At 33.6% G+C, this 72,089-nt stretch overlaps 3 protein-coding genes across 3 annotated transcripts; 1 reads left to right on the top strand and 2 right to left on the bottom strand.

Annotated features, from left to right (window-relative positions):
• Nucleotides 1-22,951: 22,951 nt before the first annotated feature.
• On the bottom strand, nucleotides 22,952-25,764 carry LOC128988040 (uncharacterized). The gene is made up of 5 exons (XM_054409221.1): nucleotides 25,661-25,764; nucleotides 24,934-25,027; nucleotides 24,001-24,147; nucleotides 23,580-23,651; nucleotides 22,952-23,069 (listed from the first exon to the last, which is right to left on the bottom strand). The coding sequence occupies exons 2-5, from the start codon at nucleotides 24,988-24,990 to the stop codon at nucleotides 22,968-22,970; spliced, it is 378 nt and encodes a 125-aa protein (XP_054265196.1). The 5' UTR covers nucleotides 24,991-25,027; nucleotides 25,661-25,764; the 3' UTR covers nucleotides 22,952-22,967.
• A 9,714-nt stretch (nucleotides 25,765-35,478) lies between these two features.
• LOC128988022 (uncharacterized) lies at nucleotides 35,479-44,658 on the bottom strand. The gene is made up of 5 exons (XM_054409193.1): nucleotides 44,606-44,658; nucleotides 43,942-44,013; nucleotides 42,371-42,538; nucleotides 36,922-36,987; nucleotides 35,479-35,654 (listed from the first exon to the last, which is right to left on the bottom strand). The coding sequence occupies exons 2-5, from the start codon at nucleotides 43,981-43,983 to the stop codon at nucleotides 35,544-35,546; spliced, it is 387 nt and encodes a 128-aa protein (XP_054265168.1). The 5' UTR covers nucleotides 43,984-44,013; nucleotides 44,606-44,658; the 3' UTR covers nucleotides 35,479-35,543.
• A 7,388-nt stretch (nucleotides 44,659-52,046) lies between these two features.
• LOC128985061 (uncharacterized) lies at nucleotides 52,047-52,985 on the top strand. Its single transcript, XM_054404434.1, has one exon. The coding sequence runs from the start codon at nucleotides 52,047-52,049 to the stop codon at nucleotides 52,983-52,985; it is 939 nt and encodes a 312-aa protein (XP_054260409.1).
• Nucleotides 52,986-72,089: the final 19,104 nt, after the last annotated feature.

Below are 72,089 nucleotides of genomic sequence, written 5' to 3'. Positions count from 1 at the left end.
AAATTAAATTGAATAGTTACCGTATTAGATGTGAAACAAATAGTGGTTTAAAAAATGTTATATGTTGTGATATCAAAAATGGGTCTTTGTGAAAGGATTAAAAACATGTTTCGGTTACGCGTCTTTAATGATCCTTGCCGCATTTATAGCTTGGTCTTCACAGAGGTTTCATTTTAATATTTTGAGGAGAACTTGTTGATTTATTTCTATTGCAAATAAAATATTTTACAAAATTCATATATATATATATATATAAATTGAATTAGTTTTAAATAAGACTTTTAAACAGTAATTTGCAAGAGATAAAATTACCACCCTTATTTTAAAATAATTGGTGTGAAAAGGAAACCAATCTGGAGTATGTAGAAATATATGGCTTAAAAAAAGGATCCTGCAAATTACTATTATCAACAAATATAAATCGTCGGTTTGGTTTCCATAGTAAAATAAATGAGAACCCGCTTATCTTAGTGATCTCAATTAGCTAAAAATAAACTCATCTTGAATTTAAATTCAGCCTAAAATGTGAACCTAATTGACTCAAAGTTACAGTAATGACATACGTAATAAGTTGGGTTTTACTAAGAGTGAGATTATTTAAGCTTTTGGACAGAATAAAATACAGACAAGTTTTATTTACATTAAATATATCTTATTATTTTGTTTTTGTTTAGATAAATATCTTTTGAAATTTCGTGATAAAATTTCTAAATGATTTATGTCATTGCCACTGTTGAAGAAATTGTTGAAGAATAAAGATTGTTTGCCTTGAATGAGTAGGCTTTATTTAACACAATTCAAGTAATGGAATTCATAAGTAAGAGTTAAATCTAGAGAATGAAATAATGATTACAAACATTCAACATAAACAAATAAAATAACAATGTCCAACAACAGCTGGGAATATTTTCTATCACATTCTTCCCCGCTAATATAATTTAAAGTCTTTAAGGTGAGAAGGTAGTTTCTTCTGTCTTGAGCTTCGTCTCTGTGATTGTGTTTCATCAGTCCTTAAGGTTTGTAGAGGCTCTTGAGTTGCAGATTCTTCTATCACCTCTGCATCGGGATGAGACACATCCTGGGTCTCGTCTACTAAGTTTACATCGCTATTAAGTTCCATTGTGTGGTTCTCCGGTGTTGATTCATCATCAAAATCTGTTCTCTCAGCTTGTTTTCCACAAGGAGCTAAGTTGCGACTGTTGTCTCACGCCCATCTGGAAATCGTACATGAGCGTAATCAGAGTTTCCTTCCAGCAATGTCACCTCCTGCACTATTGGTTCATACTTAGAGTTTCTGATAGGACGTCTCATCAACACTTTTCCAGGAGTCATCAACCAGGTTGGTGTGGAAACACCATTTTGTGATCTTCTGGGATGTCCAAACATTCGTTCATGTGGCGTACAATTCGTGGCAGTACAAAGCAAGGATCGGATAGAGTGAAGAGCTTCATCCAGAACTAATTCCCACTTTGTCACGTCAAGTTGATAGTTCTTAAGGGCAAGTTCTACTGTTCTCCAGATTATACCATTATATCTCTCAACCTGGCCATTACACTGAGGGTTGTAAGCAGTAGTCCGACTAGAAGCAATGTCGTTTAAAGCGAGAAACTCCTTTAGTTCTTTTGAAAGAAAAGAAGATCCCTGATCGGAGTGAATGTAGCTAGGAGTACCGAACAATGAAAATAACTGTTTCAGTTTGCAAATAACAGTCGAAGAGGACATATCAGGACAGGGGTACGCAAATGGAAATCGTGAGTACTCATCAATGATTGTTAGCATATACCGATTTCTTGTAGAAGAGGGAAGAGGACCCTTAAAATCCAGGCTAAGACGTTCAAACGGTGATGTTGCTTTTATTAATTTTCCATCATGTTTGAAGAATCTTGGTTTTACTTCAGAACATACCTTACAGGAAGCAGTCATTCTTCTTACCTCATCAAGGGAGTATGGTAAATTTTTGCTTCTTATCCAATGATACATACGAGTTTCACCAGGATGACACATTCTTTCATGATATTGACGAAGTCTGTTCATTTTGTCGCTCATCGAGCACACTCGTGATAGAGAGTCAGCAGCTACATTCAGTTTACCAGGTCTATAAACAATATCATAACTATAGCTTGATAGTTCTAGTCTCCACCTCATGATTTTGTCATTCTTAATTTTCCCCGATATCTTAGAGTTGAACATGAAAGAGACAGACTTCTGGTCTGTTATTAGTTTGAAATGTCTGCCTAGCAAATAGTGTCTCCATTTTCGTACTGACTCCACGATTGCATATGCTTCCTTTTCAACCGAACTGTGCTTTAGTTCACTATGAGACAGACCTCTTGAGAAAAAGGCTACAGGTTTTCCTTCCTGGGTCAGTGTTGCTGCTATTACAGTGTCAGATGCATCAGTCTCAACAGTGAAGGGTAGATCAGGATTTATGGGACTCATTGAGGCATTTTCAATCTCTTGTTTCAGTTCATTAAATGCCTTTATAGCCGTTGCGGATAAAGGGAAAGAGCTGGTTGTCAGAACTTTAATCTTTTCAGAAAATCGTGGGACATATCTTGAGAAATGGGAAAACATTCCTACTGCCCTTCTTAGGGATGATGCGTTTGTGGGCAAGGGGAAATTCTTTAGAGGTAAAAGCCGATCAGAATCTGGCTTAATGGTTTTGTTGCTTATTGTATATCCAAGGAGACTAATAGATTTCATTGAAAAAGAACATTTATTTTCATTAATAGTCAAGTTATACTTGCTAGCAGCGTTCATCAGCCTGTTTAGGTTCCTATCATGCTCCTCTTGTGTTTTACCACATACTGTTATGTCATCTAAATAAGCAAATGTGTAATTTAGATTTTCTGCCCTGATTATGCCATCAATAACTCTCTGGAATGCAGCAACTCCATTTGTCACCCCAAAAGGAATTCTGGTAAATTGATACAGCTGACCACATGCTTCAAAAGCTGTAAAAGGCTTATCTTCAGCCTTGATCGGTATTTGATGGTAAGCGCTTTTTAAATCAATGGCACTAAACACTTCATAGTTATTGATACGTACTTGTCCAAGGCATTCTTTCTCTTGATCTTAACAGCTGGTTCAACTAAACAATTTGATTCTGTGATGTTCAATAGCATTAAAAAGTTAATAGGTTTACCAACAGGGTGCAGCACTATATTTATTTGTAATTTATAAGAACAGCTAATTTGCAACCAAAAGGTGAGTGAGCGTAGCGAACGAACTTCAACCTGGAGGCGAGTTAGCGTAGCGAACGAGCTAACCTGAAGGCAAGTGAGCGCAGCGAACGAGCTCCAACCTAAAGGTGAGTGAGCGTAGCGAACGAACTTCAACCAGGACGTGATTGAGCCATGCGAACGAGCTCATCTTGAAAATGAACGAGCATGTGACATAAAACCACAATAAGACAGGACGACGTCTGTCGGGCCAGCTAGTTACTTATAAGAATAAACTTTTAAATTAATGAGAAACAAATTATATTAAAGAAAGGAATTCACACTTTTATTTTGATCACACAAACATATACATGAACACAGCTTAATATAACAAGTAGAACATATGATCTTGAGACAATGTACATTTAAACAGTACATAAGCAAAATTGTCAATGTTCCAATACTCCCTTCACAATTTTGAAACTAAATGTCACGAAGTCCAATGTTTACTTTAAGCTGTGTAAACCTTACTCGATTGAGAGGTTTAGTAAGGATGTCGGCAAGTTGATATGTTGTAGATACATGTTCAACATCAACAAGTCCTTCCAAGAATTTTTCTCTGACGAAGTAGTACTTAACTTCGATATGCTTCGTTCTGCGATGAAACTCAGGGTTCTTTATGAGTTTCACAGCACTGCCATTGTCAATTTTCAGAACAGGTGTCAATTGTGAGTGACAACTTATTTCTTCAAACAGACGTTTCAGCCATATTGCTTCTTTAGCTCCTTCACATGCAGCCACAAACTCGGCTTCTGTCGTAGACAGTGCTACAGAACGCTGTTTCTCGCTTCGCCAGCTCACTGGACCTCCAGCATAACAACTGATAAACCCAGACGTTGATTTCCGAGTACTTTCCTCTCCAGCAAAATCAGAATCAGTGAAAACATCCAGATTACTGCACGGTGAGGACTTGTACAAGATACCAACATTTATGGTTCCTCGAAGATATCTAAATATCCTTTTGACACTCAACCAATCCGCTTGAGTAGGATGTTCCATATTCCTCGCAGCCAATCCCACAGCAAAGGAAATATCAGGTCTTGATACACAACTTAAATGCATCAAGCTTCCAACAGCCTCACGGTATGGAACTTTTCCACTGACAGACTCCACTGGACCATTGTTTACAGGTCTTTCACATGGTGTAGAAATGGAATTCGAGTCACTCATACCAAAACGTTGTAATATGCGTTTAGTATAGGCTGATTGACCAATCCATATTCCACTTGAACTTTTCTTGATCTGTAATCCTAAATAACTGTCAAGTTCACCAGATTTGATTTTAAAAACTTTGGATAAGCTTTTCATGAAGTCATCAATGATGCTATTGTCGGTCCCAGCTACTAATCCATCATCTACATAAATAAGTACAAGTAGCTTCTTCCCGTGATTGTTTTTATAAAAGAGACAGGGATCCGAGTTACTTCTCTTAAGACCTTGAGATTCAAGAAACTTTGTAAGTTTCAAGCTCCAACAACGAGGAGATTGTTTCAGACCATATAATGACTTTTGTAGTTTACACACACGTCCAGTTCCATCAGAATAACCTTCAGGTTGCTCCATGTAAACTTCCTCTGAAAGATCACCATATAAAAAGGCAGTCTTCACGTCAAACTGACGCAATTCCAGATTTTCAACGGAAGCCGTACTTAGCACAGATCTAATGGTGTCATAACGTGCCACAGGACTAAACAGTTCATTATAGTCAATTCCTTCACGTTGTGCATATCCCTTGGCTACTAGTCGAGCTTTGTATTTTTCATGAGAACCATCAGAATTAGGTTTGGTTCGAAGTACCCAACGACATCCCAGGACACGAGCTCCTTCTGGTTTATCCACCAAAATCCAGGTTTTATTTTCATGGATGGATTTTATTTCATCGTCCATAGCAGCCTTCCAGTCAGATGCATCATCTAACACCATTGCTTCCTTGTAAGACCTTGGAAACATCTGTGTTTCTGATTGAACCAGCATCAGATCAAAATTTTCACTGCTCATCCAACTTGGTACATTTTTCACTCGTTTTCCTTGTCGCAACACGTCTTTTGTGGTTTCATTTTTAGACAATACCACACACTCGTCTTGCTCACCTCCCTCCAAAACAGTAGGAGTTGCCACTTCATCAGTTTCCACTTCCGTGGTTTCATTTTGAGACAATACACCACACTGCTCACCTCCCTCCAAAACAATAGGAGGTGCCGCTTTGTTGGTTTCCACTTCTGTTGTTTTTGAAGTGATGTCAAAATGAACTTCATCACTCGAAGATGGCTCATTATCAGGAGCAGTACTTCCTTGGGATATCTCAGATTGAAATATAACATCATGGCTAATAACAGTTTGCCGTTTGCTTGGTACATACACTCTGTATCCATCTCTCAAACCATGATACCCAACAAAGATTCCGTCAATGCTTTTAGCATCCCACTTCTTCCGCTTTTGCTTCGGCTGATGTACAAAGCAGTTAGTTCCAAATACTCTGAGGTGTTGCAGACCTGGAACACTCTTACCCGACCACAATTGCAGTGGTGATTTGCCATCTACAGGACTTGGTCCTGTAAGATTAAGGAGGTAAACTGCGGTATTACAAGCCTCACCCCAAAGAAACTTCGGCAAGCCTTTCCTCTGAAGCATAGAACGAGCAGACTCCACAATCGTTCGATTATCCCTCTCAACAGAACCATTCTGTTCAGGGCAGTAGGGAGAAGTTGTACGTATCTTAATACCATACTCCTTAATGATTTTCGTAGTTTCCTTTGATATGAATTCAGACCCGTTATCAAACAACATTTCTTTTATGATCTTTCCACCTTGTTTTGCTTCTGCAAGAAAGATGCGCATACAATCAGCTACTTCACTTTTATTCTTTATGAAAAATACTTGGCGATACTTACTGTAGTAGTCTTTAAACAATACAAAATAGCGGTTACCTCCAAGAGAAGTGACCTCCATAGGTCCGCAGACATCTGTACTGATCAGTTCACCAACCACCTCAGGACAAGTTGGACGAGAATGAAATGGACCACGATGAGATTTACCAAGAACACATCCATTACACAGACCCATGTCTCCAGTCACATTAATTCCATTCATCTTCAAAACTTGTTTAACATGGCGTTGATTCTGATGACCTAACCGTTCGTGCCATAGCTGTAAAGAATCTTTCTTACATGCAAGTTGTACAGCGGGTTGTATAGGACAAATAGCACGCATGTTAAGAAAATATAAATCCCCATGCAAACGTCCAGTCAATGTAACAATACCATTTAGGGTAAATTTACATCCAAGATTGTCAGCAGAAAACACATGGTTCTTCTTCGCTGCCTTGCTGACTGACAACAGATGAGCTCTAGAATTAGGTACATACAAAACGTTTTCTACAGTCGTTTGAATTAGCTCCTTACCAACTTTAGTTTCAACAACAATGATCCCAGATCCCTCGGCATAACACTTTTGATCAGAAGCATTATCACTGAAGCAGACATAAGTTGTGGTTCTGAAAATTGTGAATACTCTGTAAAATATTCTTTACACCACGTTACATGATGAGTAGCACCACAATCCGCAATCCAAACGTCCCGATTTGCAAAAGTTAACTCATTCCCGCTCATAAAACTATGTTTTGCAGACACATCCTTCTTATCAGATGTAGACTTCTTTTTAAGTGGACAATCAGGAACCTTATGCCCTTTTTGTTTACACTTAAAACAAAATATCTTAGTTACCTGCTTTTGATTCTGATTACTCTGCCCTTGTTTTTCTGTTTTAACCCTTGTACCCATGGGTTTTGAAACATATAAAGCAGTTTTAAGTAACTCCACGTTATCACGCTGCTCTATAGTGCGAAGCTTTTCAACTAGTGTTTTAATTGTTCTATCCTTAGATGGCATAGCTTCCCATACATTTCTGAATTCACGAAAGCTTGGCCCCAAAGTAGATAAAATTCTTTCAATTAAAACTCTATCACTAAGCTTTGATTCCTTTTGTTTCTCAAGTGCATAATTTAATTTGGTAAAATGTTTTTGAAGCTTTGCAACATGGGTAGCTATGTCCTCATTAGGATCCCGATCCCACCTAAAGAACTCTTCTAGCAAACGATCTAGCCTTTGTTCACTAGACTGTTCATACACAGATATTAAACAATCCCAAACTTCTTTAGAAGTCGAGCAAGTCAAAACCAGTGTAGATGGTTCATCGCCTAGAGATGACATCAGGTATAACATAGCAGAAGCATCTTTTCTGTCCCAATCTGCAATAGCATTTTGCTCAGATCCAGAGATGTTGGTAATAGGTCTGACTTCAGATCCCATTATGAAACTCAACAAGCCTTGTTGTCTTAACAACAACTGGATAAGCATCTTCCATTTAGTCCAATTACTTGCACCCAAAAGTTTCTCTATACATATCTTTTCATTAGAATTTGCCATAATATCTACCCAATTTTATACTTGTTCCAAAAAAAAAGTCAACAGTTACAATGGCATAACAATGAAGAAAAATATTATATAGCTTCTTTAAAAGTAATTAAAAAAAATACCTTGTTTGTAGAATAGCCCATAACCTATTGATACGTACTTGTCCAAGGCATTCTTTCTCTTGATTACTTATAAGAATAAACTTTTAAATTAATGAGAAACAAATTATATTAAAGAAAGGAATTCACACTTTTATTTTGATCACACAAACATATACATGAACACAGCTTAATATAACAAGTAGAACATATGATCTTGAGACAATGTACATTTAAACAGTACATAAGCAAAATTGTCAATGTTCCAATAATAGTTAGCAACTTTATTGACAATTTCTTCAAGATTTGGGATTGGATAAGCATCGAGACTTGTAAATCTGTTTATAGTGTTAGAGTAGTCTATTACCATACGCTTCTTATGGTTTTCGGAGCTGGTAACAAAAGCTTGAGCTCATCAAAATCATAAAAAAATTCATTCATTATTCATTTGTCCATGGAGATATACTTGGTTCTATTACCCCTTCATGCAATAGTGAGCGAATTTCTTCTGAAATAAACTGATAATCTGTTACTGTATGTCGGCGAGATTTCACAGAAATAGGGTGACAATCATGTGAAATATGCTCAAATAGTGAAGCTTGTGGTACATTTGCAGCAGCTACAGATACTATAGCAAGAGGAGATTCGGGTCCGCCTAATGTGAGTTCTAATTTAGAATGGCGACTGAGTAAATCATGACCTATTATCAAATCACAACAGAGGTTGGGTAAAATGCACAAAATCACATTTTTGTATGAGTTACCAAGAATCTTCAAATTAACTTTGCATTCACCTTTAGTTTTAGAAGTTAACTCAGAAGCCGCCATTGATACTTGACTGATTTTAGAAGGATAGGTTTTATTTTCAGCTGATTTACTAAGTCACTACTCAGGAAACTAGTGGTACTACCAGTGTCAATTAGGGCTTGAGCTGCTTTACCATTTACATTAACTGGGACAATAGCTTTTGAAAGACCTAGGGGATAACTTGAAGAACAACTTATGTGGCTTATGACAGATGAAGTTGTATGTTTAATTTTTGAGTTTTGACCAAAACTTGATTTATCTATTTGAGAGGAAGACTTACATACCTTAACAAAGTGACCCTTTTTACCACAACCTTTACAGTAAGAATTTCTTGCGGGACAGTCATTTCTTGGATGTCTATTGAATCCACAGAAGAAACATCTATTATTGCTCCCAGAAGTAGCGGCTATGGTTGGATTATTTGTATCATCGTCTTGAACGATTGAGTTTTCTTGTTTTAAAACTGAATTGAGATTTGAGCTGGGTTGATATAGGAGGGCTTGTTGTTGTGCACTTTCCAAACAACGGGCCTGTTCATAAGCATCTTGAAGAGGCAGCTTAAAGTTCTCTAGCAGTCTCTGGCGAATGTGTGGAGCAATCAGACCATTTACAAATGCATCTCTAATGCAGTCATCTCTATTTTCTTCTGCAGAAGTAGCTTTAAAATTGCAGTCTTTGCTGAGTATCTTTAAAGCTTCTAGATATTGGTCAACTGATTCTCCTGGTTGTTGCTGACGAGTAGATAACTTATGGCGAGCAAATACTTCGTTCACTGGCTTACAATATAGATTTTGAAGATTACCAATTGCATCTTTAAAATTCAAACATTCACTGATATAAGTATATACTGAAGGCACCACATAGTTGATTAGAAGTTTCAATTTCTCAGATTCATTTGCTTCTGTCACTTCAATAAAATTTGTAAATGTCCTGAGCCAGTGATTCCATTCCATTGCTGCTGTTGAAGAGTTTGGATCTATTGAAAGTTTTGCTGGAGCAAAATGTTTTTCCATGATTGCAGATATTGTGTTAAATAAATTGTTGAAGAATAAAGATTGTTTGCCTTGAATGAGTAGGCTTTATTTAACACAATTCAAGTAATGGAATTCATAAGTAAGAGTTAAATCTAGAGAATGAAATAATGATTACAAACATTCAACATAAACAAATAAAATAACAATGTCCAACAACAGCTGGGAATATTTTCTATCACAGCCACTAACACATTGACCTAAATTTAAAGATATATTGAAGGTAAACTTCCAAGACCATTAGAGTTTAAGCAAACGTTACATCTGAAATTCAAATTACGCGAAACGGTAAACCCCAGATTGGAAGCGATTTAACATGAGTGCTTTAAGAACCCACTAAAATTATTCCACGGAATTCAAACCAGATTGGAAGTTTATTGTTGGGAACGTTTCAGAAGGATGTGATTTCCAATTTTAGTTTCTCAATGTTTATTATAAAACAAATTACATTAGCTTTATTAACTATATTTATTTAACTATTAACTATAATTTATTCATAAAACCACCGTTCGTATGTTGTAGAAAGGCTTGTTTAAACAATAAAGTTTAGATTCATTATTGTTTTTATAAATGAATGTCGCCGCCATGCATTTAATGTAAAACCGTGTTAAAATTATAGTACAAAACAGCCTTCTTAATGTATGTGGATTAACCTAATCATATTATTCATACATAATGTATATCATTTGTACACGGAAAAATGTGAGATATCAGTTGTGTTATCAAATAAAAAATAATTATTTGATAAGGTTAAAGTATAACTGTTCAATTCCTTATGTAACAAAAACACATGGTATGCCTTAACAATAACTTTGTAGTTCTCACGAATTTTGTACAAAAATGTGTAACAGTGACTAATAAAATAAAACTATTAATGCGTTCAGACACGAGATAAATCCTTAATGATATCAGTTCGAAAACGTTTATAACGCATTTTGTAAAAAAAAAAAACATATTAACCAACTAAAAACAAACCTACCTCAATCCAAAGTTACCTGAAGTATTTTAAACAATTCACATCACATGGCAGTCTTGTTAGCAAGTTGTAACTTTCTTAATTGAGTTACCTTAAGTTAAACCACGTCAACTCTTTGCTCTGCTTAATCAACTGGAAGATTTATACTCGTTGGTGGTTCTCAGTCCCTATTAAAAGTTATATTCATGAGTCATACCAAGTGATTATATTTATATGTTGACTGCAATTTCTTGTTAATCACTCAAATGCCTTAACTGTTTGGTAGTTTGTGACATGTTGCTAAACTAAAATTTCTTCATTAGCAACATTTTGTTAGGCAACAACTATTTTCACTAACTAAATTTTACTGTTTATTACCTACAATTTTTAGCAACAACATTTTGTTATTTAGAAACTGATGGTCCGGATAAAAAACTACGACTAACCTTTGCCTGATCCTTGGCGTGTTATCGTTGTACATATCTAAAAAAAGTTGCAATTTAGCAACTACATCTTTATATCTAGCAACTATATAATGCTATTTGACATCCAAATTTGACTGTTTAGTAGCTAAATTTAATTAGTGCATCATTATCATCGTCATTTTTTTCCTCCTCAACGGGAACACCAAATAATTTCAATTGATAGCAAAAGACAATTACATACAGATACATATAATTTCAAATGGTTTACTAATAATTAGATAAATATTTAAAAACAATAAATAAACCTAAAAATACTTGTTGTTGAATACTTGAGAATTTTTTATCATTAGATAATTATTGAAATAAGGTTCGCAGGCAACTTTCAACTACACTCCTCTCTTGACAGAAATCCACCATAATATTATTTATGATCTCATATTCAAATTGTGCTATATGATTGTAATGCACGTTTTAAGACAAATTATGTTAAATTTTGGCTCGGTTTTTGGTGCGGATTATTTATATCAACTCAATCATTCCGAATATTTTTAATCGTCAGCAATTGTCAACAAAACTAAACCCATTGGAGCTAAAAGAGGCCAAGTAATATCTTAATAAATTTGTCTGCATAGTTTTGTAAACACGCCGAGATCTATTTTTTAATTGAACACCATAATCATTGATTTTATAATAATTAAATGTAAACAACAGCAATATAAACATACTCAAAAGCAGTTTTATAATTGATTTATTTTGTTATTTAGATGTTAATATTTTATGTTGCTTGTTAGTTTAAAATGTAATATAAAATTATATAAATTAATAATTCTTGTTTTAACCATTTAACTTGACATTTATTAACCATTGAACTCCTTGGCTTACTCTGTCATTTGATTAAGTATATTTTATCATCTAATTTCTTCAGATTTCGAAAAAAGAAAATCGACAAGTTTCCGCTGTTCAAACACAATGATTTTTAATTTGGTATCAAAACTTATTTAATCTTCGTCAAAAGTATATTTAGCAAACTGCTTGTAAGTAATCAATAACAAATTAACATATACCTTATTGTACGTGAACTAGAGGTATATTCGGACACGGTGTTAATTACATCCAAACACCAACACTTTAGTTTATTATGCTCAAAAGAAAACAAGAATACGTTACACTGTTTTATTAAAATACCATGAAAACTAATTTCTAACTAGATTCACTCAAGGTATCGTTCTCGTCATTCAGATCTAGTATTGTTGATCCTAGGAGATATAATTAAAAAAAAATAACCTCTGGATTTATATTTGATCAGTCATATTTTATGAATGTGTTCATTTAAAAGGTTCTAAGACTAATAGTTTATAAATAGTTAACAGATTACACAGCTTATGTAGGATACATTGTTGTTTCCAGTCCCTCGCACCCCTCCCCCCCCCCTAGGCACGTGGCGGACTCCCTTCTCTTTACGGTTCATTGCGTTTTATTACATCCATACCCTTTCCCTTTCTGCTTTTTCTTAGCTGAAAAGGTTCCCAAGTTGAACAACATCTTTGGTTGTAATACTTCTAAACTCCTACGATTCCTGGCTGAAGTTACTGGTTTTGTATACAATCATCATTATCATAATCTTTCCAGATTTCAGCACATCTGAATTGCAAACTAATCGTATCCAAAATGCTGCTCAGTGTTGTGGTATTATACTGTAGTTATAATTTGTTTATTTTATATTCAAACTTTTACTGAATATAATACTTTTCTTGTATTATTAGAGGTGCACTTCAGTGTCTTGGAAAAAGGTTTAATTTACAAACCCAGTTAATAAATAAAAAAAAAAACTTTATACGACATACTCAGCATAATTAACTATTTCTGCATTATTACAGATTCATATACTTTATATCTTAATATAACATCTTTTTACGAACTTTCTGGTTAATTATTTACGGTGTAAACATACAACAGAATCAGTCATACACAACAATGACAACTTAACTTCGGTCGTTATCTCTTCTGCTCCATTGTTTGTACATAATGCTAAAGAAGAACATTCATCGTGTGTAGAGAAATGCAGACATATTATGGAATATATTGCCTAATTTATACGAAGTTAGAGTATGAAGGAACACGTAGATGCTAGGTACCAAATTATTAAAAGATAGAAAACCCGTTTGGACAGTCCAAAAGGCGGAACCGGGCCTACCCCGCCATAGTAAATTTTCCAGGACTCTTCTTATTTTCTTCGTCAAAAGATTAGTTGTACAACTATGCAGATTTGGTAAAAGTTATAGTTTTAATTATTATGTGATAGTTAAAAAAAAAAAAAAAAAAAAACAATAGTGCTAAAAATTGTCTTTGTTTTATATTATTTTTTAACACAGCATCGATATTAATTGGATATATGATTATTATATATATTTTTTTTTTAACTTTAATCGTACTGTTAGTTGAATATTTTTGACTTGCGCAAGTGTAAACTTCAAAAGCCCTGGAAGGTCAAGTTATCTGCTCACAGGTCATCGGCTTCATTTGTACGCTACGTTAAATGTTGATCCAGTCTCGAGAAGTTTAGGTATCTCAACATTCGAATATTCGATTCTATTATTATTTATTATACATTTTCAAAAGGTTTTTATCATAACATGCGACTTTTAATTGAGAAACCGTTAAATAAAATTTCATACCGTCAAAGATACCACATAATGTGTTTATCTTATATTACTTCTGTTCTACAATAGTGTTACAAGTCAGGAGCCCCGCGTAACAATAGCCAGGCGCCGTCTCAAAAGGGTTGTTTGTTTACACGGGTTTCTCCTAGCGCACCACTGATAGACAATAGACCCATGTCAACGGACTACCTCAATAGGGGGTTTGACATCTCCAGAAGCTTCCACGGCGATCTGTAAACACCTTTGTCTAGCCTACGAGTAGTCTCCAGAATGTTCCACGGTAAACTTATATAAGGGACCGTCTTCCGGCACACGGCAGTTGAGTTGAGTTGAGCCTTCCGAGAATCGCCGCACCAAGCGCCCGTCGGTGTTAGTGACCAGTGCTAGTGCTAGTGGCAGTGACAGTGTAGTGACAGTGAGAGTAACAGTGTAGTGACTCTAGTGACAGTGCAGTGACAGTGTTGTAACAGAAGTGATAAATCCTGTAGAGGCTAGCTGTAAGTAGAAACATTGTAAATTAGAATAGGCTTTAGCTAGGTTTAGATAGGGTTAGTTAGGTGTTAGGTAATTTTAATATCTGTAAATAGAGAATAATACGTGTAAATAAATAGTTATTATAAAATCGCCAAGTTTTATTGTAAAGAACCCGTTAAGCCCGCAACAATTGGTGTCAGAAAGCGGCATTATTTTGGCGATTTTATTTGTAAAAAAAGAATTAAAGGATTTTGTTAGATATTAGTAAGATTCAAGGTCTTTGTTACATATTAGTAATTTGTGTCGTAAATTTGTTTACAAAGGATAAAATCATTTATTGTAAAATTATTGTAATTGTTTTGCATAACAATGGCTTTCAAAGGTGTAAAACTTGATGAATTAAAAGTAGCTGATCTTAGGAGAGAATTAGAAGAACGAGATCTAGATACTAGTGGAACTAAATCAGCCCTTCAGGCACGCCTTAAACAAGCTTTAATTGATGCAGGTGAAGACCCAGATAATGTTTTTTTTTAAACATCAGATGTCAATAAAATGCTTAAAAACTTGGAGTCAAAAATTTCAGAAAGTAGTAAAACGTTAGAGTCAATAATGTCAGAAACTAGTAAAAACCTAGAAGCTAATATTGAGTCTAAAATGTCAGAAAATAACAAAAACTTAGAGTCAAAAATGTCAGAAAATAACAAAAACTTAGAGTCAAAAATGTCAGAAAATAACAAAAGCTTAGAAGCTAGCATTGAGGCAAAAATTTCAAATGTAGAATCAAAAATGCTGAACAAATTAGATGAATATTCGAGCAAAGTTGATAGTTTAGAAAGTAGAATGAATGAAATGGATGAGAAATTTAATTGTTTAGAAAAAAATCTAGAAGATAGGTTAGTTGATAAGCTCAGGCAGGAGATGGCTGCGTCGGGAAGCTTCACACCTGCGTCATCGGCTAGCACGGACGAACTTCGGCAGGATAACGCCCCAGAATCGATCTCCAAGCCAGCGCCCACCAATGCTGCCGTTGCCCCACAGAACATCGTTCCTCACTTCGATGGCAAAACCCCCTGGGAGGACTACATGCTTCTCTTCGAGACAGCGGCTATGGTCCATGGGTGGACTGAGGAGACAAAGGCTTCAGCACTGTGCCTTTCACTACGGGGCGATGCGTTAGCTGTTCTGCATGCGATGCCAATGGCGGAGAGGAAGAATTTCGCAGAATTAGTGAGAAGATTGGACATGCGGTTTGGGAATCGACATATGGACCAGCTTTACCGATCTCAACTGCGGAACCGGATCCAACAGCCCAGCGAGTCACTCCAGGAGTTTGAAGCCGACATTGCTCGCCTGGTGAGAAACGCCTATCCATCGGTCACGGATGATGTCTACGAGAGCTTGGCAGTGGATAATTTCCTAGACGGACTACGTGAACCTGAGACTCAACAGGCAGTGAAGTTCGCCAGACCAAAGACCCTGAGTGACGCACTGACACAAGCACTGGAGTTCGAGGCTGTACGGCAGTCGGTGAGAAGTCAGGCTCGAGTCCGTGTGACAGACGCAGAACCTACAACTCCACTGGACATCGAGGACCTGGTAGAGAGAGTTCTGGAGGCACTCAAAAATCGTCACCGGCAGGCACGCTGTTGGAACTGCGGAGAGATGGGGCGTCCCCGGAGTAAACCTCATTCAATCCCTCCAGGATCGAAGCAGGAGTATGACTTCGAGTCAAATCATCGCACCGGGCCGAGCCATAAGAAGGCGGACGCACTCTTCGGAAGACAATGTGGAGACAGCGGCAATCATTGTGCGCACAAGGAAGATTATAGTGCATCGGTTCGTCGTGTGACCGTCATTAACGACGAAGAGGACAATAAGAAGCTTTCAGAGGACCAGAAGGGGGACCCAGACCTAAGGCACATTATGCAGTGGAAGATGGAAAGTAAAAGAAGACCATCGTGGCAGGATGTGGCTCCCTTGTCTAAGAACGGGAAGAGGATGGACTAGATACATGAGAAAGTCCGTCGTAACATATCTGGAGCAAGTGACAGGATGAAGGAGAGGTACGACGTAAAGGCCGAGAGAGGAGGGTTCACGCTTGGTGATCTCGTGTGGCTACATAATCCCCGAAGGCGTCGTAGATATTCGCCAAATCTCCAGAACTCGTGGGAAGGACCTTATGAAGTTATTTCCCGTCTAAATGACGTCATCTACCGGATTAAGAGGCAACCAGACGGCAAACCCATTTTAATCCATTTCAACAGGCTTGCACCCTACAACGGAGATCACGGCAAACAAGAGGAACAACAAGTTCGGAACCTCTCAACCGAGCCAAGAGACATCGTGCCTGAAAGACGTGGAAATGAAGGACCGAGGCTGTTATACAAGGACCTCTTCACTTTGCCAGTGGAATATGCCTTGGCACACTGCGTAGCAGAAGACCTGAGAGCGTCGCGAGGTATAGCCACAGTCTTCAGGAAAAAGTTTGGAGGGACCGAAGATCTTGAGCGGCAGAGCCCCACCATTGGCACGACTCTTCACCTGAAGCGCAACGGCCAGCATTTGTTCTACCTCGTTACGAAGGAAACGTCAAGTAAGAAGCCCTCCTACGAATCGTTGAAGAAAAGCCTGCAAGACCTGCGAGACAAGCTTCTTCGGATTGGAATCAAAAAGCTTGCTATTCCCAGGCTGGGATGTGGTTTTGACGGACTGGAATGGAGGATTGTGAGAAATATGGTGCAGGAACTTTTTAAGGACACTGGAATCGAAATTGTGGTCAGCGTATACAACCCATGGGGAACCTCCGGTGGACCAGAAGATCGCAAGCTTCAGGGGAAATCTGTTCTGGGACAGAACAGTCTTAAGGAGGGGGTAGTGTTACAAGTCAGGAGCCCCGCGTAACAATAGCCAGGCGCCGTCTCAAAAGGGTTGTTTGTTTACACGGGTTTCTCCTAGCGCACCACTGATAGACAATAGACCCATGTCAACGGACTACCTCAATAGGGGGTTTGACATCTCCAGAAGCTTCCACGGCGATCTGTAAACACCTTTGTCTAGCCTACGAGTAGTCTCCAGAATGTTCCACGGTAAACTTATATAAGGGACCGTCTTCCGGCACACGGCAGTTGAGTTGAGTTGAGCCTTCCGAGAATCGCCGCACCAAGCGCCCGTCGGTGTTAGTGACCAGTGCTAGTGCTAGTGGCAGTGACAGTGTAGTGACAGTGAGAGTAACAGTGTAGTGACTCTAGTGACAGTGCAGTGACAGTGTTGTAACAGAAGTGATAAATCCTGTAGAGGCTAGCTGTAAGTAGAAACATTGTAAATTAGAATAGGCTTTAGCTAGGTTTAGATAGGGTTAGTTAGGTGTTAGGTAATTTTAATATCTGTAAATAGAGAATAATACGTGTAAATAAATAGTTATTATAAAATCGCCAAGTTTTATTGTAAAGAACCCGTTAAGCCCGCAACAATAGCCTAATTAGTAACCATAATCCGTTAGGTCCCGTAAAATCACCACATTAAATAAGTCCTTGCATTAAAATACATCGATTTTAGACATTTTTATTATTTTATAAGTTATCTCAGGTTCAAGAACGTGAACTGCAACCATAACTTAAGAACAGAGGAAAATCAAAATATGAAACACCTACTTTAATTTAATTTTGTATATGTTTTCAAATTTTAAATTCAATACTGTAGAGTACGAATCACTCCTTACTCGTTTCAACTTCAACACCCCATAAGGGGGTGATCATGGTTACATGCATACATATATCTGATGGAAAACCACTAAAAAGCTTTTTAAGTGAAGGTGTTTAAAATACATGAACGTTATTGTTTGAACAATTTCGGGCGTTTTGTTGCAAATCGTAAAACTCATCCTGCCAGCTCATTAACCTTGAAGTACGAGTGGAGAAAACGCTGTACCTATCCCGGAATTGAATTTTCCTCCCCCGAGTCCCTCGGGAACCTATAACATCCTACAAGACGGCGACGCAGGAATATAAAGTTACAGAGTGAATAACTCATGTTGTGACTTCTTTGTGGTCGAACCTACTTTGTCACGGAGTCTAGCGATGTTCAGTGTTCCAGGAGGGGATGATGAATTTGGCGTATGGGTGAGAGTAAGTTTAAAATGTATTCCATCAACCACGTAATTAATTGCGATAGGGATTTGTATGGATTTACAATGCCTTATGTACAGTTATATAAACAATTAGGGTGATACATGTAGTTTCTTCTTGGAAACATAATTATGTTGTTATTATGGTGTCGTAAGCTAAATTCTAAAAAAACAGATGATTTTTTTTATTTATCTCAGATTTACATTATTTAACACATTTCAATGACATTATTATAATGGTAGAACACCTTAATAATTACGCGTACTAAGAAAACGAGTCATGCTACAATACTGTGCGATAAAATAATTTATCGTTCATTTCGTTCTCTTTAAAATCAAATATACGAACCATTTATAATTTAAAATATACGAATAACTTGACGGCACAGTATCATGTTTTGTCCCAGTTAATATACTTTTCTGAATAACTTTTAATGTTTAATTTCTCTCTTTTCATACATAGCTACATAATCTTTTTTTACAAATCACACAAATTATTGAATAATAATAATCGAAGATCTATTATGTTACTGTACTATGGAAAGAGGGTTTGCAATTATATTTCATTATTAATCGTTTAATTACGTCTTTCTGGTGACTCCCATTGTATCCAATCGAATGAAGTCCTTTCAAGGTCAGTAAGTTCTCCTGATGTAATGATGACTTGCCAAGATATGCATCAACTCCTGTTTTTAATTCCTCCAAAAAGTTAACATGTTTGCCAAAAAAATCATCGAACAATTCACAACAAAGCCCTCTAAAAATAACTAAGGAACTTTCTCCCATTAAAACTTAATAATATTTTTGTAAACCTACCTATGCAAACAGAGTAATAAATAGACATTTGTCTATTTATTACTACCCGTGACAGCAAAGTCTATTTATTTCTTGGCGAAGCATCTTGTTGGATGGATTAAGCTGATGTGTATTCAACCTGTAAAAGGGAAAACATCTAATTCTATTATGATGCTGTTAAAAAATAAAAGCTTCGGTGAAATACAATTTTTTTGTAAAATGTTTTCAGCCCTTGTCCACAGAAGGGACACGAGGGTCAGAGGGGGTAATGGGGTGGTGCTGGACATCCCATAATGTGCGTGTAATGAAGATAGGCAGGTGAGGGTGAAAGGTACAGGGGTTCGGAATTTGGCTTTGTAAGGCAAGGAAATGGTTGACTCTAGTATTGTGTATTGATCTCAACTTTGTAAATGTCTACGAAAGCCATGTTCTTAAATAACGTGTTTTCACCTTGTAACTGTGGACTTCAAATTATATTTACTCTACATTTTATTGGACAACTTGATTTTTTTAAGAATGAAAATAATTATTACTTTAAAGTTACTATCTAAGCATGAGATGATATAACTATTAAACCGGCAATTAACTTTAAAATATTAATGAAAAAGCAATTAAGAACATTAGACCATTGTTTGAAATAACATGATGTATTTAGTACAAAGAGTAAAGAAAGTTGTTAGTGCAAATAAGCCAGTTAGCACAGCCTAAGACCTATTGGTTTTGAATAGAAATGATAATTAATTAATTGTGTATGCATTGTAATTAAAATAAATAACTCATTCAACTTCTTACTTTAGTATTTGCGTATTATCTCTTTATATTTTACCGAAATCTACATACTCGTATGTACAATATTGTCATAGGTGCATTTGAACAAATAAATATTTTTATTGCAAAATACAAAGCTCTCAAACTTTTATTTCGAATTAAAATTGTTGTCATTTTTTTGTTCTCCAAGTCCAGTTTTGTTAATGTTTTCATGCCACTACTTACTGGCCAAGGGGGCTTCCCCAGCTCTAATCACTGACCACTGGTCAATTATAGAAGGGTTGTAGGGAGGATATTGGAGGGAGAGCTAATATCAGGCCAAGTGACCAAAGGAAACTTTCTACATCAGTGGTAAAGTTTCTAATAAGTTCTACCCTAGATTAGGTTTTGGTTAGGAGGTGTTCATGACTACGTTTATCACTTAAATCCAGGAGAGACTCAAAGCAAATACTGTGGGTACTGAACATGAGATTCTATGTTCACCTAATTCTATATTTCTTATCTTAAAATAGGACATTGACGTAGGAAGTACAAATAGAAGTTGCCAGATAAAGCCAGCTGCATTTTTTTTTAATTATGATATCACATGGAAATAATAAGCTCCTAATAAAAGCGTTAAAGTTCTACTTTATCTTTTTGTTTTATTAAACTATTTACAGTTGTTACACAGAATAAGCTCCCCTTTTACTTGGCATTCTTGACTTTTTTGGGTGTTCATCTTTGTTGGTTTTGTCAATGAACGAATCCAATAGTGTTACTGAGGCATTGCATTGTCACATAGCTGTAAACATAGAGTGGTAATGCCAATGGCGATTGTCAGGAATTGAGCTCGGGTCTTTAGGGTTCAAGAATCGCGATACGACATTTAGACCAGCGCAAGTAGAATAAACGATTAATTATACGGTGTAATTATTAAATACTATCGACTCCATTTCCCGTTTACCACTTTTAACTGTAACTTTCAAAAATCTTGTAACTGACCACAATTATAATGTAATGGGAAACGGATTTCCTTCAATCAGGAGAGCGATTAGCCTGTAATTAGCAATCATTGATTTGCTGGTTTTGGCAGACTGACTTTAGAATTTAAGATTTTCAATTTAAAGAATATCTGTTGCTTAACCATTAATTTATTAATATAGACATCGTGTGTACTTATATTCGATTCTGAAACCTTTTGATAAATATTAATAATAATGATTAGAGATAGTAATACCGGGTGTCCCAAAAAGAATGGATCAAAAGTAAACTGGCCTCATTCTACCCTTCGCTACAAGTATATCAAGCTGTAGATTTGATCCATTCTTTTTAGGATACAGTGCATTTGTAATTTAACATAATTGTTTAATAATTATTGCAGGGTGCTTTGTAGTTACTTTTATGAAATAAAAATAAACCACTTAGGTGTCCTTCCGTCCCTTTAAGGAATAAAATAAAAATGTGTGACAAGTAAGAATTCTCATTATTTAAATACAGAACAATAAAATATATTAATCAAATTGTAATTCGTTTTCAAAAAATATTTTTGTGTAAAGCCACCAACATGCCTACCATAAAATGGATGGATATGGACCTTAACCAAACCAGAGACCAAAAGCTCTCCGCGCAGATAAGACTGGGCAAGTAATGAAATGAATGGCCACTTAGGTAGATTTAGAGTCTTGAAAGTGAAGTAGTGTTATTGGATTGCATCTAATCGGATGATAACAATACTTATGTCATCCTGTGTTACACCTCAAAGCCTTAGTTACACCATTGATTGAGAGTGAGCTAGACAATTCATATCCATGTTCCAGCTACATGGAACTGGTTTTTAATTTATGGAGAACACTAACGTGTGTGCGTCGGGGTGAGCTCTAGTCTATTCTTGTTATTAAAAGATTTTTTGGATTTTTGTGTGCAGCAAATCGACCAATGAATATTTATTTTTATAAGCATATGGTTATCGATTTAAAGCTCTTATCCTCTAGATGTGCCTTTTGCTGGTTTGGATGATATCCCGTGAAAGTCCTTCGTCCACTAGGCTTTATAAATTTCAGAGTTTATGCTGAACTCTGTATTCATCATCAGAACGTTTTCAAGTTTACATTTTGTTTCTACCAAAACAGATAGCCAAGAAACAATTTTGTTTACATCCATATGAAAATATTACAGTTGGTTATGTTTTAGGTGAATTCAAGCAAAGATTCAAGTTAAATATTGTAATGTGATTTGTATAACATGTAAATAAGAAAATTACTTGCTTTAGATTTTGTGTTTTGATAGGATTTTATGTTTTTATAGTATATTTTAGTGTAAAGAATGAAGTAAGTTAATGTAAAGAATAAGTATAAGGAAGAAAATTACTTTTCGTTTGAATTAGTGTTTTCATAGTAGCCTATGTTTCATTAGTATTTGCAGTTTCTCTAAGATGCCTAGAAGAGATCGCAAACTCAATGAAAATAATAAGGATATGACTCGTTTTCACCCTTTATCAACAGTTGACCCTTAAGGGCTGTTACTGTCCTTAGCCATGGGCAATTGAGTAAATCCCCCCCTTTTGAACTTGGACTAAAGAATGAAGTATGTAGTATTTGTGATGCTTATATTTTAGACGTAATACATGAACACAGTATTTTCCCACGGGCAACTTTATGTTGGTTATTTGACGGAGTTAGGCCAGAGGTTCTGTGAATGTCTTTACAATTATCCGTGTGAATTATTTTGATGAGGAAAATAAGGACTTTGGCTGGAATAATGTACAGTACTTATCTAAAGAAGTTTTTTTTTTTATTAAAATTCGTTTCACTTTTTTAAGCATGATTTAATATTGTATCGGAAAAACTACTAACAAAGTTATGTTCAGGGTTTCCTTAAAAGAAATAAAAGTCAGTGACAAGTCAATGAATATAACGTAAAACATAGATAATTTTTCAAATTAACTGAGAGCAGTAGAATATTTTAAATTAATTAAAACATATCATGGATTTTAAAATGACGAAGTGACGCTGGCTGCTAGTTATACTTAACTATTTATACTCACAGTTTTACTTAACTCATTTTGTATACTTACTTTACTTCACTTACTCAATTCACTCACTATTTTCAGCTTACTTGATTTAGCCAAAACTTTAATTGGTTTATTTTTTGGAAAGATAAGTACTTTACATACATAAAACAAGGTGAAAATAATCACTTTTGGGCATCATGAAGATAGTTTTTATTGACAATTTATGACATTAGTTTTCCCGTATTCTTGGACAAACTGGAGATTAGTTTTGCCAGGCTTTTGGACGACAGCACTCGTACACTGTAATTTACCCTGTAAATAAAAAAAGGTTATTTTCTGTATACACCTAGAGGGCCTACATAAAAAAACTCATTTATTTTAAACAAAATGTTGTGTTTATGTTTGTACTTGTTTAATCTGATATATACGATTTTGGTGTTATATTGTGGTTTAATGAAAGATTCTTTTTTGAAAAGATTTGATGACGATTAAACCAATGCATGAGTGTTAATTTTCCGATCCAAAATAAACAACGTAATAACTAAATAATGTTGTATCATGCACTGTTCATAGTGGTACCCTTATAGACTCTTTAGTTACTACTGTAATACGGAAGAATTAAGAAATAGTAACGGTGTTAAATACTATATTCAGCTAGAATATATATAAAAAATCACAATTGTGCCTTCTTTGGCTTGGTAATATAAAATAGGGGACATTATTTACTTACAGAAATATACAGTCTGCTAATCAATGTATGCTGATAATCAAATTATGAAATTATGCTGATAATCAATGTAGCAATATTATAAACATACGTACCTTCTTCTGATTGTATTTAGTACCATCCCAGAATGCATCAAAACTCAGATTGTATCGAATACCGTTTACAACCTAAAATTATAAAAATGTATTTGTTGCTGTAGAACAATAGATGAACCTCATAAATTAAAGTACTATGTTTGTTTACTTAACGCTAACGATCATTAAATTTAAGAGGTTGTTAGTATAGTTATGAGCAATATTATTACATGCAGACGAAGGTTTCAGATTTTTTGTAAAATTATTATAATCTGGTAAAATATAATCTGTATTTACATCCTGTATCCAATCAGTCAGACGTGTCTTTAACTAGGACAAATGTATTAGCACTTAAATGTTTAAAAGTTTTGATTTCAGGAAAATATAAAACCATTATTGTTACTTATTCTTCCTAGAATGAAAATTATCATAAATTGTGTACCTGTTTTCGAGTATTGAATGTATCGAAGAGAACTTGTGCTCCAGGATAGTAGTCTTGGATTTTCAGTTGGACCATATCCTGTGCTTTGGCTACATTGGGATCATCGTCGCCGACGGGGCTGTTGTTCCCCAAACCCCTGACACACACCTTAAAAAGGGAGAGTAATTTTCTATTAAATTTTCTCAGTAATTTGTATAAAAGTTAAATAAAATATATGCCTCTTCTAAATTTGGTGTAATTTTGTGTGTTTTAACATGGTTAAAATCCTGTATGTTTTTAAAGAGAGTCCAGAGCCTGGCCTTGTTACTATTTCACTCCGAAATTTTGTTGGGCAGTCTCATTGATCAATTCCCAAAAGATTATTGGCATCTTAGTCAATCACATTTGACTCTCTTGTTGTTAACTGGTTTGATTTATATTATGTGATCGTTGATAGTGACCCAGATATGAAGCAATATAGCAACCAGCAGATTAAAAAAGACAAGCACTATAACCACTCAACCACCCAGATTGATTTTTATCATTTATTTATTATACCACTCATTTGTTTATAGAGCTCCCGTAATCACTGCAAACACATTCCCAGTTTATGAAAGGATAGAAAAAAGAAAAAACACGACCGACTTATTTTATAGGCCTAGCACCATTTGCAAAATTACTCGCGAATTCTATTTTTTACAAAATATGTGGTGTAATTATACTAGATAGGAAAAAGTCGAGAGTTTTTATATAAAAAAGGTTGATTTATTAGGAGAAAAGGTTAGTAGGCCTATGTGTTGTTATGAGAAGTGATTCGAGGCGAATGAAGGCAACAATGGATATGGTCATGTGATGGAATTACATGGACTGTTTAAAACAAAGACATTTAAACATTAATAGATAAAACAAAGACACTTGACGGAACACAAATCGATGTATAACGATTTTACTTACCACGATAATAGATGTCACTGACAAAATTAGGTACAAATTCATAATTTGTCTTTTCATATTTTGTCCTGCTTATTCCTTCTACTCAAAGTGTAAGCTGAAAACAAAATGAACTAATTGCCATTTAATTGATTATCTGTGGAATAATTTTATTAATTTTTTGCTCTGCTAAAACATCACTTTTAACCAATCTCTAGACAATCTTGTTCAATTATAAAAAAGTGGCGATTTAAAAAATATACGTTTTTTTAGTTTTTATAATATTTATCGTTAGGTACTCATCCCATTAAGAAAATATAAGGTGTTCCTATTTCATCAAAGATAAGTTAACTAAGTTATTAATTGTAATGTATATGTGAAAAGACCTTTTACAAGAAGCTAAAACAATGTAATAAAGTATGATTTTTTTAAATTTTGCATTAACTCTTAATTTTTCTGTCATTCTATAACTGAGAGTTTTTAAAACTATTCAAATAATTTACTAAAAATATAAACAAAATTTACAAAAAAAAAACAAAAAAAAAAACAGACAAGCATCAGAATTTTTTAAACAGATTCAATTTGCAGTTGCAAGTATTAAGTTCAACCTGTGTCTTATTAGAAACTTCTGCAAATCTACCTTCTTGTAATAAATGTATGGTCCTATAATAAGGTAATAAGGTAAATAAGTTTTTAAATATTGTAAAAGACACAATAGAAATATTATACTTTGCTTAGCAAGTAATCTTACCAACTTGAAGTCCCAAAAGTATTGAGCATGTTGAAGTGCTCAAAGAGATAAACACCAGCAAAACATCTGAACTAACAAGGTATTGTAAACAACGCTGTTGATTATAACGTTTGTATTCATTGTCAAGACTAACTAGTAACAATGAAGTAACGGCACCTGCCAAACCAATATAACATACGTAGCATTGATAAGGCTCAGTAGCTTAAAAAGCGTGTTTATTCACTAAATACCGGAACATTTTATAATGCCCCACGTATAGTATAAACGTTGAGTCAAAAAGGTCCCATTGTCTCAAAAAGGTTCCATTGTCTCAATTGTAATTTTATGAAATTTTCGTATTTGATGACAAAAAAAACCTGGGTAAAATATTTGATTAGAAATGGGCATACAATTTCAATTAGTTGTTGATGTTAGCATCCCTATATCTGAGTGTATTATAACCACCTTCAAAATGTTTATCTCATTTCAGAAATTAAACTAACACTGATATTATTTTGGATCAAAGGTTGATTATACCAGCCTATGTACAAACACAATACTGTATCTGACAAAGTAAAAAAAAAAACAAAAAAAAGAACTAAAACATCAAGGCATAACACATTTTATAGTGTGCGTAATACCATCACACTAAGACAAATTACTCGCAGCTTCATTGTGGAGAACGAGATCCATTCATTTATTTATTCATTCCAACGGTTTCTCCATTATAGATAAAGTTTCGTACTAAACTAGATTAACAAGAGGGCAGAGGCTAAAGGTTTTAAATACAGGGCAATTCTAAATTATTGTTACACTTTTTAAACTCTATAAATGAAAATAAACGGTATCAGCATTCTGACACATACTTTCTCCCATAAGTTTGTCAAAAACCTTTATCATATGTAAGTGGTGAGAGTAAATATACGCAAATGGGATTTGTACAATTTTGTTAAGAATTTAAAGGACTATAACATGCTAAATTTTTATCAAAATCGTTCGGGCCATTTTTGGGGAAATCCGATTTTTCTGTTATTTTATGGGGGTTTTATGGGAAAATGACATAATTTACAATAACCGTAATTTTTACAGAAATTGGATTTGTACCATTTTGTTCAGAATATAAAGGACTATAACATACTAAATGTTTATCAAAATCGTTCGGGCCATTTTTGGGAAAATCATATTTTTCCGATATTTTATGGGATTTTATGGGAAAATCCCCATTAAAAATAAAAATTTCTAAAAAATAAAAAAACTATAAAACTGTAAGGACTATAACATACTATGTTAAATCAAAACCGGATTTTTTTCTAAAATCCTATTTTTCGTTAATTTATGGGGTTTTTATGGGAAAATAACATATTTGACCATAACTTTTGAACCGTAATTTTTACAGATATGGAATTTGTACCATTTTATTCAGAATTTAAAGGGCTACAACATATTAAATTTTTATCAAAATCGTTCGGGCCATTTTCGAGAAAATCCGATTTTTCCGGTTTTTTATGGGAAAATCCCCCTTAAAAATAAAAATTTCAAAAAAATGAAAAAAACGCCTGGAGATACCGTGGATTAGAACCTACTTACAAAATTTCATCGAAATCGGACTACAGGTGTGGTCTCTAGCTCTGTACACATCCAGACACACAGACACACACACACACACACACACACACATACACGCCATCCCTATACTTGTGTGGACATGGGTTTTTAACCAAACTATGTGGACATCAAGGCACACGGCTGAAAAAAATATCCTAGGTTCTTTCTAACCTCAAACTGAAGATGAATAAAAGAACACTCCTTGTTTATTGGTCAAAATGTAGTAAAAAAAATCATGAAAATTGTGTGGACGTCCCCACAGTTAATGCAGGAGTCGGTCATGTCCCCACAGGTAATGCAAAAGCTAGTACACATGTCCACACAGATAATGCAAATGTTGGCACAATCGAGTGTTTTTTCGCTTGAAGGTGTTAATGTCCACACAGTTTGGGAATTTCACTGGTTGCATTTTGACGGTATATTTAGGTTATGGCTCCACTATTCTTTATAAACAAATCGTTGTATATTAGCATAGACTAACCAACACAGTAGACTTCTCATCCCATTGTAAATTTTGAAGCACGTTTTTCGTGTCTAGTTCATGTAAGTGACACAAAGGCGCTAGTGTCGATGAAACTTTGTTTCCGTTATTTTAGGGTTAATTTCTTGATTTGTGCTTTACTGTTTGGTTATATAACTAGGGGACAAGTAATTGTTTATGATTAGATCTATTATTTGGTTAAACGAGGTTTTAAATGGCTGTAATAACGGGAAACAAATTGTAAACAAAACACGACCTCTACATAAACCGTACATGAACTAACAATAAAATTGTCTTCAGCTGTTCCATAAGGATGAGAAATCTACTAAGGGAGTATGTTTTATCTATGATATTAGTCACATCCGAATTGCTATGTAGCATATGAAATAACAATATTTATGTATTAATTCATTGTAAAAAACTTAATAAGTAAGAAAAACAGTTTCTCGTCAGATTAAAATATCAGGCCAAAACACCAATGTCTTCATAAAGATATTGCTGGAGAATTATCGATATTTTTCAGTGATACAATCGATTTGGTTCCATATTACTAATATAATTTAATATTATATATTAATATTGTATAATTTGATATGAATATTTTATAGTATTAATTTCATATTAATATTTTACAATATTGATTTATTAATTAATATTAATTGAATATTTTATATAGCCTATTAATAATATATAAATTAAATACTTTGCTGTATTTGGGTTTGACTTAATCTAGGACACCAACTGACTTTGCCTCTGAACAGAAAGCCCTTTCAGATGAGGTACTCAATTCAGTTTCAAATTTGACTATAGCTTGACTATGTTGAACTGTAGCTCTAGTTAGCGCCTATAATCGGTGATAGTGTAAATGGATTAATGCAGGTAGGAAAAAGATGATTATGTACAGTAATCAGCGACCGATAGTACAAAGAAATATTATCATATGAATCACGTCTCCCCCTTTATATATGATACATTACCTGTACTTGTAGTCAGTTGTAGTCAGTCATAATCAACGGCAGTACAAAAGGTTTTATGAGAAGAAATAAAGCGTATTAAAATTACTGACGGACGTAAGGAAAATGTATATATTTTAATTAATGACTATACTGTCGGTTCGGCACTTAAATTGCAACCTACAAGTCACCCAACACTTCGGTCATCTATATAGATGGTGCCGTTTTGTTGGGGTAGCATCTTGACGACAACCACTTACGATTAGAGGAAAGTTAAACATTTTGTCTTCTCAGTTTTTTAATTGTAATTCACTTTATTATTGAATTATTTCTATTTTTTCAAATGAATTATGTCCGTACGAATTAATTTTAGGAAAACGGAATCTATCGGGAAAATGCAGCCGTTCGGTTCTAAAGAAACTGTTAGGATGATGTAGATGTCGAAACGCTTTGTCAACCAGGGCCGTCCCTAGGGTTAATAGCACCCGGGGAAAATGTAGTCGCGGTGCCCCCCCCCCCCAGTACTAGTCACATTCGCATATGTAAGCTTCATACCACATTACGTTTACATTTTGATTACACCTATAGTGTTACAAATTATTGTTAACTACAGCCTCCTTTTTCAGATTCGTATTTATTAACGCCATAATCTGATAACCTTTACAATTCATGCAAACCTACAATACCACAAACAGAATTTGCTGCGGCGCCCGGGTCAACTAGCCCTGGTGCCCCCCCAACCCCCTTTGGACGGCCCTGTGTCAAGCTGTGGTTCATAATTGTTGATTAAGCTCTTTTTTATGTCACAGGTGAGACAACAACGTTAGATACATTAAACCTTATAAATGTTAATTTAACAAGATTCACTGCCCATAAGGATTCAATTTTCATTAAATTTATTATATTTCTTTTCTAGAATGGTTTATTCCACCTTCCCAATATTTATGTCGTGATATTATGTCGTGGCCCCTAGATCACCAGATTTTAGCGTGTGTAAATTTCTTTTGTGAGGCGTTCTCAAACTTAGCATCTACACTCACAAACCCCGTACTTAAGGACGCAATTAACCAGAAAGTCAAGACAATTAATGATGGCCATTTAATTAATGATGGGACTTGTAATGTAAGAATGTAATAAGACAGAGATAAAAACTGTACTGACTAATTTTGTCACAACTGAAATTTAACTTAGTGCATTTAATCAATCATCTTAGTACGACCAGACAAAGACCTAAAACTCGTTCAGTCTCGGGGGTTCGTGCAAACTATCCTGTTGCGTTGTGAGGTTGTTTAGAATCTACTAGAAATGTTTGATGTTGATAAGTTTATCGAAAATGTTCACGGCCAGCTATCACTGTGGGACATACAGGCATAATAATATTCTGATAGCATAGAATAGCATTCCTAAAATGCGTGTTTATTTTTGTTATCTGAGGCCTCATGATCTGAAGAAGCTCATCGAATGACTGGACTGGCATACGATAGTATAAAAAAACGTTGTCTCATGTTTCCTGATATTTTGTAAAACGTACGAAATAATAAATAAATAAAAATGTCTTTATTAGCAAGCGCTCCTCAGTACAAACTGTTTTACAGGATGACTCTTGTCAATTAACTAATCCCAACTTAAAACTAAAGACAAAACAAAATACTGATCCCCCTATTTACAAGATTTTAGTTATTTACAAAAATACATTTACGAAAACGTTCACCTGCATCACGTTCACGACAAAAAGGATGAATCCAATGACTTCTGTTATTTGTTCTTAGTAAACCACTTGCTTTCATTACACACACACAAGTTTTATTAATAATATAAAAGGATTACCTCATCCAACCACAGTTGCTGGTATGACGACTAGTTTCGTTCCTTAGAACTTCGTCAGGTAATTATGCAATCACATAATCAATGTATTAACATTGTGGTATGTCAAAAGATTCTTTAAAATACTGTCAAAATCACAATAGTCAAAACTAGTCATGTTGATCAAATTATAAAAAAAATAATAAAAAGTGATAAAACTGTGAAGTCTGGCCAGCACTGTCTATTCACTTGCAAATTGTTGCAAATGGATCTTGCAAATTGTTTTTTTACTTACTAAATACTATATTGAATAATATATGTAACATTTAAATGTGATAATGATTTATTATATCACACACTCATTATATTTATTATGATGAATTAATTATATATTTATTCCAACAAAGTATTTACAAAAATTGTACACAAATATTTAATGGAGAAGAAAAACATAAATGTGAAATGAACTGAATAAATTAAATTAACCTTTTGATCTAATTCTATTTGATCAAATAGAAAAAATAAATAAATGAAAGAAGATGGGTGAAAATATGAGCTAAATGGAATCACAAGAACAAATAGTAAAATAAATAACTATGAAAAAAATATTAGGTGGCATAAAAAGTTAAAAAAATAAAATTTATATAAATAAATAAATATATATAAATGATAATTATGCTATGTTTAACCAAACTGTAAGAATTATTTAAATAGTTGATTGGGTTATTCATGTATTATGAAATGTACAAGGAGTATTCTATATCAGGAGATTGGGAAGCCAATCACTCAAGTCCCATTGCTAGTAGCCGCCAGCAGCCTTCCTTGTTCACCAAAAAGTCTGTAGGAGCGACACTAGTCAGACATCACTAAGTCCACACAGTTAATGTATTTCCTGTGAAAATTGTGTGGACGTGTGTGATGTCCACATAAGCGACCAGGTCCACACAGTCTGGTCACATTCACACTCATGTCCCCACAGCTTATGCAGCACGAAAGCACACACACACACACACACACACACACACACACACACACACAGACATCACTTCGAAAACCACTTTTTTGGGTCCAGGGGGACCCAAAACGAATATATCCACTCAAAACTCAAACTCGAAAATTTTGACGAAAACAATACTTTCTCCATATACTATGGTATAGGGGGAGAAAGTAAAAAACTATACAACCTATCATCACGGGGTGAGAATCAATTGAAAGAGGAGATTCTAAGTTTATTTTGATACTTTTTGGTAAACATAGTTGCAAATTTAGCCTACAGACATTTTAAAATTTTAACCATGGTTTACAATTAGTTATATAATTTAAAACCTATGAAAACCGCGGCGTCAAAAAGTATCAATAAAATAGCAGGTGTTTTAGTAAAAAAAAATTGAACAAGATTATAGCTAAATATTATAATATTATGCCCTCTGGCTGCACATGTCACGTCTATTTGAAGATGAAGTCGTCCCAAACTCTAAAACACAGAACAGTTTTGGATTTTTGAAGGTTCCGCAACTTACAATAATGGCCGAAAACAATGACTGAGCGGCAAATCATAGAACTAAGTGACCCCTAGCAGTGTACTTAAAAATTTTGGTAATTCAACATAGAGGATGAAGTTTTGAGATTTAGAGAGGTAAAATTGTGTAATTGGTTAAAAATCGTAGTTAAAACTTTAAAATGTCTCTAGAGTTTTACAACTATGTTTACCAAAGTGATTATATTTCAATTGATCATCAGCCCGTGATGATAGGCTTTATGGGTTTTTATTTATAGAGATTCAAAAGTGTAACAATAATTTAGAATCACCCTGTATATTTAAACCAAGTAAAGCGATAATAAATAAGTTACTATCAGTGATAAACTAGTGGCATCTTTGCGAGGTCATGGAACAGTATACAGGGTGTAACCAATGATTGACCTTTGATAGTTCTTGACTAATAAATAGCCAAATTTTCATAGTACACTAGGCCATCTCAAATAAATTGCGGTTTAAGTTAAGCTTTGTGAAGGGAAATATCTTTGTCTATTATATTGTTATTAGACAGATAAATGCACATATTTGCATTGTATCCTAGTTTTTAGACATTAAATTATATCTGGTAGCTTAGAGCAATCGATGTCAATATGAAGGAAACACGTATGAATGGAGTATAGAGTGTACCAAGCTACCTCAGAACGTAAGTGACTCGTGCATACGGCTGACACGGATCTCACAAAAAGCACATTAATCCATTAGGCCTATTATGTTTCCCCCTGTTCTTTCTGTTCAAAACGTGTCAAAGCGTGATGTAAAACGCCTCACTTAGCGCTCGGTGGAACGCTCATGTTACAACAGCTTGAGTTCCAAGCCCCTGTCCTCAGTTGTAGGGATTTAAACTACAAGATGCTGCATAAAATGTCATTGAACATATGAGAAAACCTAGCTTCCCATTTTCCGTAAAATCTTGGGAATACAAATGACTAAAGCTAAATTGTTAAGATTTGAAAATAATACAATTTAATTTAATATTGTGTAGTGGCCTATAATATCAATTTTCAAAAGGGATTATTTTTGCAATTGTTAGTTTTAAAACCACACCCCATTTTAAACAAAACTATAGGAGTTTCTCTTAACTCTGTCTAAATGAAGCCATTTTGGCTTTACTATAAATTATTAAAATTTGCATACAAAATGCCAAAGCAGGGAGACACATTTTAATTGTAGAAGGTACAACTTTTACTAGGTTTATATGGAGACTTAAAGTTGCGTAGTTTTTAATTTGAAAATATAAATGAGGTGTTACTATATGTTTTATTACTGTACGGAACAAGTTTAGACTTTCCTTAAAAATATATACAAAAAATGTTTCTGTAAATAGCCAAATCTGCTTATTTAAAAAGCTTATTTGTGTTACGTACAAAGTTGTTCTAAGATTGGCGCCTTCATGCTGTCTGCTCAAAGGTTGAAAATAAAAATAAGTCTCCGAATTTACTACTCCATGGATGAAGAACCAAGAATAACGAAGACAAACCTTTGTCATAACAGCGTATCTGTTGTATGCTGCTAGTGTGTTCTGATCACTGCTTCTCAAGTAGTTGGCGTAATCATACAATATCAAACACCTTAAACTAATACAAAGGTACTAGTATCGCCATACAAATACAAATAATACAAATAGTTTTGCCATACTACAATAATCCTATCAACCATACTATATTATACACAAATATTACATATATTATGATCCCATAATAATAAACCATGAATTAAGCAAATTTATTATAAGCCTAACCTGTATAACCTGTTGGCTATAACTAGGTACGTATTAATTTTGAAAGTTGGAAATTTATTGCATAAATTTACAATATATTTTATGTTGACAAAGTATTTCAAATATTTTCTAGTGATATTTTTGGAGACTATATAAATACGTCATAGAAAATAGCATAATATGTAATACTTTATGTATGTATAATATTAAGAGGTTCTATAGTATTTGCTTGGTAATCTGGATCTCCCGGTTCAATCTTGAGTAAAAGCCCGAAGCTTTTTGGTAATAAAGAAACGGTTTTAGTGAATGACCCTTGGCAGGAATAAAGCTGTATACATTATCTCGATTCCACATCTGGCATGTTTAATCTACTTAAACATACACAATCTGCATTACTGTCTTAATAATCAAATGATTGAACAATGCCCTCAAAGTTTTACACAATTCAGAATATACCACAGTGAAGACAGAATAGATTCGTAGAAACTCCACCTACGGGATGATGGGTCGTACAAGTGTCCATGATTAGTGTCAAGCTCACAAACATCAGTTTTGGAATTACATTCAATTACTCACCTTTCACAATTTCATAAGTAATGATCCCCTTTGAAAGTGTGAATGTAACTACACAAAGCAATCAGCGAGGACTCGTGTTTGATTGCTACCCTGATATGACGTCACCTGGGGGTCATTAGACCACGTGACCTGCCTTTGAAACAGGCCTACCGACATAGCATAGGTGTAAACGTATTAGAGAAACCATATGTAATGTGGCAAGGATGTATGCTGTGCAATATTGCTCTCTAATACGATTTTACTGAAGCAACGTTAGTCCCACATTTTTTTAGTTAGTTTATTCATTCATTTGATACTAATTAACCAGCCCCACCCCTTCCCATTCTTTACAAAATACTTGTGAGTCATTGATTTAAGTTATGAGAAGTACACTTAGATCGTCGACACACATTTCTTTAAGTTCATAAGGTGTCACTAATCATTAAATTTGAATACATTAACATATTTTCGTAGCAAAACTGTTTGTGTGATACCATATTGACCATATTAAAAAAATCATATCTAAAAAAAAAAACATACCTTACAATTAATAATAATAAAAAAACATGAGGTCATAATATTGTGCGATCAATATTGTTGTTTCGTTGGTGATTAGTTTGATAGCATAATTATTTTTTTAATTAAAACGGGGTTTTTAAACATTCTTTTTTGTAAATTGAGGAAATACTTTGGAGATACTACTGACACAGGAGATGAACATGAGCATATAACGTGTATTCACTGCATTGGAGGTAGACATTCCATAGCCATGTTAAAATATAACATCTTTTTACTGATTAACTTAATAAAATAGAGCCACTACTAAAGTGTGCTGCTGTAGAAAACCATTTCTTTTCACACGCATATAAACTATCTAGTCATGCAAAATTGCAATGAAAAACTTTGGAGACTGCAGCATCACTTTTCCATGTAATATCATGGTCCTGTAGGAGACACTAAAATGGATAATATACTTCAATAGTAGCACAAGCTATAAAGGTCTCATTCACCTATGTTCTATTTACGTCAAAAAATGTAATACATCTGGGATACAAAATATGAATCCTTATTATTTATAAGCCCTTAAAAGATTTGTGTAAAATGTGTGAACTAAACAGTAAAAAAATAGACTAAAATATACACATAATAAAGAATTATCAATTACACATTTAGTTGGAATAAATACAATTCTTTTTTAATTTGTTTATTTTCAACTAGTAAATTGTTGTATTCGCATACAAAATCATTTTACACTATTCACAATGTATCTTCTCTTTGTTACGGTTCTCGATAAATGTAATCTTTTCAGTCGGGTCGTAAGCTCTCAGAGGCTTGATGAGGCTGGCTGTGCAAGACTTGGTGACCTTGAAACATATGAAAAATGCAAAATTACAATAAATATCCTCCAAATTGGAAATAAGCCGTAACATAAACGGTGTCCATAATGTAAGCTAAACGTGTCTTCTAGTTACGTTTATAATGATTAATTTTAATGATTGTAGCTAAAGGTTGATCACATAGTTTAGTCTCTAAGGTTCCGGGTGCAAATCCCTCAAGAACCAATGAATTTAGATGTGTAATGCAATCCTCTATGCCTAGCATGAAGTAATGAGTAATACGGTCTGAGGCTGTACAACGGTGTAAATCTAGCAAATGACAAGGAAACTTTTGAGTTTGATATAAATACAAATCCTAAACATTTCCATCCGTTTACTTTACTCTAAAATGATTCAAAACTAATGATAAAAGACATTGAAACAAAACTGAAAAATAAAACGCGCAACAAGTTTATGACTTATCAGACATGACAATCCCCTCCTTCTTTTTCCTCATTTTTAATCTCAATTTAACTTTCTAAGCAAACTTTTGTAAAGTGACCAATTAATTGTTAGAAAGATAAGGATTGAGAAATAGAAGCTATGGTAACAACAGCGATTTCCTTAGAACAATCAAAACACACAATGACTCACAATAGCCAGAAGCGGATATTTTCTTAACAGAACAGGATAAGATTAATCGATAAAAGTTATAATTGAAGTATTTATAAGAATATTAATCCTGCTACTTATCGTCCAACGACGGTTTTCTTTGGAACTAATTGTAATGTACCAGCTGGCACTTTATTGTTACATTTTTTAAAAATATAAATAATTGTTCAGTTTTTTGAGCTCAGTTGTTTGATCACACTGTTTTAATAAATATTTATAAACTTAAATAGGCTGTGAATTTAATTTAATTAGTAAAATAAAGCTCAATGTCAATGACAAACACAGTAATGACTTCGGTCAATAGATATTTTAAAATTTGATTTTTCTTATAATGGTAACTAAACAACAATAGATTAGGAACCACAGATTTGTGTTATCGAAAACATTTCCAACGAATTGAAATTTTATAGTGTTTACATGTATACTTTTAAATTATATAACAGAGCATTTTTTGAAGTTATCAATATGTTAGGATTAAACTTAACTTAATGCACATAGGCTATTCGTCTAATTTTATAACGCCACTTTTTTCTGTTTTTATTTTACAAATGCTATCAAAAACTAGTTATTTATTGATCGCTGTTTACGTAAAATTTAAAACTCGTTTAATGTTTGATTTGTTTTTACTGATAAATACTCTTACCTGTTTTCCGTCTTGATAAGTGTACACCGCCTTGAATGAAAAGTTGTATCGGGTCCCAGCGACAGTCTGAAATATAACAATGCAAATATGTTAGTTATATAGAAAACATGAAACGTTTAAATTACGTGAGGTCAGAAGTCGGCGTTCAAACTCTCGCCAATCGTCTATGGGGATTTTCCATGACGTGATAGACGTGATAATTCATTGGCCTCTTTGATTTGGAATCCATCTTAAACTGAAGATCCTAACCGTCTTCTTAGCTAGGAAAACTTTGTTTTTATTAAATGTATGCATTAAATCCATAGGATATTTTTTTTCACATAAAAAATGAAGTGATCAGTGAAAACATGATACATAGAACAATTAAATGGATGCTGGTGATTTTTACGTTTACAAATTGGTTTTTTACGTGTATAAAAATTTAAAAAATCGGTATTTCACCAATAATCTTTCTATGAGAGGATAACAAACATACAGACTAATAGATTTTCCTTTTACCACTTTGATAAAAAAAAATAAATAAAAACGTTCTGTTTAACATGATTAGATGTATTTCCTACTTACACAACATGGATTTAAATGAGTACTCCCAATAGAAAAGCCTCTGGTTTTCTTATATCGCAGCACGTCAGAAGGTTCATCTCTTGAGTTTATCTCTTGTGAAGGTTTGATAAAATCTAATTTAGTTCGCAGATTACGACCCAAGAACAAAGATGCAGGTGTTTGTCCAGTTGCAGTGTGAGGTGTAGCTCGATAGCGAAATAAATATGTCCTCAAGTTGTCTGTGAACAAGCTAGGCTCTTTATTGTACTGTAATTTGTTCATAGCTCTTTTAAAGGTATCTACATTTTTCTCCACTTGTCCATTTGAACTTGGGTGAGCTACTGGAGTCGTAATATGTTTGATATTATTACGCAAGCAAAAATCTTTAAAACCTTGCGAAGTAAATGAAGTTCCGTTGTCTGAGACGATTGTTCTAGGTATTCCATATTTACACAACAAATTCTTGAGCGCTTCTACTGTCCTTTCTGTGGTAATAGAGGACATAGGTACTATTTCTGGCCATTTCGAGAAAGCGTCAATTACTAAGAGAAACATTTGTCCGTAAAATGGTCCAGCAAAATCTAAATGGATTCGACTCCAAGGTTCACTTTCTTTAGGCCAGTTGAATAGATGTTTTTTACTTGGTAAATCTTTTGCAAACAAGTTACATTCACGGCAACGGTGACAAGTCTGTTCAATTAGAGCATCCATACCTGGCCACCACACATGACCCCGAGCCTCTGACTTCATTCTGACCATGCCATTGTGAGATTCATGTAAGTAGTTCATGATGTAAGTTCGGTATTTAGGTGGAATAACAGTTCTTATTCCCCACAGAAGACAGTTATTATGTAGAGTCAGTGCATCTTTCTTAGAAAAATAAGGCTTCAAGTTCTCCTCTGGACACTTATTAGGCCAACCAACTTTTACATAGTGCATCACCTTCTTCAAAACAGGGTCCTTAACCGACTCCTCAGCGATTTCAGTACAAGTAACAGGAATCTCGGACTGCACTTCTGTTTGAATTGTCGCTACTATTGTATGGTGTCCCTCATCATTGGAATCAAAAGAATTAGGTTGAAATGACGGTAATCTACTCAAACCATCGACTTTACCAAATTTTTTTGTAGATATGTATTCAATGTCATACGTATAGTTAGACAGTATTAGTGCCCAACGCTGAAGTCTATTGGCAGTTGTGGTAGGTACCCCTTTCTTAGATCCAAAAATTGTAAGCAAGGGTCTGTGGTCGGTCTGTAAAATGAAGTGTTTTCCCAGTAGATATGGGCGAAATTTCTTTATCGCAAAAATGATGGCCAGCCCTTCTCTTTCTATTTGAGAATAGTTCGCTTCAGTGGAAGTCAATGTTTTTGAAGCATATGCAATAGGCTTTTCAGAGTTGTCAGAAAATCTATGAAAAAATGCAGCACCGATTCCTACAGCTGATGCATCTGCAGCAAGAATGATGGGTAACTCTGGATTGTAATGTGTTAGTATAGGTGCATTCATTAACAAGTCTTTTAATTTGTTGAAACTGCGTTTACACTGATCAGTCCACAACCAGTCTACTCCTTTCTTCCGCAGTTGATTTAAAGGATAACAAACTTTTGAAAATTCTGGTATGAATTTGGAGTAGTATGTAACCATACCTAAAAATGCCTCCAACTCTTTGACATTTGATGGCTGTGGCATATCTACAATGCCTTGAACTTTAGAATCCGAAACTTGTATGCCATTTTTAGTTATGACAAACCCAAGATATGTCACTGTTTCCTGCATAAACTTGCATTTATCTTTGTTCAATTGGAATCCAAACTCTTTAATTTTATTGAAAGTATTCTCTAGATTTTTGTAGTGTTCTTCATCATTGTGCCCTGTAACAATTATATCATCTAGATAGTTTGCTACGCCTGGCAACCCATTCAACATGTTGTACATAACTTTAGAAAATATAGCTGGAGCGGATGCGATTCCAAAACAAAGTCGCTTGTATTTGTAAAGTCCTTTGATGGTATTAATCACTAGTAAGTCTTGCGAATCTCTATCTACTGGTATTGATAAGTAGGCATCAGATAAATCTATGACTGAGAATTTTTCTCCTCCATTCAACTTAGCAAATATTTCCTCAGGTGTAGGTAGAGGAAATTTCTGAATCTTTAAAGCCTGATTCAATCCTGTTGAAAAATCTGCACAAATTCTTATTTGACCAGAAGGTTTTTTAACAACTACACAAGGTGCAGCCCAATCAGAATAGTCAATTGGTTCTATCAGATCAGCTTCTACAAGTCTGTCGATTTCCTCGCACACTTTGTCCTTTATTGCAAATGGAACTGGCCTTGCCTTCTTGTAAATAGGAGAAGCGTCTTCCTTTAAAATTAAGTGTGCCGTGAATTTTGTACAATGGCCACTTTTGTTACAAAAGAATTCCTTATTAGAATCAATTAATTTACTTAAGCTCATTCTTGGAAGTGAACTTTGAAACCCTGACCTTGAAATGTCATCAACTTCCTTGGAAACCCATAAAGAATCACTTTGTAATGAATTAAGTGGCAATTCGTTGATTTTAAGCTCCTCGATCCAGTCTCTACCTAAAAGATCCTGAGTACCACCTTCAGCAACGTACAGCTTTAGCTCTCTTTTAGTTTTCTTGAATGCCACTTTAACTGTTTGTTCACCAATCAAGTTTATGCAATGGCCACTATAAGATGTCAGTTTTGTATTTGAATGTAACAAAGGAAATTTTCCCAATCTTTCCCAAGTTCGTTGACATATAACAGAAACACAACTTCCTGTATCTAGTTGCATATTAATTAAAATACTATTGATACAGATAGAAACCCAAATTGGAGAAAATACACTGACGTTATGACACTGAAGACCAAGAGAAAAAATAGCTTCATTTGTCAACTTAGGTGAACAATCAAGTATGTTAGAGTCGATAAAGGTCCTAGAATCTCTTCCTTTTTCATTGTCAGTGAAATTTACTTGTCGGTTGTACGTTCCTTTTCCATGTCCACCAATTTCTTTGTTTTGAAAATCTGTTCTCCTTTTAATTTTGCAAACTTTTGCTAAGTGACCTTTTGTATCACAATTATTACATATTGCATTTCTAAATCTACATTGGTTCCTAAAATGGTTACCACCACAAGAATAGCATAAATAGTTTGAATTTGTATTTAGAACCTCTCCATTGCTCTCATTATCGGAAAATGAAATCAGATTTTTCTTTGCTGAAGTGGTAAAAACTGAACTTAATGTTCTAGCAAATTCAAGTACAGTATTGAAATCTGTGTAATCTTTCTGAAGTAAATTAGCTCTAATAGAATCTTCATTAATACCCATTATGAAGGATGTAATGAGAGCATCTTGATAAAAGTCACCAGGGAAATCACAACTGCTGGCTAATTCTTTTAGGTTACTTGCAAAGGTGGGCAAAGATTCAACACCTTGCTTCAGTGAAAAGAATTTTACTCTTTCGGCAACTTTAAACTTTACTGGTTTGAAATGTTTTACCAGAAGTTCATAAAGTTGTTCATAAGTGAATTCACTAATTTCTTTTGGCTTGCAAATAGTTACCAATGTTTTAAGAACTGTACTATCCAGGCAGTCAATGAATAAACATCTTTTAATATCATCATTTGTAATATTGCCCAAACATAAATTTGCCTTGAATTTAATATTCCAAACATCAATGTCGCATGAATTAGGGTTAAATTTTTCACATCTAGGTTGACTTACCAACATAGGATTATTAAGAGTTGCTGGTAATATATCTTCAGACATTATAATGAATTAGCCTGTAGAATTGAATAAACTATCTTGCACTCCAAGTTTTCCATAAAATCATCCTCGTCGCCAGTTTTATGTTTGAAGTAAATACATAAATTGATAGGTAAATTAGTTCAATCAAATAGAACTGAACTTATTCATGAGTCAAAAACTAGAAACAAAAACAATAACAAAAACAAGTTAAAAGTCAGCTGCAATTTAAAGAATGTTAAAACATATCAGGTAAGTCGGTGGGTCAGTCGGTAGCGTCACGGACTTCGGCCTTCGGCCCTAAGGCAGCGATGTCGTGGGTTCGGATCCTGGTCACTGCCGCAACAATTTTATCATTACAGCTTTGTACTGTACCGGCTCACCCCTTGCTTTGCTGGATACGATTCACGCACGGGCAGTTAGTCTATGTGCACGGGTAAATGCAAGGTTAAACAAAGGCTGCCAACCTCTTAAATAAATAAATAAGGCGTGTTTTGTTCAGATAATGATAGCTTAGTATGAAATTGACAATTTTACCAAATTTGATAAAAAATCCATAAACAAGTAAACTACAATAGTCTTTTTATGAATTTTCTATAAGGATATCATGGGAATTATTTTTATTTTACAGTTTTTTCAGAACAGTTTGGCATACAACAAATCTTCACTACTTAAATGTAATTATTAATTATGTTAATTATTAATTTATTATGTATTTGTTTAATTTGCCTTTTTAAACTCTACAATATAGTTTCTAAAGAAGTTGCATAGCTTAGTTTTTGGGATCATAAATGGGGGAAACCAATTTTTACTCCATAAAAATCTCCAAAAAACCCAGTCCCATTATCCGATCATGTTTGTTCGTTAAAAATTCGAATAAATTTAGGTTTACCGTTTGTACTAAATTTAATCAAAATCCCATAATCTTTTACTCGAGTTATTGTTCTAACAGACACACACACACACGTCATATACAAATTTATATATATTTATATATGAATTTGAATGGATTGTGTTTTTTTTTTTTGTTTTCTAAAACATACCCAAAATTTAGTTTCAAAATACATATATCAGACGTTTGGAATAGGCAGAGACATAACGAGAGGCGCAAGTCAATACAACAAGTACAGATGACAGCCAGACAAACCTGTTTCTTGACGACAATGTCCTTAAGCTCCACTGTAGGAGAGTTTTCCAAAGTCTTTGCGGTTTTCTCCGCCTCCTGAATGAGAATGCGTTTCGCCTCCTCAACGTTCCCGTCGTTCTCCTCCACAGCGTGCTCACCCCCGGGGATGACCTGGGCCTTGACAGAGGCCTGGAGCACAGAAAAATAACATGTTGTAGTACAACTATGTGGCTTTAGATAATATTTACACTTTGAGTAGCATTAATTATATGGCAAAATAATTACAACAGTCAATAATAACTATTTAAATTATAAATTACACTAAATATGATTAAAAGTTTTCCGGGTTTTACTTTAGACTGATGGATAAATATATAATATTTATGTTAATAAATTTTTTGTTATTATAGGCGTGTGTTAGTTGGGAGAGTATTGCGGACAGTTTACATCATGATGAGCAAATGTTTCAAGAATTTCTTCATCTTAGGTACTTTTTCATTTGAGGACAGATTACAGAGATTCAGATTACAGACTTAATATAATCGTCATGAAACCTTTTCCCAAATGGTGGTAAAAATAATGTTTGCAATAATCCCTAAATTATATAGGGTGTTAAAAAAGGTGGGGACATACATAGTAGTACCTTAGGTCAAAATAAAGGGAAAATAAAAAATAAGCTATTTTCTGGAAATCGCTTCGTTAACCAAATATCCACCATTTTGTATTTTTTACATACAAACTTTTATCTTTAAATTTTTACAACTAATTTTTATGAAACTAGGTATTTATGTTAAGGTAGATGAGAACCATGTTAGAAAAACAATTCATCTTGATTAAACTAAAAATTTTAAAATTGCGGCAATTTTAATTTTTTTACTTAAATTTAAAAAAAATTGGCTGAGTTTATGAAAAAAAAAGTCAAGAACATTTTTATATGGCATTTTTTATTTCCTATCAAAAGATACCAAGGTTAAAGAGATCGAATAAGAAATAGCTGAAATATTACGATTTTTAGTTGTGAGACAAACCTGACTAGCGTAGCCTTAATTCTACCACATTTACAGCTAAAAATCGTAATATTTGATATATATTTCTTATTTAATCTTTTTGAACTTGAATCGTTTGATAGGGAATTACAGATTCTAAATAAAAGTGTTCTTGACATTTTTTCTTTAAAATGTAAGCCATTTACTGGTAATTTAAGTTTAAAAATTGAAATGGCCGCGATATTTAATTTTTAAGTTGAATCAATATGATTTTTTTCTTAAGATGGGCCCCTTCTACCTTAACATAAGTAAAAGGTTTTTATAAAAGTAGGTTGAAAAATTTCAAAGATAAAAATGCCTATTTTGAACGAAGGAATCACTACCTAAATTATGTCCCCACATTTTTTGAACACCCTGTATATCTTCAATACTCTATTTAGTTTTTATGGGTTTGTTCTTCTGTGATTGACGTAAAATTGATATTCCTTACAGACACAAGTACAGCTTTTGTAATTTTAGTTCCATTAATATTAATAAGTTAATCAATGTTATATATATACACTAGCTACCTGTCAACAACATCAATTCAATACATTAGTCGCTTACCAACACCATCATTGCTACAGCTACACACACGTACTGCTTCATATTTTCAGTATGATAGGCCCAGATTTATTTCTGAAAATTTTACAACAGAATAAATATCTGAAGAATAGGTAGATTAATATACATTCAAATGTCAATATGTCTGGTATGGCTTGATTTTAATTAAAATTACCTGTTCGTAACTGTTACCAAACTGACAAATCTCCAACTTAACACATATAGTGACATTATTGTTTGGTTAATAATAATCACTAAGATGGTATGCAAAATTCAATTATTTGAACATCGGAAGATTTTCAGTGCACTTTAGGTTGTCATAAAGATATAAAAATACAGTTACAAGCATACTTCGTATTATTTAACTTTAAATACAATATTATTATCATTTGATTAAATGTAGAATTTTGTATTTGGTATTTGCTTATGAAATACTACCTCTAACAGTTACTAATGTGCGCTCTGTGATTCTTCCCATTTAAAATCAGTAAGTGCCTTTAAATAATAATTATAGAACAAAATAAACAGAAGCAAATTGATATAACTCGAGAATCACAACAAGTATGGTTTAATTATTGACTATATACCATGGTCTAAGTAATAATTCACAACAAACAATATAAGGCATAAGCAAACAGTTAGTTGTCCAAGCTATGTATGTACTCACCGAAGGCTACGGATGGACTGACGACGCTGACCAAGACAGCTGTTTTCTTATATAACTGCTTTGTCAGGCAAACATCTTGCTAATGACCTCGCAGTCATATGTGAATACGACATTTCCATGTCTGTCGCCGAAAACGAACAGTAATAACTTCTTTGAATAGGAGGAAATCACACGTTTCTAAGAAAAGCTAAGACCACAGCTTATGGCTAACAATAACCCTATTGTCTACACTTATTGTGCGTTGGAAGTTTAAGGGGTAAGATTTGAATAAACTGATAAGTTGAGTTTTCGTCGGGGTTTTCCGGGACAGGTTCAAATTTGAAAATTTATTCAAGATCTTTTTGGAAGTCTACCTTAGCCATTAGCCATGGATTAATAAACACATTGTCCGGCATATAACAAATTAAAAATGAAACGATTGTTTTGCTTTCTATATGTTTGTAAAGTTTTGCTATCTTTCTAAAAAGAATCCATGCTAAGCTTTATTATTATTATTATTATTTAAAACCTCGTAATTTTAACTTATACAGGGCGTTTTGGAACTCCCTAACAACCTTTTCAGGTTCAGAGTTCGTAACTAATTAAAATACATTTAACGTCTGTACTCACAGAGCCGCCACTTTGTATTTTTCAAACATTGCTTTAATCAATAACCGTAATAGTTAAAACGCAAATTGTTGTATGAATTATACCAGTGTGTATAACATTTGAAAAAATATCAAAATTTAATCAAAATAAAACTTAAAATGGCGGTCATTTTAATTTTATGAAAAAAAATAACTAAAACAGTAACAACCGCATAATAAGAACAAGAATAAGATACATATATACATACTGTGAATATTTTACACAAACACAAGAATACTAATTAATGCAATTTAATGGAATTTTAATCCAAACATAACGACACCTCAATATTGAAAATTCAATGGAAAATAGTCGATTTACGACATGTTTATGGTGTGTGCATTGTATTTCCAAGTAACTATTATATTGGTTCAGTGATGTTTACATTGTTGCAGACGATAGAGCCAGCGTACATTGACCTACACTAATAGGCGCGCACCACAAAAATTGGTTTGATTAATTTGTATTGGATTTTCAATGTTAGGGTGCCGTTGAGTTTGTCTTCATTCCATTTAATACTAATAAAATTGTTAAAATCAAGTTTTGCCAAACATATTGAAACCAGGCTAGTGCATAAGGAAACTACCTTCTGCAAATAAAAGGAATCAAATATGTACTTTACTACTATGCAAGTCAGCACTTACAACAGCTTTCATTTAAAACTGAAATCAAGCAACTCACTGTCCTTGGTAAATCTTCTTGTAACTCACTGACAACGTTTTAGTTCATAATAGCTAAATCATTTATAGTCCAGGACCTGACTAGGGTTCTGTGTGCATGTCGTGTATAGAGAATTTTGCTTTTGCATTTCAATATAGGTGTCTTAGGAAGTGTTTTCCACTCGGGTGTCAAGTTCGCACCTGGTACGTTTTCGAGCTATGACGTCATAAAGATGGCGGCTCGGCAATTTTTAAATGCATATATTTCGCAAACCGTTTAACGGATCGGTATGATTCTTTTTTTGTTTGAAAGATATTTTTACAAACTATCTTTTTTGTATTTACACATTTGTTGTAAACTTAATATTTATCTCACAATATTGAAAAACGTCGTTTTTATTGTTATTATATTTATTGTTTTGCTTATAATTTCTTAACCGCTGATAAAATCAAATACCACCCGTGGCAAAAGTTTCAGATAATTCTATACCCTTTCCAATGATACCAAACAATATGTGATTGGACCTAAAAATAAAGCAAAGAGATTGAATAAACCGTAAAAAAACACTGAAAGTGGTGTACGGTCCGGGAAAGATTTAGTCCTGGACATGACTAGGGTTCTGTGTGCATGTCGTGTATAGAGAATTTTGCTTTTGCATTTCAATATAGGTGTCTTAGGAAGTGTTTTCCACTCGGGTGTCAAGTTCGCACCTGGTACGTTTTCGAGCTATGACGTCATAAAGATGGCGGCTCGGCAATTTTTAAATGCGTATATTTCGCAAACCGTTTAACGGATCGGTATGATTCTTTTTTTGTTTGAAAGATATTTTTACAAACTATCTTTTTTGTATTTACACATTTGTTGTAAACTTAATATTCACCGCACAATATTGAAAAACGTCGTTTTTATTGTTATTATATTTATTGTTTTGCTTATTATTTCTTAACCGCTGATAAAATCAAATACCACCCGCGGCAAAAGTTTCAGATAATTCTATACCCTTTCCAATGATACCAAACAATATGTGATTGGACCTAAAAATAAAGCAAAGAGATTGAATAAACCGTAAAAAACACTGAAAGTGGTGTACGGTCCGGGAAAGATTTAGTCCTGGACATGACTAGGGTTCTGTGTGCATGTCGTGTATAGAGAATTTTGCTTTTGCATTTCAATATAGGTGTCTTAGGAAGTGTTTTCCACTCGGGTGTCAAGTCCGCGCCTGTTTTGTTTTCGAGCTATGACGTCATCAAAATGGCGGCTTGGGCAATTTTTAAATGCGTATATTTCGCATACCGTTTAATGGATCGGGGTGATTCTTTTTTTGTTTGAAAGATAATTTTACAGGAAATGTTTTTTGTATTTACACTTTTGTTGTCAACTTAATATTTATCTCACAATATTAAAAAACGTGGTTTTTAATGTCATTGTTTTTGAAATTTACCTCATAACTTGTTAAACGCTTATAGAATGAAATAACTACCCATTACAAAAGTTGTAGATAATTTTATGCCCTTTCCAACGATACCAAACAATTAATGTTTGAAACTAAAATTAAAGCCAAGAGATTAAATAAACCGTTAACAAACACTTAACATGTCAGAAAGTCCGGAAAATATTGCGGCTGGAACAATCCTTTAAATGCGTATATTTCGCATACTGGTTAAAGAACCGGGATGATTCTTTTTTTGTTTGTAAGATGTTTTTTAAGCCTATCATTTTTGTATTTACACCTTTGTTGTTAACCTACTATTTATCCCACAATATTAATAAATGTACATTTAATTGTTATTTTTATTTTACTTTTGCTAATAACTTTTTGACAAATAGTAGGTTAACAACAAAGGTGTAAATACAAAAATGATAGGCTTAAAAAACATCTTACAAACAAAAAAAGAATCATCCCGGTTCTTTAACCAGTATGCGAAATATACGCATTTAAAGAATTGTTCCAGCCGCAATATTTTCCGGACTTTCTGACATGTTAAGTGTTTGTTAACGGTTTATTTAATCTCTTGGCTTTAATTTTAGTTTCAAACATTAATTGTTTGGTATCGTTGGAAAGGGCATAAGATTATCTACAACTTTTGTAATGGGTAGTTATTTCATTCTATAAGCGTTTAACAAGTTATGAGGTAAATTTCAAAAACAATGACATTAAAAACCACGTTATTTAATATTGTGAGATAAATATTAAGTTGACAACAAAAGTGTAAATACAAAAAACATTTCCTGTAAAATTATCTTTCAAACAAAAAAAGAATCACCCCGATCCATTAAACGGTATGCGAAATATACGCATTTAAAAATTGCCCAAGCCACCATTTTGATGACGTCATAGCTCGAAAACGAAACAGGCGCGGACTTGACACCCGAGTGGAAAACACTTCCTAAGACACCTATATTGAAATGCAAAAGCAAAATTCTCTATACACGACATGCACACAGAACCCTAGTCATGTCCAGGACTAAATCTTTCCCGGACCGTACACCACTTTCAGTGTTTTTTTACGGTTTATTCAATCTCTTTGCTTTATTTTTAGGTCCAATCACATATTGTTTGGTATCATTGGAAAGGGTATAGAATTATCTGAAACTTTTGCCACGGGTGGTATTTGATTTTATCAGCGGTTAAGAAATTATAAGCAAAACAATAAATATAATAACAATAAAAACGACGTTTTTCAATATTGTGAGATAAATATTAAGTTTACAACAAATGTGTAAATACAAAAAAGATAGTTTGTAAAAATATCTTTCAAACAAAAAAAGAATCATACCGATCCGTTAAACGGTTTGCGAAATATATGCATTTAAAAATTGCCGAGCCGCCATCTTTATGACGTCATAGCTCGAAAACGTACCAGGTGCGAACTTGACACCCGAGTGGAAAACACTTCCTAAGACACCTATATTGAAATGCAAAAGCAAAATTCTCTATACACGACATGCACACAGAACCCTAGTCAGGTCCTGGACTATTAAGTAAGTAACAAATAATGCACATTTTGTCACAGTTTACAAAATTTAAGTAATTTATACCCTTAATTGATAATAGACTAAGGGAATTTCAGTAACTCGAGCTATTAGGATGACAATGCATCTACTTTTATAACGCCTTTTACTGAATCGGATTTTTTTACGTTCCACTTTACATAGAAAAATTAAAACAAACTAGATAAACTACACGACTAATACAAGTACAAAACAAACCAAGCAAGAACATGTATCGGTCCTAATCGATTCTTTTATCTAAGGGATGAAAATCACTAATTTAGCCACAAAACACATATACCTATATTGATAACTAGTTTATTTCTAAAGAATGACAAAAATAATATAGTCTGACTTTCAGCAATCATAGAATCATATGCGACAGTAGAATCTATAAATAACTTAGATAACAGCATGCACGATATCCTCAAAACATTTACATTATTGTTTAGTTAAGTAAACAAACTTAACCTCTGGGACCCTGAGGTGTATACCAAGGTTAATTATATTTTGAGCACTGCCTGACAACAACACATGCTTGCGGCAATGATTAATGATGATTTGGATTAAGGGGTTTACACATCCATACAATACAGTATAACACAACTTGGTGTGATGCCTGAACTAAGTGGGTGAAAGGTTCAAATCAAAGCCAAGTAAAACACTAAACTCAGGTCTATTTGGTAGGAATCTCAATTTTATTTGTTGGTAATGTCTTTAAAATAATCGATCTGTAAAAGTCTGTTTGGATATAATAACTATCGCACCATTTGTACCACATAAATATGAGGGATTGTTTGAAAAATAAATATTTTTTACATCAAAGCAGAGTGTAAATTGAAATAAAGAAAGGTTTTATATATATTACAAATTATCCTTTTTAACGAGCTAAGCAATATAGATTTGAATTTAAACCATTGCCAACATGAAATGAATTTAAATGTCCTGTGAGAGTAATTGTTACCTATTTACAAAATTATCACTCTTTTACATTAAAATTATTTAAAAAAAAGACAATGCTTTTCCCACGGCACACCCTATCGGTGGTATTTCAACCAAGATATTTCTTGTTCTAAAACTGAGAATCATAACATAGAGGTTTAAGGTAGAAGTCAAGTTGGATATGCCTAGTGGTTGGTTAAGATCTTTAGTGCAGGAAGGGCGGGTTTGATCCTTGGTATATCCACATAACAACATTTTAATATTTAACTTTTTTTTCATTTTAGGGGTTTAGAAGAAGTGTGACAAAAATACGTATTGGTGGAGTATACTGTTTACAGTAGTAAGAGTACATATGTATTCAGTTTCTGTAAATATTTCGAATTGAGGATTGATCAGCCGATGTTAATTTCAGTATCGGATGGATCAAATGACGAATCACATCAAATCACAGTTGGCAAGCCAACATGTCAGCCGTGAGTCAATCAGATTACTGTATATGAAGCACACCATCCTGCCACTTCATTGCACATTCGCTGTATTATTGAAGCTTGCGGTAGTTTCATTACAGCCGGTGTTTACCATTCGACTAATCCTTTCCAGTGCACTCAAACTAAATTGCAAACCAGGATTGCAATTTAGATATTTTAGAAGATCGTAATTAGTGAATATTTGGTCTTTCATTTACGAATATTACCAACCATGTCTCAAATCCTATAAAATAATACATTAACAACTATAAGTATATTTAAACTTCCGTAAAACACATGTAAAACTCGTAAATCAATAGAAAAATATTGTTCCATAAACTGTAGTATGAACACCAACGACTGTAATAGAAATGTTGACACTTTTGTGGTCGTCAATTCACTATTTATTTATGACGTTTTAAATTAAGTCTCCCAAACTCAGTTCAAGAAAATCGTGAGAAACAGAGCTTACAGAGAATATAGAGCTTTAAAAAACACATTCATTTTTCAATTTAGCATAATAATAATTAATAATTTACGTAATCATATTATCAAATTTACATAACATTCAATCATAAATCTTACAGTTGATAAGAATATTTTAAATTTATTGTCATAGAAGTAACTTTTGTAATAATTCCAAAACAATTTACCATAGACGTTAAGTGTAAGTAGCTGTCTTGTAATAAAATGCAGGACGTTTAAATATGATTATTACTGCAGTAAAATGTTTAAAAAGTTATAAATTTTATAGATAAAAGTTTAAAATTTAAAATTTACAAACATTTTTTTCTTTCAAACCCTCTCCATTTGTTCAAACCTAAGTGAGTGATGTAAATGAGAAATCTTCTTCAAAAAATAGTCATTAATGTGCTAACAGCAACTATCTTCCAGTAGAAAAATCTTTTAGCCTAAATGATCAAGGTCCAGTTATTGATCCATCTATATTTTTACAATATACGTCAGCATGTATGTAAGGATCATCCAAGACTGACATCATGTAGTATAAACAGTTTCAATTAAAGGGTTGATGTTACATATTAATGCAATCCAATCTCAAGTGTATGATTAAGTCAGGAGTCATGTCGTCTTAATGTCCCTAATTGGATGAATGCATTACATTGTTATGAACCCTGTATTGGTTGAGCGTTACAACTGTAACAGTGTTTAAACAATTAATGTTGTCTACTTAATAGTATTGACAACCTAATTTACAATCTAAATAGCCTTGATTTAATTGAACTGATAACAAATTCCTAATTATTGTATAGATTTGAGTTGAGGGGTCTCTTCTATAAAGAGAAAGTGATCCTAACCTGATATACCTCTCATTATTACTAGATAAAGTCATCATTATCAATACTACAGAACCTCAAAGAAAGCTTACGCACTAACCGCTACTCAAGCAAAAACTCCAAAGTGCAATTATCTACATAAGCATATAAAATAATACTAATTGTTAAGGTTTTATATTAAAATTGCAATTTTAACGGTCTTTTTGTACACCTCAAGCTGCATATAGGGGTAAAAACGTATTTTGAATTCTTAAAGGACCATCTTGAATATTAGTATTCCTTTAAAATATGTTTCACTCACAAAGCAGAAGTTGAAGCATCATTAGCTTCTACGCTATGCTATTAAACCCCCGTGATTGGTTCGATGGAATCCCTTTGGGAATATTTAGTTCCCTGAGATTTAATTAGCTCAGGACTTAAATTAAATCAAATTATTTGCACCTGCATTGTAGCTGTAAAATGCGATGTTTCTTCATTGCTTTAGAAATAGAAATAGAAATAGAAATAGAAATACAAAAAGCTGCTGCCCTCGAGATCATCCAGTCAAACTACGAAGATTATTATAAGATCTACACTGATGGATCATTAGACCCTGCAGAATCCAAATCTGGAGCCGGTTACTTTGCGGAACGTTCCAACGAGTCCTTCTTTGTTCCGGCGAATTCATGTTCCAGCACTGACACAGAGCTCCTTGCCATCAACGCAGCGGTTGCCCACTGCATGGTTATTGAAAGCCAAAAGATTTGCATACTCAGCGACTCTAAAAGTGCATTGCAACTACTCAAGCAATATAAACCCTCAAGCTACTACCACAGAATTCAAGAAATCTTTCATCTCCTGAATTTGTCCACAGACAAGGAGATTTGTTTCCAATGGATACCAGGTCATTGCGGACTGCAAGGAAATGAGAAAGCTGATAGGATTGCGAAGGCAGCCACCAACATGCACCCTATACCATCTAAGGAACTAACACTTACCAGCTGCATAGCCGCATCTCAAAGACTCTTAACGCAAAAATGGGTAGAGAAGTGGAAAGATGAACCAACTGGTCGCCATCTGTATGACCTGCTCAAGGAACCCAACAATACAGACATTTACAAAAACTTGCCAAGATCTGTGTCAACATTTGCCTCAAGAGCTAGAACAGGGCATATTGTAACCCAATCATATCTCTTTCGCTTCCAACTCGCTGAGTCACCCCTGTGTCTGGTATGTCAAACGGAAGAAGAAACGTTGCAACACATCCTCCTTCATTGCACTCGCAAGTTGGATATCAGAGATGAGCTGAGGAAGAGACTCCAACCTGACTGTACTCTTGGACGAATCCTAACTGATCCCACCTACTGGAGACTGGCCAACCTTGTATATGAGAGACACCGTGCGGTCGGCATTACCTGAAGCTGGATGCACGTACCAAGAAGTAAGAAGTAAGTAAGTAAGTTCATTGCTTTAGACGGAGAATAATTCAAAATATATGTCAGTAATATCTTTATTGTAGTTTTTGATATGTTTCCCATACAGTGAATAAAGGCTATTGTGCTTCGATACGACCTATACCTTAAGCAGTATGACATAGTTTACAGGACATAAGCGAAAATTGATACCTGATTTTAATGTCTTGTACTTTGATGAGAGAGTACTGCCCAGGGTTTTTTCTTAGCATATCCAAACAGTTTTGAGGGATCCAAACTTTTTGACACTCAAAAATGTTTTACATAAATGACTGTTGAAACCATCTCTTTGTCATATATGACAAAATCGGGTGAACGTAAAACAACCTTAAGCTATCAAATAAAATATAGCCATATTTGCTATCTTTTTGATATATGATAACTTTATTGACTATTTAATAAACATTCAGAGCCAATAAGTAATTTACCTAAAAGTTTTGATTTAAAAAAATCCAAAATCAAGTATTAATTCAAAATAATTTTTGAGTAAACATTGTACAAAATAGTCTTAACTAGTCCTAAACATTGATTTTGACTTTTATTCAAGATATTATTATTTGCTCGCATATTTTGCGTATGATTTTTTTTATAAGGCGTGTTTCATTTCAAAAGTTAGTTAGAGATACCAGAGATCGTCTTTTAGTCTAACAATGAAAATGCCAGAAAAAACCCCGTATCAAAGACTCTCAGTGCTAACAATTTCAACTCTTGCTATCCTTTGTAATTTATTCGTTATGATTTGACAAAGGTATTGCGATAACGTTTATAGAGTAAAAGCCAATGCACAAAAACTACCTTTAACATAGCATTTGAAATCAAAACTTGACTAAACAGCACCGACGATGGTTTATATTTAAAGCTTGTTGAAATACATTGCCAGTAAAGCTTTGATGTAGTAATTATCTTTAGTGAAGAACCGCGTGAAGCTACAAAGAGAGCTAATGGAAGACGAAGCATGTGAGTTAATAGAAATGTAAAAATGTTTTAGCGTTCAAAGCTGGCTATGAATATGATAAATATTATTTTAAACACGTGAATATTTTAGCCTGTTATTTATTTATCCAGTACAACTTTGTATATTATTATATGTTAAGCGTATCTGTTTCGAAACAGTACGTATCAGTGGAAATTATAGGTAATGTTATGTTTTATTTTACTACCTAATACAGTCAATCACATTATCTTTATTTTATTCCTCGATGTATAGATATTTTTATAACTGCAGAACGCAGTTATTAGTATATTACATATGCAAGTGGAAGTCTGACTTCTAGTTTAGTACTTGGTTTAGTTTTAAGTCGTACATTTCTGGTGAATTTGAAAGCAATTTTAAACCCTCTCTTATCACATCTTACAATTCGTTACTGGTTAAATAATTCACAATTTTTTAATAGTGCTATCATTATTATTATAGGATGCAAATTAAAAATGTCCTATTCAATTTGTAAAGATATATCAACAATAAAATAACCACACAAAATGTTGAATGCTAAGGGATTTTTAATGGACTTCTATCATTGCCGTTCCTTATTGGCAAAATACATTAATTGAACCGTACACCTTCTAATATTCTATTGACTGCCAGGTCAAATGGTCCAGAATTGCCATTTATTTGTACAGTATTTTCAACGAAAGTATTGCAAACTCAACCTGGTCAAAATTCTTCAAATGTGTTAAAAATATATCGGCAATCCACCGTGCCTCTTGCAGCTCAGTATGAGACGCTAACCCACTAGGCTAGCAACCCACCAACAGCCTACTAGGTTTCTGAAAGTATTTCCAAAAGTAAACTTTGCTTTTTTGTGTTTATTTATAAACATACAATTCCTCCAAAATATTCGGAACATCTCATTTCTTACAATTCTTGATTCTACATTCAATACCTTCCCTTCCCTTTAAGGCCTCATAGTTTTTAAAAGTACTTTCTAAACTATATATAAATACAATACTCTGTTTACCTAAATCCAGTTACCATGTTATAAAATACTTTGTTAACATTACATATTTCCCCCCAAAATCGAACCAGGTACCTTAAGATATACGGAGGAGCCCCATTTTCACTCAGCCTTTAAGCTTTCAGATTAAGTAATCTTATTGGCTACTGCACAAAGCTACAAAGACTGTTTCTCAGACCTCATTGTTATTGTAGAGAGCAGACAAGTATTGATACATTAATCCAATTGTCCAATGAGAGGGCAAGACTCATCATCAAGCGGGGTGGCGGGATTTCATTTGCGAGGGAGGTTGCGAGGTTTTGGAGGGAGACGATTATTAGTGTTAGTATAGCGTTTCCCTTGTAGCAATGCAAAATAAGTGAATTTCCTGTTACTTAAGGTTAATGAAAATCAGAAATACAGTACCATAATAATTTAAATGTTTTTTATGTAAATGCTAACAACCACTGATGGTCTTTAAAGTGGTAAACACTCAAGTTAGACTAAAAATTATTTTTCGGTAAATAATTTATCTTGCCACCTACTGACGACTGTGAATCTTCAGCCAAACACCATTGATTAAAACCATTTAAAAGTATTGAAAATACATGGAAAATATATCAATGGATATTAATTTACCTTTTAAACACCTTATCGTTTTAAAATAAAACTTCCTATACTGTAAAAATACATTGAATTCTGCAAGTAGATTTCTCATCCTAATATGTATAATATCTGCAATTTACCCAGTCTGCAAAAGTCTGCAGAACAGCACATTTTGATCATGTTTAATGTTTGTTAAGGCTAGAGGGCAATCAATGATGGCGATTGAATTTTTAAAGGTGAATTGCTAACACCGTAAAAAGTCTATTTTACAAATATATTGATGATACAAATTTTAACATAAAATCACAATAGCCCCCCCATCCCGATCATAGAAAAATTTATTTTCAAAATGAACGTTTTGTTTTAACTCACGTTGGTGTTTACGAGCTCACTATGGTTTGTGGTTTGTTTTGTTTTTACAAGCCTTAACCATGTAAAAGAGTTCTGTATCTTTCGGATAATTTCCCGGTAGGAAAGGTATGGTATATATTCGCGGAAAAGCAATAATTACCAATAAATTGGATTTTGTGGTCGAACAATATCAACGTTGGCACATCATAATGAACAGCAAACATCGAAATATACTTTAAATTTATATTTGGCTAATTAATAATACATAAAAAATCAAATCTATGATGGTATTTAATTTCTTAAAACAACAGCTATCAATACATTATTTTAACAGTAAACCCTGTATTCATAAAATAATCAAAGCTTTATATAGGAATACACTTTCATCGGGATAAAAACATTCTTATGTGAAAGTTACGTTACTACATAGTTTGTGTAAAGACGTCTAAAATTTGTTAATAGTTATTTCAAAATTGTCTAGTGAGCCACAATAAACAGGATACGATTGTTATCTTGGTAGTTAGTAGTCAGCCCTGACCCTGGTGGGGCGAGTAGGAAGGTTTGTAGTGATTGTTTAGGGTGAACTCCCTTGCACTAATTTCGGTAATAGGACACTCTCCCTTGTGTTGCTATATTTTATTTTGTTCAGAACTCTACAGTGTTTTAAACACTTTAATTTGGTAAGTTGTTTTCAATGTTTAGTGTACAGAATCATTGCTCTTCTTCGAGGCGAAATCAAGCCTAAGGGATGTAGATTTCTTTTGTAGGATACCTTGTTTTATGTAATATCTTAATTTTTTCCCTCTAGCAATTTGAGATTTGGAGGGCATTTAAACACACTGCTTCCTGCTGTGGGGGAGGAGGGAAGTTAAACACGCACGTTAACTTAACGTTAATTGCACTGCTAATAGATTTAGTATTTGCGTTTGGTTATTTTATTTAATATGTAGTCACCATAAAACTTGTTTGACATTGAGCTGTTATGTCTATCAGACTGCTCGTTGTCGTACGTTGTATACCTACTTACATTTAATATTATTTAATTTTTTCAAACACATTTTAGCCTACTTACTATTATCATTGTTTCTTGTACTTTAATAGTGTGATCAGTAAAAAGAGAATAAATAAATATAATAACACGATTAAGCTTTAAATTCTGATACTTAAAACGTACAAGCTTGACTAAAATATATCTTGTAAAAGAGTGAAATTTGTTTAAAAAATTAAAATTTCACCATTGGAAGCATAAGTTTTAAGTTTACAGATGAATTTCAATTTTCACTCACATTATGTTGTACTATGATGCAAAAAACAACCAATGAAATACAATTACGTAGAGTAAATAGATTTTTTTCCACTTTTCAAAAGCACGAACAAAACAATGCTACAAAATATGATACAAAAAAGTTACTCTTATGGATTCTCAGATATAAGTGCGCATTCATGATTATTATCACATTATAATAAATTATAAAAAAATATTGAGGCTTAGTATTTTTTTCAAATAAATTGTTTTGTACGTCAATTAAATGATATAATTAAAGAAACGAAGATAGACATATCCACGCAGTAGTTTGAAGATAAACTACGAGAAAATTGTTTCAATCATAGGCGGGGACAAATTGGGAAGGAAAGGAAAGAGGGTAGATAACAAAGGGTGAGTCAGGAGTTTGGAAAGACTAAATGACCTTGGATAAGGCAATGAATCATGGGAATGCACTCTGATTTGATCTATTTGGTCCAAGGGGTGGGTAGGCAACCCGTCCATAGTCAAGGCTAGTGGACCTAGTTAAGGGGTTAACAAGGGTCAAACAGCTGGGACTTTGATTAGGTTTGGGTACCAGATTAGGGTATAACCAAAACAAAAGTCAGGAGCAAACATCGGGTAGCCGTAATTATTTCGAGGAAAATTGTGAGTTTATCAGTTTGACTACAATAAAACATTGACGTTAATAAATTTTTTCATACAATTCATCGAGAAATAATTTAGCCTAAAACCTGAAATATAATTAACGGATAGTTATTAGGGGTATTGATAAAGTTTGTTTCTAAATTGTTTCATTTTTTGCAAATGTTACAACCAATACCTATCCCAAGTATGATAATTTCTTTTCATAGTCATATTTTTAGTTTTTACAATCCAATATTCATATCTTAGAATCAACTAGACTTTACTTACTAAGCTAACGAAGTCTAAAAAAAATTATTTCGTTACTAAAATATTTTTTGTATACTCACAACTTTTTTTTGTCACCATACATTTTTTTCTCATGTTGATAAACAGAAAAGTAGATTAAAACAAAAATTAAAATTAAGTTAGGTATGGTGAAATAAATGTACAATACTCAACTTAAAGTTAACTATAAAAACGAATTTAAGGATAGTAAATCTTACCGGAAATGAAAGTAGATGATTTTAATAAAGTAATCTCTTAGGTCTTAAGTATTAATCAAAATTAGTTAGTGGCTATTTATTACAATTAGAAGCGTTAAAGGCATGTGCGGGGGAAACAAGAAACTCCAATAACCGTATTTTAAGAGGGGATTTGCCCACTTACAAGGGTTCGAGCCACTAGAGGGGTAGTGATAACCGTTAGACTGACTGAAGAGAAACGAACTTCTGAAAAAGATCAGAACAGCTGTTTCCGATTGAATAATCTGTTGAATAATATTCGATGTTTTGTTTGGAAATACTTTGTTCCAATCAAAAAGTATATAATCTACACCGTGAAGTGATAGTGTAGGTTGTAGACTTGATTTAGGTAGAGAGTTCAAAATGAATTTCAACAAAAAGCTACTTTTGTACCATAAATGTGTATTAACAAATTACTAATAATAACATAGTCAGGCCTCCCCTCCAATGATCTTCAGAGTGATTTTGTGATAAGTATAACTTTTGCTAATCAGATACTTACAGAAAAACATCAGCACACTATGCATTGCAAATTAATCGTTACACACTGACAGATTCGACAAAGGGCAGTAAAGTTTGTGACTGATTTAAATAAACGTAAAAAACTAGGACCAAAAAACCTAATTTCCTTGTAGTGTGTACACAGAATTTAGGTTGTATAGAAAAACTGTCCAATCAACGACATTCTTACTTACATATAGCGCCCAGATTTGATCAGCTTTGGCAATTTTACAACATCTTTAGATATATGCTGAAACTAAGTTCATCAAAATTGCTCGTACTGTCTGCTTGTATGCCTTACCTTATTCTTTACACGATTAATATAAGTTTTTTTTCAACGGATATCTTTTTCGCAAGCTTTAAAAAACAAAGTAAAAATTAATTTAATAACAAAGTACCGTACTATAAACATTACTTTGGATTTATTATAGATTTTTTTCTTCAGCAGATTGTTAACTGACGATTAAAACCAAGAGGGTCCATTTTGTGCCAAAATATGAGACAAAGATAATTCAACTATGCGTAAGATAACTAAGACAGTTTTATTTAATTTAATTAAAAGATTGACTAGTTCTTTATTCAGACAATATCTGAAAGTCTTATTGAGAACTGACCAGTGACAAAACTACACAAAGTAAACTTCCTAGAACGAAATCGGCCTTCAGACGTGCAGATTGACATGCAAGCAATGGATCTACTGTACTTGGCTAACCGGTTATGACATCACAGATCCTGCATGATGTACCTGCAAGGAAAGTGAGGAGGGTAAATACAAATGTCAAACACTCCATATATAAATCAGCTGGATTTTATACTATCGCATTGACCTCGTTAGAATATATTGCAATTCTTTGGTAGTATTTCGACGAAATTATGAAACCCCGTATTTCCCCGTCAAGAGTTTGTTTACTAAGTAGACTTTGTATGAGATTTTGTAAAATTCAAATATTTTGTTGGAAAAAAGTGAGATGGCAAATTATATTTTCCATGATCTAATGATATGTATCACATACACTAATGTATCACAGACACCCTAGAGAACTGTTGAGGTGAATGTTGAGGGTTCTATTAGATCTAGACAGGGGAGGGAGCTGGTCTAGTCTAGCTCGTCACTTTGGAGCCCAAGGTCTGGGGTTGAAATCCCATCAATCACCAATGGATTTTACCTATGTGATAATAATGTGACCTTCAGTCTACGAATAGCCTGACGTAATGTGTAAACCACTTCCGGGCTAGAACCTAGATCCTAGGATGTGAACATGTGTGTGTGCAACATTTACACCTGGTTAATTATGGCAAAGGCGAATGAAATATTGTTTTAGATAACCGATATGTTCTGTTTGTTTTTAAGGTCACCTGGTTCTTTTAACATACTATTTATTTTACCATTCCAAAGAGCAACGACAGCTGATTCTATTTTGGAATTATCAAAATGTTTTGGCATTTATCAGGATTGATCCGGAAAACTAATGCTATTCTGCAAGTGAGTTCTAAATCCACTCAACCAATACTGGAGGGTAAGTGCGATTATTTAGAAAGTACATAAGTTGAAGAATAATAAGTTAATAATGTAGCTGCATATTGTAGATTGTATGGATTTAATAGAATAGACATGTTAGCTAAAAAAGCTTTAATTGTGTTCAAGATGTGAAGAGAGGGACTGGTATTTACAGGTAGTACTTTTTTTTGCTGGAACGGATGTTTTAGGCCGTACTCATTTAGTCAGGTGTGCTTCACGTAAAAGTTCGGTAAATGTATTCGTTAAATTTTACATTAAAACGGTTTTCAAAGCAATGAATCCATAAAAATTGAGAGATATTTGGTTAAACTAGTAATTTAATAACATTTACCTATGAAAATACAAATGTATAATACATTTTATGAAGTCATGTAATTAATGTCTATAGATTGATTGTTGAAAGCATAAATCATTATAATATACCCATGAAAATTCTTGTTATAGTAATACATTTTATGAAACCAACTATAATTACTTATTGAGGTCATTTTTGGGTGTTATATACATGATGTGTTCAGTTATGTTTTAAAATCCAAACGTTTATTTTAGAACTCGGCCAGCAGTATTATGTCAGGAGTTAATCAGTTATAAACAATTTCAATTACAAGTTGCCCAGTGATGTGGGAAACGTTGGGGTTTGAATTGCAAATTCTGTACAAAAACCTTTACTTTCTGTGAAGGGTATTTAGTATTCCTGCCTGAGTTTTGTGTTTTAATTGATTTGACACGCGGTTTAAATGAATGATGGATTAAATACAACATGGAGATATTTACTTATAGTTTTGTAATGGCTGATGTTTGTGATTCATGATTTTTTTATATGGTTACTTTCCGAGAAGTTATGCTAGAATATTAATACGTTTAGAATAACATACATACCATTTAAGCTTTTTATGTGAAACTCACAATGGTACAAATGGAACTTTTATGAAATAGTCATAATATTTCGAAACAATAAAATGATTTTTATTGAAGGTATAATTTTTAATGTCAACACTATCAAACCAACCATCGATTTTGATTACAATTAACGAATTTGTTTTAAGAATGAAGATATGCGGTTTATTGGGGGTTTACCATAAATAAAACATACTTGTGTTGCTTAGTCTATGGTTTAATAAGACAATTATTTTATTATTTTGTATGCAAAATATTTCTATATATTTCAAATATACATTATGAAGATTTTTTAGTTAAAATCCATAAGTTTTATGGGTTAATAGTTTTTTTAAACACACGCCTTTGTTAAGGCCTTACATAAAAAAACAATTATACTTATATATTTGTATGATAATAATGTCTATCAAAGAAAAGAGAGATAGAGATATTCTATATACTAGGGAGCTAAAGAGAGTTATATACAACGATGAATATACAATTTTCCGTGTAATACATTGTGTACCTTTTACCAGCAAAATACATCACCAAATTTGGTTTTGAGATATTCCATTTCTACATACACGTTTAATTCATGCTGAAGGTAGAACCAGATGCATGTTATTGTCAGATCTACTCACATTGGCAGTGAACCGAGTCTTATCAATGATTGATAATAGCTGAGTTGACATGACATCCCTAGCTATGTATTAACGGTAACGATTGGTCTTACATCTTTACACATAGCTTAACATTTATACAGGTTAAGCCTGTACAATAACTAGTTATGTAATAGTTAAGTACAATAACTAGCTATAACCAATATATAAGCACTTTCAGAGATTTAATTACTCTAATAAGTTAAAATAAATTTGACTGAAACAAACAAAAATAAACTGTAAGGGGAAAATTGTAACAAATCTGTATTAATTTGCCATAATTTTTCCTGATCCAGATAATGCTTAAATTGAAAAATAAAATTTAACTCTCTACTAAATAACTTCTTCATCAGCATTTTACGTGTTATTAAATTTACGGAAATTAATGAAAGAAACGTAAAAAAGTGTCTTATTTTAAGTGTTACAAGACGTTTTTTGAATTTACTTTCAGCTAACTATCCTAAACTATTGACATAATTTAATAATGATTTGTAGTACAGTAAAATAGATTAAAAATTATAATTTTTCATTGTCGATGGTAAAATAGTTAATGGATAGAAATGGATTGACACATCGCTAAGAATGTGTAAGAAAGTTTTATCTTCATGTATGTAAAAATTGTAAATTGATTTTCCGGCAAAACAATACCCGTTTATTTCTTGTTGATGTATGATGTATAGTGTTATTTTTTGGGAAAAATACAAGAACCTTAAGGGAGCATTTATTGAAGTTCCTTTAACGATCCTATTTTTTAACTCGAATTTTTATAGGACCAATAAAATCCAGCTTAGGTTAACACTTAACTGATGAAAGGAAATACGATTATCTCACAATTCGTTCTATGGGATCCACAACATTTCAGACTGCACAATTTTAAGTTTGTGCGTGTGGTTTATTGTTAACCCTTTTATTGAAAACGTGATCAATTTCAAAATTATTTAAATCTATTTTGATGTCTTGACAAAGTTCTATATTGATACAACCTATAGTAAAAAGAATCTATCATCAAGTAGACAAAAATCGCTTAATTCGTATTCCAGCGAAATGGTGTGTAGTTCTAGTGGTTAAAGCTCGAGTCTTCTAGCCTGGAGTCCAGGGTTTAAATACTCCAATTCACCAATGGATTTTAAGCTATACAATAATGTAATGCAGTGGGTTGAAGACCATTTAAGGCTGCAGTTCAACAAATCAGGTAAAAAATAAAGGTCTTTTAGTTGAAAGGAAAATTGTCTTTGTTTTGGAGATCTCTTATGACAATTAACACAACTATATCAAGTAATTCAATTAAAATATAGGTTTGATGTGATATTGTATTGCAAAATGTTATGTCTGCTTTCACCGTTTTTCAAACGACGATTTACTTATTGAAAATTCCCTAGGATTGCTGACGATTTAAATACAAACACTGCAGTTGTCTGTGAATATTATAGTATATTTTTCACGAGGTTCTCCTATCCCGGGAACGAAAAACGACTGCCCCCACCCCTGATCACAAGAACCATAGACTAAGTTCCTTAGTCAATGCAAGAACATTTCATGAATTGTAACTCCTCTTACAATGTAAGCAATAATATCTAATTTAATCTCAAATAATTTAAAATTATGTTAACTTATTTATGTAAAATGTGTAACATAAAACATATTAAAAATAATGTGTGTAAAGATAAATTTTTCTAAGGCTATATGATTTAGGCAAAACACCACTATAATAATTAATTTTTAAATATCATTTTAAAATACAAGAATGAAGTAAAATTATAAGCGAGTATCTCCTGAGCGTCAAATAAAATGTACGGGTTGATGATGAAATGGTTAGTAAAGATTCGTAAAATCTTAATAGAATCTGCTACCAAGGGTAAGCCGCTTTACAAAGCGAAATTGCCCTTCTTTGCTGCATAACTAACTCTGTCCGTTAAATGTAGAAAGATGTTTTATTTTAAGCACTTTGTGCTCATAAGACTTGTGTTAATTTATAAATCATATGATTAAAATTATTAACTCATTTGATCCATTTCAGTTGATGATGACATGGGGAGTAACGGACTGGTAATTAGACAATGCATATTTATATTTCCCGTTTAGGAGTTTCGACAATTCATAATAATAAACCGCTTGTACAGTTCTGTTAGCTTTACTAATATTTGCGTTAATGGTCAGGTGAACAAATATTAATTCCGTGAGAACCCCATAATGTTAAGATCTTGTGCCTTCGTAACACCTCTTACAGTTTTTAATTGTTACAACTGGATACCACATGGATACTAGACACCGACGATAGATGGCAGGATTTGCCATTTTGAATTGCAAATAAGATATCATTTATTTACTTGAAAAAAGATATACGTTTAATAACACTAGTAATAATATAAGGGGGGAGCGAACTGGTCTACTGGTTAGAGGGCGGGACTCCGGTTCCTGGGGTCCCGGGTTCAAATCCTGCCAAATCACCAATGGATTTTATCTAAGTGATAATGCCGCAACCCCTGGTATAGTCTGAAGTAACGTGAAAAACAATTCAATTTAGGGTCCTAGGACAAAAAAACTAGTAATAATATATTTACATTTTTACACTTTATACTGTTTCCTCACAAGACGTTAAATACGTATGAAAGATGGTAAGTGGTGATTGATTTCGATTGGACACTCCAATCATCATCAGACCCAATAGACGAAACTACCACTACTAGTGTTATTTATTACTGGTATTATTAGACGTATATGTTTTTTTGTTTTTTCAGGTACGGTAATTTAATAACCCGTACGATGCTGATCAAGAAATTATCATTTTGTAACAATACAAGACACACTTCTACTTAAAGTTTATTCAGTAACATGTACAGCTCGTTATTTTCGGTTCGTTAAAAATGCAAATATTCCTAAATACACAAACGTAGAGTTTTTCAAAAACACCGTCGCGATTATTTTGTCATTCTATGTTTTAAAACACTTATTTTTTGTTCTTTTAGTTATATGTTTTAAACACTGCTCCACAAAAATTTATATCCAAATATTATTTTTTCTGATACGACATACAAATTACTGCAAATTACCTAATGTTTTATCATACAAATGAGGAGTCCCATCATGCAAAGGTTTAAATTAGCAGAAGTTTCACACAATAGCTATTTGTGTATTAAGAGATATTAAGAATGCGGCCATACATTTTGAGAGCGGCATGACTGTTTGTGCTCGTAAAGATGTTCCTACCACCACAATAAATATAAAATAACACACAGATTAACCTTTTAGATGTTTATAAAATGTCATTTAGGTTATGTTTGCTTTTTAAAGGTAATGTTATTTAAAGGTAATGTTATTTGCTCACCGGTTGTTAATTAACTTACCAGATCCGCAGCTGTGGTTGGTTTAGAAATGACAACAGTAAAATCAGCTGATTTAGCGAGTGAGAATGATCCATTCCCGTTCTAGAGCGGCAATGAGCTATTTTGCGTACTTTTTTACAGGTATGACGATGTGATCATTTTCTTGCAGTGAAAGGGTAAAAGGTAAAGGGTTGAAAGGGTAATTTAAGGGTGAATTAATATGTGCTAAGGATGTTTTTCATATCAACCATAAAGGTTTTCAAAATGATTTTTAAATGTGACATCGGGATGTAGATATTGATTTATCTTCAAAATAAAGGAAGCCACATTTTAAACTTCAACCTACTTCGCGTCAGAAAAAATCATAGCAGTAACCAAAAAGAAGGGACGAAGTTTAATTTTAGACTAACACACTAATGGTTGGCACAAGCAGTTACGTGTTAAAAAAATAAAAGGTAGAGTTGAGATGGTGGATAAAGATTAGATTTAATTTTCAGTACAACAAAAGAAAATTATCCATGAAGAAAATGCATGTCATCAATATTGGAAAAGTAAAATTAAAAATAAAATTCTTTGATTTTATTATGCATGACATGGCAGGATATTGCTAATCTTAAAACGCAAATTAAATTTATTTATTTATTTATTCAATTGTCTAAAGGCACGAGTTACTGATATATTTACTAAGTAGACCCTTGGCCATATGGTGGTGGTTGTGGACTCACTCCTTCTATCCTACTTTACAATGAGCCTAATGGAGGTCCTATGTATCTTAGGGGTCCCTGAATGTATGCCGGGTAAGTAAAGAAGTACACACATTCTTAACTCTTCCCCGTAGAAGGCAAATAAACAATGTTATATGTTAAACCAATTGCTTGCTACTGAGTTTGTGTGGGGATATTTTAGATGCTTTGATTGTTAAATGCATTAATAAAATCCGTAACGGTTTATTTTGATGTTCCGTGTGTTGGTGTGTTAAATTGCCAATTTAATATCCACCATCCAATCGAAAATAACTACATGATTTACACCATTATTTTATCGTTTTGTGAGTCATTAAATTTTCTTACATCACTTGGATGTCGAGTAATAGAAAAACTGTTTTAATGTAGTCTACATGTTACCATCTTTAGGCTTTTCCACAAATAATGTCTTAAACTCATTTGAATAATCTGCCAAAACCACGTAGACAATGACCTTCTTATTAACAAGTGAAAGGAAAATCTTATGAATTATCACTAAGCAAAAATAAAACTAAGTAGTACAAATTAGAAAGTACTCCTTCTGGTTATTTATAGAAAAAATAATTACTTGAAATACTTTTCTTCGTTAAAAATTTGGGTAGAAAAAGTAAGTGCAATGAAAACTCAATAAAATTACGAGATTTGAAATGAAAATCGGAAACATCGTGTTTTTTCTGGTTAAAATGACAAATATGTTAAAGGTGCATTTATTATCATTGGGTTTGAACCCTCCTAAGTAGCTCTAATTTAAAATACTTACATGTCTATTTTTGTATAGAACCAAGTAATTGTAATTGTAAACATGCTTGGTAGCCAATGTAAGGCCAGGGACACACTTACCGGCGAAACCGCCAAACGCCGGATCCGGCGAATCCGCCGGAGGTTGAGGGTCAGAACACACTTGTTCCGGCGAAAACTATTTTGCTGGAGCTGGCGACAATAAATAGAGTGCAATGAACTCTGAATGGGTTTAGTCTTAGACTAGTACAGTTCTAGTACAGTTTAGTCTTAGAAATGGTGCTGTCAAGACCTCAAAAGTTGACCTTGTTGTGTTTGATCCAACACAGAAGGAAGAGAAAACACCACCGAACTGTTTGGGTAATCTGTATGACTTGATAGTTTTTAAAATTTTATATTTCTACTAAGTTTTAATTAAAATTTTAAATGGTTTTCGGGTAATAATAGCAATCAAAATAAAAAAGAAAACACTATTTTGGAACAAATATTTCATAAAAAGGTAATCTCAAGCTATATATTCAGTCAAAAGCTACGGAAAGGAAGTAAAATGTTTGGTATGATCCTAAATTATCATATTAAACATATTCTTAAACATGATGCAAGGATAGCATGTCGATATGCTAAGATAATATTTTAAGGTACAAAGGCAGAATATAAACTGAGAATCTCATTCACAGTATAGGATGTAGCAGTCTATGTTCGTAGCAGGAGTTATAAATGTGAAGCAATGTAAAAATGGTACATTGACAGGTGGGAATGTAGCAGTCAATATCCGTGGCAGGATATGTGAATGTTGAGCAACATCGGAATGTTACTCTGCATCACATTGATAGGTGGAAATGTAGCAGTCAATATCCGTGGCAGGATATGTGAATGTTGAGCAACATCGGAATGTTACTCTGCATCACATTGATAGGTGGAAATGTAGCAGTCAATATCCGTGGCAGGATATTTGAATGTTGAGCAACATCGGAATGTTACTCTGCATCACATTGATAGGTGGAAATGTAGCAGTCAATATCCGTGGAAGGAGATGAGAATGTTGAGCAACATCAGAATGTTACTCTGCATCACATTGATAGGTGAGAATATAGCAGTCAATATCCGTGGTACGAGATGTGAATGTTGAGCAACATCGGAATGTTACTCTGCATCACATTGATAGGTGGAAATGTAGCAGTCAATATCCTTGGAAGGAGATGAGAATGTTGAGCAACATCAGAATGTTACTCTGTATCACATTGATATGTGAGAATGTGGCAGTCAATATCCGTGGCAGGAGATGTGAGAATGTTAAGCAACATCAGAATGTTACTCTGCATCACATTGATAGGTGGAAATGTAGCAGTCAATATCCGTGGCAGGATATTTGAATGTTGAGCAACATCGGAATGTTACTCTGCATCACATTGATAGGTGGAAATGTAGCAGTCAATATCCGTGGCAGGATATTTGAATGTTGAGCAACATCGGAATGTTACTCTGTATCACATTGATATGTGGGAATGTAGAAGTCAATATTCGTGGAAGGAGATGTGAATGTTGAGCAACATCAGAATGTTACTCTGTATCACATTGATATGTGAGAATATAGCAGTCAATATCCGTGGTACGAGATGTGAATGTTAAGCAATATCAGAATGTTACTCTGCATCACATAGGTGAGAATATAGCAGTCAATTTCGGTAGCAGGAGATGTGAATGTTAAGCAACATCAGAATGTTACTCTGTATCACATTGATATGTGAGAATGTAGCAGTCAATATCCGTGGCACGAGATGTGAATGTTAAGCAATATCAGAATGTTACTCTGCATCACATAGGTGAGAATATAGCAGTCAATATCCGTAGCAGGAGATGTGAATGTTGAGCAACATCAGAATGTTACTCTGCATCACATTGATAGGTGGAAATGTAGCAGTCAATATCCGTGGCAGGAGATGTGAATGTTGAGCAACATCGGAATGTTATTCTGCTTCACATTGGTAGGTGGGAATGTAGCAGTCAATATCCGTGGCAGGATATGTGAATGTTGAGCAACATCGGAATGTTACTCTGCATCACATTGATAGGTGGAAATGTAGCAGTCAATATCCGTGGAAGGAGATGAGAATGTTGAGCAACATCAGAATGTTACTCTGCATCACATTGATAGGTGAGAATATAGCAGTCAATATCCGTGGCACGAGATGTGAATGTTAAGCAACATCATAATGTTACTCTGCATCACATAGGTGAGAATATAGCAGTCAATATCCGTAGCAGGAGATGTGAATGTTGAGCAACATCAGAATGTTACTCTGCATCACATTGACAGGCGGAGATGGAGCTGTCAATATCCCGACAGGAGATGGATTTGTACAGTCACAGTGACGTCACTTATATTGCAAGTCACATTTGGTATTGTCGTTCATAGCTATTTACATCAATTAAGTTAATACATATAATCTTTAGGTAATATCTTATGTTATTACGATCAATCGTATACGTTAGTAGCAAAATGTGGTACAGGTCATGTAAAAATTATCCATAGTTGTAAACAGTTATTAACTCAGAAAAACCTATTCTCTAAATTGGATATTATATCCTAGAATGTGACTTGGAACTAAATAAATTCGAATATGTTATACATATCAAATTTATATACTATTGATGTTTGATGAATTATTTCTGCTCTAGAGATGGATTAGTATACAATTTTGGTAATGCGTGTGCTATTGTTTTCACGTAAATCAATATAACCTAGATTGAAAAATATGTGGCAGGTTAAACCTGCTGTCGCCATGTGGCTGTCTCCTTGTCGTATATGATGAATGGGGTAGACGCAACGACCGTGTCTGGCGCCATGCTGGTGCAAAAACATCCATGTTTATTACTACAGATTGAACTATTGATTATTTAGGCAATGCGCCTAGTATAATGGGGACAGCAAACTATAGCTTCTAAGTAATACTAAATAACATCGCATAAAAAAAAAATTGTTAGTGGTAATGTTTGACATAATCCTGTTGACCCTCAATTGACGTTTTCAGTGTACACTTTTTAGTGGTCCTACAAAGTTACTAGTCAGTTGGCAATATATAAATTGGCAGGGATTAATAATAAAGATATCATTTTAGGCGAATTTCGTTGTTTTAAACTTACTGATCAATCCTCATTCAATTATATAAAAATAAAAAAATAAACAATTAATTGAATGAGAATTCATTTTAATTCTAACGACTAACTACGAAATCACACGTAGGGAGTAAATGTTTAGATTTAAACAAGTCTGTGGTCATAACATAAGAATACCTGTACACATCTTTAATTATTGAACAATATAGGATATCTTTCTGAAATTAGCTCCAGGGTTACATAATACAAAAATCATATCATAAATTTTGAAGGAAACTCTAGTAATACTTCATGAAAATAATGTATGTGACCTAAAAATCTTAATCTCAGGCTTGAGGTAAAATATGACGGTAACCACAGCTGCTCTTTATTTATTCAGAGTAATAAAGTTTCGGGCTTATTTGCTCCGTTGAAATATTCACGCTGCTAATTTTAACAGAGATAAATGACAATGGACCAAAATGTCGTATTGTGGTATTAGCATGAGACTTTTTAAGCTTTGTGTGCGTTGATCAGTTTTGTATTATGATCTCACCGGTTAAAGTATTGAACTTTTAGAATTTTTTAAATCTTAGGGATCGAATGATATTTTAAATCGTTACGTCACAGTATGAAATCATGTTCTCTAAAGTGATCAATATAAAAATAAAATAATATTTGCACATAATAGAATGTACAATGATACCAAGATTGAAGAATGGTTGCAATATTTGTATTTTCCTGGTTAAAGGGTTGCTGTAAATAGAATCTTTCACTTCACTACAGTACTATATAGTACACCCTAGTAGTAGTGAATCCACCTGAATTTCATAGTGGCTAATTTATTTTTATAAGAAGAGGGCTGCAGCTGGTCCATATACAGGGTGATTGATATAATCGTGCCAGCCGTTTTATCCGAAAACCATAAGAGATATCAAAGAAAGTTAAATGGTAAGTGCCTTGGACTTTTTATTTAAAAAACTGTAGTAAAGTCAAAAAAATTTTTTTAGCCGCTATTTTTTCAATATGGCCGCCAACTTTGATTTTTCTTATGGGACACCCTAAGAAACCTGTATAGAAACCTGTATTTTATGATGTATTCTGGTAGAAAATGTAATTTTAAGACGATTTTATTCTTGTAATTTTTTTTATAAACCAAACCATTTCAAAGATATTAACGGTTTAAGTTGTGAAATTTTGAATGGTTTTGGAATAAAACAGCTGGCATGCTTGCTTAGGCCTTTATTGAAACTCTTTTTCATGCAGAAATTTCAAAATTTGAACCATTATTATCTTTGAAACGGTTAGGTTTATAACAAAAATTGCAAGAATAAAATCGTCTTTAAATTACATTTTCCACCAGAATACATCATAAAATACAGGGTGTTCTATAAGAAAAATCAAAGTTGGCGGCCATATTGGAAAAATGGCGGCTAAAATATTTTTTTTTACTCGACTACAATTTTTTTAACTAAAAGTCCAAGGCACTTACCTTTTAACTTTTTTTGATATCTCTTATAGTTTTCGAATAAAACGGCTGGCACACTTATATCAATCACCCTGTAGATAAGATCTCTACTATTTTGTATAAACGTCATTGGTTAAACACAGTACTAGAATTGTTTTTTAACAGAAATATTGCTTTCCTTTTTAGTTGTTTTGAAATGGTTATTAATATATTAATCATACCTGATTAGCCTATTAATTTCGTGAACTACAATCAATTTACTGAAGCCCATTGTTCAATTCTTTAAATTTCTGTCTAATTATAATCACTGTTATTTTGTTTACTATAAAGAAATTACTGAACGATTCCTTATTGCGTACCTATACCAGAGAAGGATTTATATTTACTAGGTTAGAATACGCCATTTTTGTATATTCAATGTAAACTGGCTCTTGGCCTTCGGAGGACCAATAAATACACAATTGTTTTTTTTAGAATATTGCAGAGGGTATCAACTTGTGACAATCCCAAAATTTGAGAAGAATAAATATAAATTATTACTTTTTGTGGATAATAATTTAAGATATAAAACATAAATCAATAAGTTCACTTAGAAATCTTCATTTGTTTTCCACATAATTTCACAGTAAGATCGTTTCAGTAAAAATCAGCACATGTGCCAGTACTTAATTGTGTAACGGAGAATATCAATTAATTATTCCTTTGTGTCCAGGGCGGGATCGTCCAGGCGGCAGCTGATGGATGTTTGAACGCCTCTGACCAGTCATTAGTCTTGCTTACATCGGACGATTCATATTCTGCTATGCACTCAAATCTTCCCATTGG

The sequence above is a fragment of the Macrosteles quadrilineatus genome, unplaced genomic scaffold (genome assembly GCF_028750875.1).
Source record: "Macrosteles quadrilineatus isolate MER2022 unplaced genomic scaffold, UCM_ALF_1.0 Scaffold_2__2_contigs__length_208266976, whole genome shotgun sequence".
Classification (NCBI taxonomy): Eukaryota; Metazoa; Arthropoda; class Insecta; order Hemiptera; family Cicadellidae; genus Macrosteles; species Macrosteles quadrilineatus.
Note: the sequence above shows the minus strand (reverse complement) of the source record. Positions and strands in the feature narration are given on the sequence as shown.

Coding starts and splice junctions, on each gene's coding strand:
- LOC128988040 (XM_054409221.1), bottom strand. CDS start 24,990: ATGAAAAGACAAATTATGAATTTGTACCTAATTTTGTCAGTGACATCT. Junction 23,652..24,000: donor CATTCAATACTCGAAAACAG/GTACACAATTTA, acceptor TTATAATTTTAG/GTTGTAAACGGTATTCGATA. Junction 23,070..23,579: donor CTAAATACAATCAGAAGAAG/GTACGTATGTTT, acceptor TTTTATTTACAG/GGTAAATTACAGTGTACGAG.
- LOC128985061 (XM_054404434.1), top strand. CDS start 52,047: ATGCGATGTTTCTTCATTGCTTTAGAAATAGAAATAGAAATAGAAATA.
- LOC128988022 (XM_054409193.1), bottom strand. CDS start 43,983: ATGAAGCAGTACGTGTGTGTAGCTGTAGCAATGATGGTGTTG. Junction 42,539..43,941: donor CTGTAGCAATGATGGTGTTG/GTAAGCGACTAA, acceptor TCTGTGCTCCAG/GCCTCTGTCAAGGCCCAGGT. Junction 35,655..36,921: donor CTTATCAAGACGGAAAACAG/GTAAGAGTATTT, acceptor ATATGTTTCAAG/GTCACCAAGTCTTGCACAGC.